The 72089-nt window shown below is 45.8% G+C and overlaps 1 protein-coding gene and 1 long non-coding RNA gene across 2 annotated transcripts; one reads left to right on the plus strand and one right to left on the minus strand.

The window, feature by feature from the left end:
* Positions 1–32546: 32546 nt before the first annotated feature.
* Positions 32547–36560, minus strand: LOC133386926 (uncharacterized). Its single transcript, XR_009763312.1, has 2 exons — positions 36167–36560; positions 32547–32849 (listed from the first exon to the last, which is right to left on the minus strand). It is a non-coding gene; the product is annotated as an uncharacterized LOC133386926 (long non-coding RNA).
* Positions 33820–47034, plus strand: LOC133386925 (nucleolin-like). Its single transcript, XM_061630743.1, has 2 exons — positions 33820–33927; positions 42368–47034. The coding sequence occupies exons 1-2, from the start codon at positions 33852–33854 to the stop codon at positions 43012–43014; spliced, it is 723 nt and encodes a 240-aa protein (XP_061486727.1). The 5' UTR covers positions 33820–33851; the 3' UTR covers positions 43015–47034.
* The last annotated feature ends 25055 nt before the right edge of the window (positions 47035–72089 follow it).

Genomic DNA, 72089 nt, shown 5'->3' on the forward strand with positions numbered 1-72089 from the left:
ACCCGAGTGCAAGAACACTCTCCCCTCCTGAGGCTTCCGGCAACTGGTTTTCAGAAGCATGCTGCCTCTGACTAGGGTGGCAGAGCACAGCCATCATGGCTAGTAGCCATTGATAGCCCTGTCCTCCATGAATTGGTCTAATCTTCTTTTAAAGCCGTCCAAGCTGGTGGCCATTACTGCATCTTGTGGGAGCAAATTCCATAGTTTAACTATGCGCTGAGTAAAGAAGTACTTCCTTTTGTCTGTCCTGAATCTTCCAACATTCAGCTTCTTTGAATGTCCACGAGTTCTAGTATTATGAGAGAGGGAGAAGAACTTTTCTCTATCCACTTTCTCAATGCCATGCATAATTTTATACACTTCTATCATGTCTCCTCTGACCCGCCTTTTCTCTAAACTAAAAAGCCCCAAATGCTGCAACCTTTCCTCGTAAGGGAGTCGCTCCATCCCCTTGATCATTCTGGTTGCCCTCTTCTGAACCTTTTCCAACTCTATAATATCCTTTTTGAGATGAGGCGACCAGAACTCAGACTGTGTGGGGATTTGAACCCTGGTCTCCCAGGTCGTAGTCCAACAGCTTAACCACTACACCACACTGGCTCACACACACCACACTGGGTAGGCAGGCCAGTCACCAGAAGGCCATTGTAGGAAGAAAGGAGCCTAGTGTTGTGGAGATGTTAGATGGAAGCACTCAGGAGTAAGGATGGATGCCCCCAAAGGCTGCAATTCTAAACACACTTACTAAGGGACCAAGCCCCACAGGACTTACTTCTTAGTAGATATTGTCAAAGATTGCCCTCCTGGGGTCCCTTGACCTCAGCACTCCGAGGGGGTTCTTTGCTTCTGAGAACAGTCCTAATTCCCTTAGGCCACTGCTTTCCAGGCAAACTCTCCCTCTTCCAGGATTAGTTTTACGATAGAACTGCCCCCACCCCTTTCTTAGCTTCCTGCTCTGAGGAAGGGGACCTCAGAGTACTAACTGAGATCCTAGAACAGACCGATTGTTACTCCTTCTGCTGTAGAGCATTAACCCACATTAACCAACAGTAGTCAGCAGCGTCCAGTGATCAAGGACTGAATTTAGAGTCATAAGTTCCAAGCAATACACACCATTAATAAAAGGGTACAGTAGTTTATTTAAAAGAAAAGAGAGCAGTGTGTGTTTCCTTTAAAGCTAATTGCCCTCAACCGGGCTAACAAGAGATACATTGGCATAACGATAGTGTGAGATTCAAACAGACAATAGCAAATAACAAACCTAAACCTATATATACTCACAGGGCCGGTTCCAAAGGGTGGCCAGGTGGGGCACTGGCCCGAGGGCCCCAGAGCTACAGGGGCCCCTGAGGGGCCCCTGAGGGGCCCTCCGCTCACCTTCCACAATCCGAGGCACCAGCTGCAGATCACAGGGCAGGAGCTTCCGCCTGCCCGCCATTCCCTTGCCCACCTACCTGTCTCCTGCCTTTTAGCATTGCCCTTAATGAAGATGGCGGCCACAGTTTCCCTAAGGTACTGAAGCTGCTGCCGCCATCTTAGTTGATGGCAGAGATGCACGCACATAGCACGCATGTGTGCCATCAACAAAGATGGTGGCAGAGGCTTCATACCCTTAGGGAAACCACAGCCGCCATCTTTATTAAGGGCAATGGTAAAAGACGGGAGACAGGTAGGTGGGGGTGTGGGGGAGGCCCCGGGAGCCGGCCCTATATACTCACTTCAGTAAACGTTTGGTTCCCAACAGTGTATCTGCAAAGTCAGGCAGGTCAAGGTAGTTGGAATAGGGAATGGGAATGGGAACAAGTAACTGAAGGATCAGCCTTCATTTGTATGGGGTTTAGCTGGCAACAGGGAGGGGGCCAATTAGCCATCCTAGGCGCCCATTCCGTGATCACCTCCTTTGAAGAAAAGGGGGGGGGGGCTAGACAGTCCTACCCAGCAGTCCTGCTCTGCAATACCCACTCTCCTTGACTTTGATCTCAGGAAGCAGATAAGAGATAACAGATAAGGTTCAGTTGCATCTTCTTGACATTAGCAAATTGCCTGCCTGGCACTAAAGCCTTGGACTTCTCCAGCAGAGTATCCCAGGGATCAACAAAGCTCTCATAATTCCCTCTGGTTGAACCTTGACCAACTTTAGCTCAAAGTTAGCTATTCTTGACAGATATGGATTGTGTTGTTGGTAAAGCTTGACTAGGGATATCTCTGCAAAGATATCCATATCCAAGCAAGGTTAGCAACCTCCTGCCTGGAATGCCCAGCCCCTACATTTTAACATGGCTGCTCCAAATTTCTTTACAGATTTGACCCTTCAGAAAGAGGTCTAATAAATGAGTAAGAGTAAGATGATTCTCTGCTCTTTTCTGTCTCCCCTGTGGGCTGCTATAAACTCACTGTGACACCAAACCCAATTCCAGTGAGTAATAATTGTGAGAAAAAACACACATGGTTTGGTCTACCTTCATAGGCAGCAGCTTGGGAACAACAACAATTGCAGCCACGCCGTCCAGTGTGTGAATTCTTTTTTACCACTATTGGGCAAGAAACAAACTGTCACGCAAACAGCAAGGGTGCATCATCAGTGGGTTTAAGGGGACTGAGCAGAGTGCATGGAACCACTGTTGTTGCTTCTATGGATGAAAGGGAGTGAAGATAAAGGTAAATGAAATGCAAACAGAAAAAGAAAGACAAAAGACAGTGTTGATTTCCTCAATGCAATATCATACCAACCACAACAAGATTCCTGTGAGTAAGGCAGAAAACTCAGCATTCCACAACTAGTGAGGTTCCTAACCAAAACTAAAAATATTCTGGCAGCCAGTCAACCACGGTCACAGAAATCCCCATGCAGCACAACCTGATCCTGGGGCTACAGTTAGTGCAGAATGCTGTAACACAATTGCTGACATGAGTGAGATCCTATTAGCACATAATACCTCTGCTTTGAATTCTGCACTGATTGCTGATTTGCTACCAGGCCAAGTTCAAGGTGTGCTTTCCATGTTACAGGTACCACATAGTACTTGTTCTGCTTTTGTAAGAAATCAGTCCTTTAGTGTGGCAGCACCTATGCTTTGGAACTCCCTGCCTATTGACATTAGCAAGTGCCTTCACGGTACTCATTCTGGCACCTGCTAAAACATTTTTGTTTAGGCAAGCCTACCCAGGCATATAGAAGCTATTATGTATCTATTTTTAACTCATTGTTGGTTTTATTATTTTGAATATTTTTAAATACCTGTCTTTAACTGTTTTTGCCAATAATTTTATTCTTTTAATTCTTTCTGTAAACTGCTTTGAGATTTTTTACAATAAAGTGGTATATAAATGTTGTAATTAAAATACATAAATAAATTTTAGAGTCACTGTGGCCCTTGGGTCTCTTTCCACTTTTAGGAACAAAGGAATCTGACTCAGGCCATTTCATGCCATCTAGCTGAGTACTGATGACATGGACTAACATTGGCTCTTCAGGATTCCAGGCAATAGTCTTTTCCAGAAATTGAATGTTGGAGCTTTGCATGCAAACATATGCCCCGCCATTGAGCTCCAACCCTTCCCCTGTTTTTTTTAAAAAAAATCTTTTAGAATTGTTCTTCTCAATTCACTAATGAATGCACATCATACCTAGTGCAGATCCACACCATTCATTTAAAGCACATTCAACACATATTTGAAGCACATGAATCCCACCGCAGAATCACGGGAACTGTAGGTTGGTGGGAACTATAACTGTGAGGGCGAAACTACACTTCCCAGGATTCTTTAGGGGAAGTCATGTGCTTTAAATGCAAGTTGGATGTGCTTTAAAAGTTATTGTGTGGATCTACTTAATAAACTTTGCCTGCATGTAAACAGTTTTAATCATTTTTTAAAAATAGAAATGAGCTATAAAGTTTACTGGGTGACCATCGGCTACTCACAATCTCTCAGCCTAACCTGTCCCTCAGGATGAAAACAACAGAGGGAACAACGACCACCCCAAGGAAGAAGGGCACACTGAAAATGTAAAGGAAATAATATAGTACAACCATAGTGTGAAATCAGATACTTATAAGGACATAGTAGGAAGAAATATTTATATAAGCGTGACTATCAAATGTGTTTATTATTTATACAACCTGTAAAGATATTTGTAGTGCAATCCTATGTTTGTTTACTCAGAAGCAAGTCCCAATGTATTCTTTGGAGCTTACTCAAACAGGGAAGTGTGCAGAGAACTGCAACCTCAAGTGATAAGGAACTTCATTCACCCAACATAAAATTCAGAATCATGCCACTTTAAGCTGTTTTGCAACTGTTTAGACTTGTTTTTGTGGTTATTGGATTTTAAAGAGATTTATTTCTTATTGTGAGCTGCCTTTGTTTCCAGTCTTCAACCCTACCTCACAGGGTTGGAAAGACTCCATATATACACACACTGGAGATGTAAAAATACACACACCCCCTTATAATAGTTTACTGTCAAAACTGGTTGGTCATTGCAGAACGTTTAAAAAAAATAAAATCAGTATTAGTTTCCTACATAATAAAAGCAGTGATACCTTGGTAAGCCCTGCCTAATTCCTTGAAAAATAGGATTGGAGGGGGAGAGAAAGATTTACAACACAAACACAATTCTTTGCTATGTTCACTCAAAAGTCCAGTCAATTTACAGAACAATCCTAACCATGTCTACTCAAAAGTAAGTCCTATTGAATTCAATGAGGTTTACTCTGGGTATGTGGGATTAGCATTGCAGTTTTACTCCCAGAAAAGCAAGTACTGGATTAAAGCTTCTTATTGGGAAGGTTTTCAAAACAGTCAACAGCCCAGGAAATTTAAACTTGTTTGACTCCTGCACACAAGAGAGAAAAAGACTGAAACCTATATACTTGCTCAATTGATGAGATTTTCAGAAAAGCAGGAAAAAACAAGTTTTCTGACTTGCAAAGGGCTCTAGTTAATGTCTTGTCAATCACAACCCTGACTTCACTTATTGGCTACAAACCTGAAAGGGCAGGATTAGAGCAGCCAGCTATGAGCTCATTTAACTGAAGGGCTGACGTTTTGGTGTATATCTCTGGAACCAGACCACTTAAAAACTTATTTTTTAAAAAAATGAAAGCTGAGAGTCTGGAGAGTAAGATGACTCACCCGGAGACCTGGAGAGCACCCCAAAAATCTGGAGTCTTCGGGCAAAAACTGGACATTTGGCAACCCTAGTGTGTCTCTACCCTAGAACTCCTGGACATCCAATGAAGCTGAATGTTGGAAGATTCAGGGCAGACAAAAGAAAGTCCTTCACACAGCACAGAGTTAAACTGTGGAATTTGCTCCCACAAGAGGCAGTGACGGCCACCAACTTGGATAGCTTTAAAAGAGGACTAGAGAAATTAATGGAGGATAAGGCTGTCAGTGGCTACTGGCCATAATGGCTGTGGTCTGCCTCCGCTGTCAGTCGTGGTATGCTTCTGAAGACCAGTTGGTGGACGCTGCAAGAGGGGTTCTGCTCGTGGCCTTCCCATTTGGGCATGTGGTTGGCTGCAGGGAGAACAGGATGATGGACTAGATGGACTCCATTTCCTTGATCATTTTGGTTGCCCTTTTCTAAACCTTTTCCAGTTCTACATTATACTCTTTGAGGTGCATCTACCAGAACTGTACACAGTATTCCAAATGCTGTCTCACCATGCCTTTCCTAATGATCCCTAGTATGGAATTTGCCTTTTTCACAGCTGTCCGTAGGCTAGGACTGGGGAGGGCAGCTGTGAGAAAACTAGAAAAGGTCCTCAAATGCAAAGATGTATCACTGAACACTAAAGTCAGGATCATTCAGACCATGGTATTCCTAGTCTCTATGTATGGATGTGAAAGTTGGACAGTGAAAAAAGTGGATAAGAGAAAAATAAACTCATTTGAAATGTGGTGTTGGAGGAGAGCTTTGCGCATACCGTGGACTATGAAAATAACAAATAATTGGGTGTCAGAACAAAATAAGCCAGAACTGTCACTAGAAGCTAAAATGATGAAACTGAGGTTATCATACTTTGGACTTGTAATGAGAAGACATGATTCACTAGAAAAAACCATAATGCTGGGAAAAAACAGAAGGAAGTAGAAAAAGAGGAAGGCCAAACAAGAGATGGATGGATTGCATAAAGGGAGCCACAGACTTGAACGTACAAGATTTGAACAGGGTGGTTCACGACAGATGCTCTTGGAGGCCACTGATTCATAGGGTTGCCATAAGTTGTGATCGACTTGAAGGCACATAATAACAGCTGCCTCACACTGGGCCGACATCTTTGTTGAGCTATCCACTACGACCCCCAGGTCTTGTTCCTGGTCAGTCACTGCCAGCGGGCAGGTGGGTGGAGGGGTGGGAGGTCGGGTGAGCGAGTGGGCAGGGGAGGGTGAGCAGGCGGGAGAGCGAGTGAGTGGGCAGGTGGGGGTGGACGGGCAAGCGAGAGAGTGGGCGAGCAAGCGGGTGGGAGAGGGTGAGCGGGTGGGCACGGGTGGGCAGCTCCCTCCCTGTGATCTGTCATGGAAGGGGAGCACTACTCTCCCACTCTAATGAGGGGCCCTTTAGGGGCCCTTGGCCAGGACCCCACCTGGCCACCCTTTGGCACCGGCCCTGAACCTGAGTACCCTGGATCACATAGGCAAGATAGGGTTTTTCCCATTTGGATAGTCCCTTTGGGTGGAAGAGACTGGACCTTGGTTCCTGTATTCAAATGCTGCAAATAATTGTGCCTATTCTAGTTTTCCAGAAAACACAGCATCCAGGGTTTGGGGTGGATATATTTGCATCAAGTGTCTATTTACAGCGACAATCCCTATTTTCTGATCCTTGTAAAACACTTCTCTTATTGTGCCTTTTGGGGAAAGTGTTTACAGTAGGGCCCCGCTTTCCGTCGTTCCGTTTTCTGGCATTCCGCTGATGCGACGGCTTTCAATCAGGGGAAATTCCCCATTTTAAAGCCGATTTTGCCGTTTTGCGGCATTTTGCAGCATTTTTGCGTGACGCAACCCATTATATGTTGTACTCTCAGTAGCAATGTGTTTCCACAAGAACAGTAAAAACAGGCAATTATGTGGTTAAGCCAGCAAAGTGTACGTGCCAAGGCCAAACTGCAGATGTTGCTGAGCAAGGGCACAGAAATGAGATAAAAGCGCTGGGCAAAACCGCAAGTGTTGTGGGGGTTGATTTTTGGAGCTTGTAATTCTTGTCTCTGTATGTCTTTTGTAATAAAGACTCTTAAACCTTTTAACGCGTCTGCTTCTCTACCGGACCTGAAATCCTTTAACAGGGATACTCACAGCAATCTCTTGTGCAAGCTGCCTACGCTGCATTACACAGAACAACAAGGGGTTATGGGCCCAGCCTATGCAGCATAACACAGAGGTTGCAGGTTCGAGGAGACGTGTGAAGTTTGTGGCCGAGTGTTGGAGAGGTGAGCAGAAGTGTACTGCTGAGTATGGCTGTGGTGATGTCAGCCGGGTTACCTCTGGAGCGGCTAACAGAGAAGAATTACAGTAGCTGGAAACTAAGGATGAAAGCATTCCTGACTAAAGAGGACCTCTGGGATGTAATTGATACGGCCCCACCGGCAGCTCCGCAGAATGAATGGCTACGCAAAGACGAAAAGGCAAGAGCGTTTATAATACTGTCATTGTCAGACTCTCAGTTGCTATATGTGCAGAATGAGCCCACTGCTAAAAGGATGTGGACAGTGTTAAATGGGATCCATGTGAGACAGACAGCGGGATCTAAGATATTTCTGGCTCGGAAATTATATCAGATGAGACTGGAAGAAGGCTGTTCCATGTCAGAGCATCTGCTGGAATTCAGACAGCTGTTCGCGGAACTAGAGGAGAGAAATGTGGGTTTACAGCGATTTCCGCTTTGCGGCGGGGGCCTGGTCCCTAACCCGCCGTATAAGCAGGGCCCTACTGTATTCATTTATTTAGACCATTTATATACCGCTTATTTAATGTTGGGAGCGCCTTTGTAAAATACTGTTAGCATGCAGAGGGGTGTCCTTGAACTCTGCCCCTGAGCTCTCTAGAAGTGAAATATCAGGCACTGGAGGTACCCTTGGCATGCCAATGCAGGTAGTAAAACTACCAACAGCTGCTCTTCTAAGCAAAGCAGGGTCATGAGGGTCTTTGCCAGATTCATGTAAATGATAAGCTATGTTGACTGCAACCAGCTCAAATATGCACATGCTATAAGTCTCGGAAAAGCAGGACCAGTAAGGGGCCATTTCCAGCTGAAAGAGGAAAACTGGGGGGAGGGAAGGAAAGAGGCACTTAGCCTTTTCCTTATCAGCAACTCTCCACCCACTTTCTTCATATGGAGTTCCACAAATGTATTTATTACTTTTTCATAACAGTGTTTTTACCCTGCACCTTGCATCCCTACTGGGCCCCCACAAATGGCTGGCAAAGGACCTGTTCGTGAGGGTGATAACTCATTGGCATGTGACATGTCATTCCAATCTGGGTGCTCTTGAGTCTCTCTTGAGTCAAGTTTACATGAATGTAAACACCTGCATGTGAACATGAACAAGTGTCACAAATGCGCAGGTGTCCACACTCTGTCATCTGCAAAATTTTGGAGAGTTGGGATTTGAGCAATGCAGGAGCTCCCTTGCGCAGGTCCCATCAGACTTCCTGAAATCACAAGTCACCTAGAAGCCCTGGGGAAATGAGCAACGCATGATGCCATTTCCTGGAATGGGAGCAAAAGGCAGCCTCACACCATCCCTCCTTTGTAGAGCTGCCTGGATGGCAGGGCAGGTTGTGTAGGGAGCCAGGCTTGAAACAAGCACTGCTGGGTGGGGTGGGAAGTAGGTGTGATTTACAGCACTTGAGTACCTGCAGCAATTACTCTAATGGGACTTTGGGATTAGTCATAGCACAGAAATGATGTCAAGGCCAGTTAACTGCTCTGTAGTTAGAATTAAATGCTGGTGATTCTGCAACATAGACAGCTGGAGTGCTGTGACATGACTGGGGGGGAGAAGGAATCTGATGGAGCACCTGTCCTAGTATCCTTTTCTAGGACAGGATATCCTTAAGAGTCAGTGGGCTGTATTCAGCCAAGTCCTACTCAGGGTAGACCCATTGAAATTAATCAACCTACGTCATGTCTCTTAACTTCAGTGGGTCTTCTCTGAGTAGGATTAGCATTGAATGCCACCCAGTGTTTCCCAAGGAGCCTTTCAAGTCAATGGCTTTTCCTCACACCAAAATGGTCTGCCTGACAGATCAAGCCATCCCATAAGCCCTTTGTAGGGAGAACTCATCCCTAGGAGACGTGGGTGCAAATGTTCCAGATCACCTCACCCTAGGTTGGGATAGAATTTAGCAATAAAGATAAACAAATGAAGCATCTATTGAATTTATGCCCTGTTTTATGCAAAAGCATCTAAGGCGATTTATAAATTTAAATACTAATTGAAACAAATGCAGAATATTTTCAGGCCTACTTCAGGAGCTAGTGGCACCAGGACACTGGTCTGGGCTTCTCCTGCCTTCCTTCAGGACACACAATTACAATACAATACACTAGAGCAGGAGTGGCAAACCTTTGGCACTCCAGATGTTGCTGAATTAAAATTCCCATCATCCCCAGCAAGCATGGCCCATGGGAAGGGATGATGGGAGTTGTGGGACGATGGGAGTTGTGGTTCAGCAACATCTGGAGTGCCAAAGGTTTGCCACCCCTGCACTAGAGCATGGCAACCGGCCAAGGGACCAAAGGGCCATAGGGCAAAAGGTACATGCCAGAGACATCTGGAGAGGGACACAATGTATAGTTGAGTATATGCCCAGGGATAGCCAACATGGTGCCCTCTTAGATGTTGCTGGACTACAACTCCACCATCCCTAACCATTGTTCTGCTGGCTAGGGCTAATGGGAGTCGGAGTCCCAAAACATCTGGAGCACACCTGTTATTTGCTAATGCTAGAAGCCTTTTTTAACGTCAAAAAGACTAAAGTAATGACAACAGAAGACATATACAACTTTAAAGTCAGTATTCGTAGTCTGGGAGCTTTTTTAGATCCTTCCCTGTCACTTGAGGCTCAAGTAGCCTCGGTGGCACGGAATGCGTTCTACCAACTTCGGTTGGTAGCCCAGCTACGTCCCTATCTGAGCAGGGAGGACCTCACATCAGTTGTACATGCTCTGGTAACCTTGAGATTGGACTACTGCAATGCGCTCTACGTAGGGCTACCTCTGAAGACAGTTTGGAAGCTACAGCTCGTGCAAAACGCGGTGGCCAGATTAATAACGAGGACCAAGCGATCTGAGCACATAACACCTGTTCTGGCCCGCTTGCACTGGCTACCAGTATGCTTCCGAGCTAGATTCAAAGTGTTGGTCTTAACCTATAAAGCCTTATATGGCGCGGGACCACAATACCTGCTGGAACGCGTCTCCCGATATGAACCTGCCCGTGCACTGCGCTCTACATGGAAGGCCCTCCTCCGAGTTCCGACTCACAGAGAAGCTCGGAGGGTGGTAACAAGAACTAGGGCCCTCTCAGTGGTGGCCCCCGAACTGTGGAACAGTGTTTCCGATGAGGTGCGCTTGGCCAAGTTCAGTTCAGTTTTATTACGGTCATAGACCCATATAGGTATTGGATAAAATACAAAGAGCAACATTGTACAAAGGTAAAATGAATAAAAATATAAAACAAGTAAAGATTGGTTAATTAATAAGCATGAAAGTAAAACATAGGGATGAGAGACTCTCATTATGTGTCAAACTTGTTTTGACGCTTATATTGAGCAACATAGAGAAATTTGGCCACCAACTCGGTTTGAGATCTGTTAGAACCACTCAGGAGGTAGATTATCAAACGTTCAGGGGGTAAATTGGGAAATTTCGTTATAAGTGGGGTGATATATTGGTATCGTTCCTGTTGATAAAAGGGACAGGCAAACAAGACATGGGCGAGGGTTTCCAGAGCATTCGTTTTACACGGGCAAAAACGTTGATCATGTGGAATACCGTAGTATCTACCATCCATAAGTGCCGAGTCCAGACAATTAAATCTGGCTTTTGAGAAGGCGTGTCGGAATTTGGGTGTTGTTAGGTATTCAAGATATAAAGGATATTTTGACGGATTTAAAGGCAGTTTGTGATGTAGGGGAGAGCAAGTTTTGAGGGCTGCAGTAGTAGAAATTTGTCGGTCTAAATCTTTGAGTCTGGTACAAATGGAGAGACTGGCTGACTTAGAATCTAATAGGGTTAACTGTTCTAAGGAGAAGCCTAATCGGGGAAGTTTTTCGTGATAGGATTTCATCCATGAGGAGAAATAAGGATCATCCCAAAGGGAAGTTAAGTACCCAGGGGGACAGTTATAGGAGAGTTTAATCCAATAGTTAAAGGCAATTGTCCAAGCTTGGCATTCAATCGATGGTACACATGCTTCCAATCTAAGGGCTGCATTCGGAACAGATCTTGGCAACCGAAAGATTTGCCTGAGAAAAATTGATAGAACAGCCTCTATGTGGGGTTTGTAAGCCAAGATCCATAAAGGGGCACCAAACAGTAATTGAGGGATAATCTTGGATTGAAAGACTTGTATTGCTGCAGGGATGTAGTACCCACCTTTGATGTAAAAATAACGTAAGATGTTCTTGGATGTGGTACGAGCAGTACACACCGCCCCATGAATATGTGGGGCCCAGGAGAGGGTAGAATGGAAGAGAATGCCTAAGTATTTATAGGAGGAGACTTGAGCAATTTCTTGCCCTTTAATTGTCCAATGAGAAAGTTTACGGCTCTTGGAAAAAGCTACAATTTTAGTTTTGTTATAATTGATAACTAAGTGATTTTCCAAACAGTAGGACATAAACACTTTCAGCAATCGTTTGAGGCCTACTTTGGAGTAGGATAGAAGGGCTGCGTCGTCCGCATAAAGCAGGACAGGGCATCTGTGCAGACCGATTCTGGGTGAGTGAAAATCTGGAGAAAGACAGTTGGATCTTAGATCATTCAGGAATAAGTTAAAGAGAAGGGGAGCCAGTACACAGCCTTGCCTAACCCCTTTCGTTGTGAAGATGGTATTGGTCAGTTCCCCGTTTCGGCCACAACGGACCCTAAGGGAAGTGTTCAGATGTAAGTTGTAAATAAGGAGCAATAGTCTTTTGTCTATTGTAGTATTTGCCATTTTTGACCATAGGAATTCCCTGGAGATGGAATCAAAGGCGGATTTTAGATCTACAAAGGCTGTGTATAATCCGCTTCCCACCTGATTCCTGTATTTTTCTGCTAGGTGATATAAAACAATGCAGTGATCTAAGACAGAGCGTCCGCGTCTAAATCCTGTTTGTTCCCATCCTAGAATGTTCTCATCCTCAATCCAGGATGAGAGTTTATTTTTTAAGTAGCTGGTGTATAATTTCCCTGTAACTGAAAGGAGACTAATTGGGCGGTAGTTATTAGGGTCGTCTCTGGGACCTTTTTTATGGATAGGAATGATTATGGCTTCCCTCCAAGCTTGGGGAATTAAGCCCGTGTTGTTGATAAGGGTAAATAGGTTGGCCAAAATAGGAGCCCACCAATCCTTGTGGTTCTTCAATAACTCAGGAGGTATATTGTCGATTCCTGGTGCTTTGGCAGATTTTAATTTAATAATTAAATCGGCTATTTCTTCCTGAGAAACAGGGGGCCATAATATTGTGTTTGAGAGGTCAAAGGTGAAAGGGTAATATGAAAAAGAATGCAAAGTATCATGTTGTATAATAGTATAATAATGTTCCCATATATGGGCAGGGATATTACATGGCGCAAAATAGGCAGGTCTCGTTATGCCTGAAATAATAGACCAGAAACCTTTAGAGTTTTTGGTTTTGGAGGCCAGCACTAGGGCTTTCCAGCCCTCCATTTGAGCTTGTCGTTTTTTGGTGGCTAGAATCGTCTTATATTTCTTTTTTGCTATGTAGTATTCCGGGGGGAGGTTGCTACTATTACGTTGTCGGTAGCATGTATATACCAGATTTAGTTCCTTTTTAGCGGTTCTGCACTCTTGATCAAACCAGATAGGCAAGCCAGCTCTGGGGTTTGCCCTGTTGTTATTCGAATTGGGAGCTAATATCAGATTTAGTGACTCTATCAAGGATTCATATGTGATTAGGGCTGTTGGGATATTTGAGGTATTTTTTAAGTGCTGCTGGATGAGTTTAGCAGGAGGTGAAGCGATAAATGCAGCTATCTTAGAAGCTATTAGTGGGGTCCAAGTTTGTCTTTTGTGTGTGAGTTGGGCTGTATTGGATCCCGGTTGATGTTTCATCGGTAATCTAGTTCTCTCATTTAGCTGGATTGAAAAAGTTAGCGGGAGGTGATCGCTGTCAAGTCTCGTTCCCACGGAAAAGTTAACAATAGCATATAATAGATGGTGAGGGATGATAACATAATCTATGACACTGCCACCTCTGCTGGATAAGAAGGTATATTCAGCACATGCATCCCATGGTTTTAGACCGTTAAGAATGTTAAGACTACGGTTTCCTAATAGACGAGTTAAGCATATGCCCGGGTAGTTTACCTTGTGGTCTTTAGAAGCCCTGTCAGGTAAATGAGCATATTGATCGTTATCCTCCCCACCCCACAATTTCGAGGCCATAAGGGTGTCATTATTAGGGCCCATTCTAGCATTGAAATCACCCATTATGATTAGGAAGGCTTTAGGATGACTTGCCTCCAACTTTGTTATATAAGCCTCTAATTCGTCCCATTTTTTATCAACTTCAGCCCTTGAGGTTAATGGAGGCATATAAACGTTAATTAATAACAATTCTAAAGTAGGCAAGGACAACAGAAGAGACACAGCAATGTTCGTACAAGGGGAGATATTGTACAGGTGTGCAGTCAAGGCGGTAGATATTAAGATTGCCAATCCGCCTTTGGCTCTGCCTTTACTGTCCCCATCAGGGGGATTAGCTGGAAGATCAACCGTATAGTAGCCATCGATGAGTAAAGAGTGTGTGTACCATGTCTCCTGTAAAAATATTATGTCATAATGGTGTAAATAAACAAGTAGTTCAGAATTGTTAAGCTTGTTGTTCCACCCTGCTATATTCCATGATATAATTTGCAGAGGCAGCTGGGTTAATGAAGGATTTCGATTACAACCAGGAGGGGATGGTGAAGGAGCAGTTGTGGGACCGCAAAGTAGCGATATTTTGTGGGTAGGGTGTCACTGTATTTCTTCTATGCGGTTTAGAGAGCCAGAAGGGTCTGCAAAAATTGCTCCGGATTTCTTGATGGGGATAGAATTCGATTTCTTCGTATTGAAAGGATTGGCTTTAGAATGTTCCTTAGCTGTGCAGGGAGAATTTGGCCGGAGTTCCGGAGGGCTCTCTGTGTCGTTCATAACTTTCAGTCGGAGGATTAGATTATGAAGATTATTGATTATCTGCGTACGTTCTGAGTTTGGAAGTTGAAAGTATAGATCCTTGAGTTGTTGCTCCTCCGGATCCAGTTCATTCGTTAACATCGCTGGGGTGTGTGGCCGGGAAGAGGGGGCTTGTGTATTAACTTCCGATTGAGGGCTGCACTGTATAGAAGACACCGAGTTGTCATATGATGGAGTTGTCTGGATTTGCAAGATGGGCTCCTTGGAAGGTTGATGGAAGGATGTAACTAAAGGTATGGGGGGGCAGAATTAACATAATATCTTTGAATTGTTAAGCCTAGGTCCATAAAATCCTCCCTTCTGTGATAGATCTGGTTGGCAAGTATTGACGAGTGCAAAGTGACTATCAGACGAGTATATTTAGTATCTATAGATATATTGATCAAGGACTTAATGTAGCTTGTGTTGTATAAAGGATGAAGCAGGCAGGCAAAACATTTGTCAAGAAAAGGGATACTTGGAAATGGAGGACATCTATCCAAATACCTTTGGTTATATGACAATACTAATTTGTCTGTTTGCAGAGCAAGGTTCCAGGGATGTCTCTGGGTATTGATAGTAAGAGTCTTTGTATTCTTATGTGGTGACATTCTCAGTTTGCTGAAATGTATATCGCAATTTGAAGGGTCTGGAATATCATTGTTTCCCCCAGGTTTTGAGTGGGCATCATTCTTTTGTAGACTGTTTGTATTGGTGAATTTAGAGTTGATCTGATATTGTTTCTTAAGAGTTGAGTTAGTAGTCTGAGAGTCGAGGAGCTTAAATAATGGCTTGAAATTAAGTTTATTGCTTGGGGAAATTTTGGTGGCTTTGAGATTTTTTGATTTCTTAGATTTGGTCTTTTGTTTTTGTTTCTTGGCCGTTAAAGGTTTTTTAGTTGATTTGTTGTTGTTATTCTTCACTTCAGATGTATCGCTTAAGTTTGAGTCCTTTTGCACCTTAGCATCTAACAGGGTTACCGGGGCTCTTTGCTCTGCCGACTCCTGGGAGAGGTGAGTGCAAAATGATTTCACCAGGGTGGTGAGTAGGCTGTTTGTTTCTGCAAGGAATCCTTTCACCAAAGTCAATTCCTCAAGCAGTTCTACTGGCCAACCGGAGTTGGAAATCATAGGTACCGAAGGGGGAGTAAAGGTTTGGATGTAAGGTGTTGGAGACAGTTCTGATAACGTAAATGATTGTCTTGGTGAATCATGAACTGAGTCAGTGGTTATCATTTCAGTGTATGTGCTCTCAAGGTCTGTGTTTGACATACAATTAAAACCAGCATCTCTTAGTTCATCTGCCAGGGATTTTGCAGCTACGGTTGCAGCATAAGCTTTGACTGAAAAAGGGTGTTCTAAAGTCCATTCATACGTCTGTAGGGAAGGAGGGTTAAGTGCCGGGTTGTTGGAAGAGCCTGTTGAAGTGTGCAGTGAATCCTGTGCATAAGGGAAGTAGTTCGTAATTTTTGTTTGCATTTTGCTCTTTGGACTAGCTCCCTCCATTGCCCCACTCACTGCTTATGCTAGTAATCACTTGTGGGCAGAAGCCGAAGAGCTTAGAGTGATTTATAGAGTCGTTTACAGTAACTAGTTCAAAGAACTGTTGAGGGATTGATGGGAGTTAAATGTCAGTGATCAAATTACACAGCATTCACAGCTTCGGCATTTTTTATGTAGAGACTGCTTCATTAGAGCCTTCGGCTGACGTTCGTGAGTAATGGCGATTTCTCCTTCTCCGCTTTAAAGCTTTCTTATCTTATCAAACGGAATGGAATAAAACTCACAAAGAGTGTACGACAGTTATAGATATTTCCTTTAAATCAACATGTATGATGGATCTCCAGAGTCAAGATAGTTTGGCAAAAAGCTAAGTGAGCAAGGAATAGTTCTTACCGGAAGAAGATCTCACCGGGAGCCCTCGCTTGGCCAAGTTAAAACCTTCCTCTTTTCTATGGCATTTTAATCTAATTTTAATTTAGTTTTAAAATTTGCTGTAACTGATTTTAGATTTCTTATTCTTTTATATATGTTTTTTGTATTATATTATGGGAACTTTTGTATATATCTGCATTTTTGTTGTACACCACCCAGAGAGCTATGCTAGTGGGGCGGTATAAAAATTTAACAAACAAACAAACAAAACAAAAACAAAACAAAATGGAGACCAGAAATCAGAAGAAGGCTAGGAGTAGGGAGGGCAGCTATGAGAGAACTAGAAAACGTCCTCAAATACAAAGATGTATCACTGAACACTAACGTCAGGATCATTCAGACAATGGTATTCCCGATCTCTCTGTATGGATGTGAAAGTTGGACAGTGAAAAAAGTGAATAAGAGAAAAATAAACTCATTTGAAATGTGGTGTTGGAGGAGAGCTTTGCGGATACTATGGATCGTGAAAAAGACCAATAATTGGTTGTTAGAACAAATTAAACCAGAACTGTCACTAGAAGCTAAAATGATGAAACTGAGGTTATCATACTTTGGACACATAATGAGGAGACATGATTCATTAGAAAAGATAATAATTCTGGGGAAAACAGAAGGAAGTAGAAAAAGAGGAAGGCCAAACAAGAGATGGATTGATTCCATAAAGGAAGCCACAGACCAGAATTTACAAGATTTGAACAGGGTGGTTCATGATAGATGCTCTTGGAGGTTGCTGATTCATAGGGTCGCCATAAGTCGTGATTGACTTGGAGGCACATAACAACAACAACAATTTTGGACAACCGAGTGAGGGGCAGTGATTTCCATCTGAAAGCAAGGACATCAATCCCAGGCTGTTGGGGTTGGGCTGCAAGCTTTTTGGGATGGAATATATTGTGCTTCTATTTTGTGGAGGTCTTGGGCCTCCCTCCAAGAGGCCAGGCTATCCTTCCTCAATGTGGCTCCCTCCAGATGGTCTGGGCTGCACCTCCCATCAGCCTCAGGCTGGGGCTGGTGGGAGTCGTAGTCCCAGACATTTGGAAGGCACTCGGTTGGGGAAGGCTGAGTTAGTTGCTGCTTGTACTTGCAGCAGATTGCATTCTTTATAGAAAGTGCAGAAATTTCATAGCAGCTTCATGGCTCTTCATTATGGCTTAAGGTGCACCCTCCAAGTGCATTTGGGACCTTTGGTGGCCTCTGCATTAAAGTTACTGGACTACTGCACTAACCCAAGTTGTGGACTGCCTGGCAAGTGCTTGTCCTGAGTACAGGTGCTTGAGCAACCACATTTGAGGAAGCTGCTGATGGGGAATGTCTAGAAGGAAGTTCTGGAATGCTGGGAGCAGCATGTGCCTGGTTGCTCACCTCTTTGTCATTCTGCTCTCCCTTGTAATATCCAGAAGCTGCACCATCTCTGAGCAGTTAGTCAACACGGTGGGGCCTGGCAATGTGTGCAATGAGAGAACCTGCTTTGGTGTGGCTGGCTGAGGTTGCTGATATTAATTAATCAGAGTCACTTGGGGCTGCATCTAGCCATCCTTGGAAGGAATAGCCCCAAGGTCATGTCTTCATCAGAACTCAAGACGCTGTGTTGGCTTGGGAAGAAAGGAAGGCACAAACTAACATTGGTTCCAGTGGTCTTAGTCATGCCTGCCACACATTCTGCACCTGTCAGAGTGCATGCTCCTTGGCTCACTCTTGCCTACTGTTTCAGGCACTGAAATAATTGTGAACAGGTAATGTGTACTCTTTAGATTTCTGACTGCATATGGAGCCATGCGGATGCCTACTGGAATCTCAGGTCCACCTCCTGCTGGTCTTTGCCAGTCCCACGTATTGGTCTTCAATATTGCACTGAATATGATGGTTTCAGGGAAAGTAGTGAAGTGGCAAACTGGAAGAGACATAGGAGGGGCTCAGGCCAGAACCTAAAGGTCTGGTGGTGTTGGTGGGAAGGGATGGCTACTAGCTACTGTCTGCTAAATGACAGTCCCAGTTATGAGGCAGAATGACCACTCAGTACCAATGATCTGAGGGCAAACAGTGAGGGCTGTCTGTTACTTTCAGCCTCTTCCTGACTGGCCTTCCTAGAGGGGTTTGGTTGGCCATGGTGGTTGGCCGGACTAAACGGGCCTCCATCCTGCTCTGATTCCAGCAGGGCTCTTCCTTTCTTCTGGTGTCCTCCGAATCACAAAGAGTTGTTTTCCAAACACCATCTGCTGAGTGCTCATTTCAGACCCCACCTTTGCAGGAGAACCTTGTGTAGCCATTAAGATGACCATTCTTGGAGCAAGTCCTAAATTTCACCTGAACGTACTTTAAGCAATACAATAGTGATAGATCTGCATGTTCACAGCAATCACACCACTACACACTCACTGAGAGGGTCTTGTGACCAAACCAGTTTCTTCCTGGAAAAGAGGAAAAATTGATGAGTTAAGAATAAATAAATATCAAAACACACAAGGTGATTTGTCATTCTGTCCTCATATTACAAAGGCAATCTTCCTCATCAGCAATTATGGTATTTTCCTCTAGATTCTAAACCATCTCCATCATGATTTCTACTCTGATTGTCAAAATATTAGCAAGACAAAAATACAAGGCTATGAGCAGCAGCAAAGGGAGTCCCCCTCCCAATGCCGCATTTCCCACAGTGGCCAGCCAGGCGCCTCCTGGGAAGCCCCATGAAGTGCAGGGCACAAGCACCATTGCCCTTTCCTCCAGCAGCTGGTACTCAGAGAAGGGCAGCCAGACAGAATGTTTACATCAAGATAACAACCCTTTGCAAAGTCACATACCCAGGAAGTTCTCAAAATTTATTTAATAAATAAATAAATAAAATAAAACACAGAGGGTGGTATTCAATGCTAGTCCTACTCAGAGTAGACCATTGAAGTTGATGGACATGACTAATTTAGGTTCATTAATTTCAATGGGTCTTCTCTAGTAGGATTTAGTTGAATACCACTGAGTTCCTAAAAACACTGCACAGTTCCAAAGGAAATGCCCTGTCCTAATAGCCCATGACATTCTCTTCCTCCTGTGACTGTGTAGAAAGCCACATCTGAAGCAGGGGTGCAGCGATGGGGGGGGAAATGAGGATATTCCCCCCTAAATGATAATTCTGACCCCCCCAATGACATTTTCCTTCAGTCCCAAATTGCAGTAATTTAAAACTTCAGTTGAGCTTTCAGAAATGCAGTTTAGGCATCCAAATAGAGGAGCAGGGCAAAGTTACCAAGGGAATGCGAATGCAGCAAATCTAAGTGTTAAAAGTGTGAATGAAGCGAACACAAGTCTTGATGGATGGGGGAGGGAGTTGGCAAACGTAAGGGTTTGCAATTGGAGGAAGGAAAGGTGGGAAGGACAGTATTGTGATGTACTGCAGAGAATCTCCCCCTTCCCTGTAATGCTCAGCCAGCTTCTGTAGGCGTTGGGTGGTATTTGTGCATCTGGTGGGTATGCCTGGGTGTTTGGGCCTCGATTGTGCAGCGGTCTAGCCTAGTCCAGGGCTGGACCTGAGAAGAAGCAGACAGGGGAGTAAATTGGCTCTCCAAGCCCCAGGAAGCTGAATGAGACCCCTTACTAACTTAGCCCAGGCAAGGGGGAGCTGGAATATTGTGTGTGGGGGGGGGGACATTTCTTTCTTAGTTTGTTTAAAAGGTTGAAAAATAATAATGTACCTTATATAACTTTTCTCATGTGAGCCTATGTCCTACAAAAGCAGGGTGTGCAACATTTGCTGGTAGAGCCATCAGAAGCAGTATTAGCTGGCTGGCCCAGGGCCTTTCTGTGGAACAGCGATTGTGTACTTGTACAGTTAATTTCTAGCACCTGTAGTTCAGAGAGATGTATAATTCCTATGTGACCTGCTGTCAAGCATTTCCTTATGACAAGTGATGTTTATAAGTATCAATTTAATTTTTGAAGTGACACTTTTCTTATTGCTCTCCTGGCATGGCAACAGAGGCCAGGGTAGTTAGTTCCAGGAAGCAGCTGCCTCAGGAGAATTGAACCCACTGTTCACAAGCTTACTAAATATTGTACCTGTACAAGGAAGCCTTTCCACACATATACACTTTGTATGCTGTAGGACTCACCTTTGGTACATCTACAGTTGTGTGTGAAAATTCATTCTCAGCTTTGACACCTGTGCTGACACCATACAGGTGTTCAGTTGTTCATCAGAGAAAAACAAACTTCATACAATCATAGAATAGTAGAGTTGAAAGGGGCCTATAAGGCCATTGAGTCCAACCCCCTGTTCAATGTAGGAATCCAAAGTAAAGCATACCTGATGTCCAGCTGCCTCTTGCATGCCTCCAGTGTTGGAGAGCCCACTGGTTTAATTGTTGTACCACTCAGTAAGGAAGGTTTTCCTCATGTTCCACTGAAATCTGGCTTCCTGCAGCGTGAGCCCATTATGCTGTGTCCTGCACTCTGGGATGATTAAGAAGCGATCCTGGCCCTTCCTGTGTGGCAACCTTTCAAGTATTTCTCTTCTCAAGGCTAAACATTTATTTTATTTATTTATTTGTTTCATTTTTAAACCGCCCATGGCGAGTAGCTCTCTGGGCGGTGTATAAAAGATTAAAAATACAAAAATACAAAATATCACAATATATAAACAGTAAACAAAGAGATTTAAAATTGTAACATTAAACACATTAAAATGCCTGGGAGCATAGCCAGGTCTTAACCTGGCGCCGAAAAGATAGAAGCATCGGCGTCAGGCGTACTTCTTCGGGGAGGCTATTCCACAGTTCGGGGGCCACTACAGAAAAGGCCCTAGATCGAGTAACTGTCCTCCAGGCTTCCTGATGGTTGGTACCCGGAGGAGGGCCTTAGATGCTGAGCGAAGTGACCGGGTCGGCTCATAGCGGGAGAGGCGTTCCACAAGATACTGCCCAGTTCTTTCAGTCTCTTCTCATAGGGCTTTGTTTTCAGTCTGCTAATCAGCCTTGTTGCCCTTCTCTGAACCTGTTCCATTTTGTCTGCATCCTTCTTAAAGTGCAGTGTCCAGAACTGGACACAATACTCAAGATAAGGCCTACCCAGTGCTGAATGGAGGGGAACTGGTACTTCATGTGATTTGGAAACTATACTTCTGTTAATGCAACCTAAAATAGCATTTGCCTTTTTTGCAGCCACATCGCACTGTTGGCTTATATTCAGCTTGTGATCAATAACAACCCCAAGATCCTTCTTGCATGTAGTATTGCTGAGCCAAGTATCTCCTGTCTTATAACTGTACATTTGGTTTCTTTTTCCTAGGTGTAGAACTTTGCACTTACTCCTGTTAAATTTCATTCTGTTGTTTTCAGCCCAGTGCTCCAGCCTATCAAGATCCCTTTAAATTTTGTTTTTGTCCTCCAGGGTATTAACTATCTCTCCCAATTTTGTATCATTTGCGAATTTGATCAGCATGCTCTGTACCTCCTCATCCAAGTCATTAATAAAAATGTTAAAGAGCACTGGGCCCAGGACCGAGCTCTGTAGTACTGCACTTGTTACTTCTGCCCAGTTTGAGAAGGAGCCATTGATAAGCACTCTTTGAGTACGATTCTGGAGCCAACTGTGGATCCACCTGATAGTTGTTCCATCCAGCCCACATTTAGCTAGATGGCTAATCAGAATATCATGGGGCACTTTATCAAAAGCTTTGCTGAAGTCGAGATATATTATGTCCACAGCATTCCCACCGTCTACAAGGGAGGTTACCCAATCAAAAAATTAGATAAAATTAGTTTGGCAGGATATGTTCTTCATAAATCCATGTTGGCTTCTAGTAATCACTGTTTTTTTTCCAAGGTGCTTACAGATTTACCTCTTTTTAATCTGCTCCAGACTTTTCCCAGGGATTGATGTTAGGCTGACTGGTCTGCAGTTCCCCAGTTCCTCCTTTTTGCCCTTTTTGAAGATAGGGACAACATTAGCCCTCTTCCAGTTATCCAGCACTTCTCCACGATTTTGCAAAGATAATCGATAATGGTTCTGAGAGTTCTTCAGCCAGTTCCTTCAATACTCTAGGATGCAGTTCATTGGACCATGCAAATCTGAACTCGGTCAAAGTGATTAGGTATTCCTTGACTGTTTGTCTATCAATCTCAAGCTGCAATCCTGCCCCTTCACATTTGCCAAGAGGGCCATAGACCCTCTTTTGGGAAAAGACTGAGCCAAAGTAGGAGTTTAGCAGTTCTGCCTTTTCTTTGTCATCTGTTATCATTTTTGTAACTGTACTGCTAATTGTGTAACTGTACTGCTGTCTATTTTCTCCGTCTTTTCCTATGGATGTATCTGAAGAAAGCTTTTTTTGTTGCTTTTGACATCTGTCGCTAACCTCAGCTCATTCTCAGCTTCAGTCTTCCTGATGCCATCCCTGCAATTTCGTGCTACCTGTCTACACTCTTCCTTTGTGGCTGGCCTTCCTTCCACTTCCTGTACATGTTCTTTTTGTTTCCAAGCTTTTTCTGAAGCCACATTGGCTTCTTCTGCTGCCTTCAGGCAGCAAACTATGGGCTCATCTACACAGTGGTTTAGTGTGTGTTTGGTGCTACTCACATCACCTTTTAATTTTAATTTGCATGGTTCAAATGACATTACTAGCAAACAGAAGCTATCACGCAGTTTCCCCCCTGTAAATCTGTACTGACCCAATCCTTTGATAATATGAAAAGGGAAGGAAAAAAGTCTTCACTCCCTTTCTCTAGTGCTTGCAGATGCTTTGCTCCAATGGTTTTAGGTGGGTGTGTCAATTCTTCACCTCTCCAAGCCCACTCCCTCCTCTTCCCATCTTTTATTTAGTTTCCTATAGGCTGACAAGCAACTTCTGGCTGCTCTCCTCTGTTCTGCTGGCATTTTTATGTGGCTGCAAACAGTGCCTTATTTTTCTTTCCCCCCTAACTTGTGTGTGAAAGCATAATACTGCTCAAACAAAGCTGTATTGTACCAGTGAAAATACAAATAATTGCATTTCCAGCCTGTTGTGTTTTAAAATGAAACTAATTGGTAGAACAAACTGAGTATGCTTGGTTGCCAACTAACCAGAGGGAGTGGAAATGTTAAATTAGAGGGTGGGATCATTAGGAACCTGTGTGATTGATCTTTCCCCTCAGTGTGAATAGAAAACTGCATGTCTGGCATTGAGCCCTTACTGCGGATGGTGCAAACAGAAGACGGAGGTAAAAACAGTGTCTTTAGTACGAAGTAATTCTCCCATGTGGATAAGCCCTTAGTAATCTTGGCTTTTGAAAGTAACATATTTGAAGGAATGTCAAGTGAACAGTTCCTCTGCAAATTTGCAGAGAAATCACAGTGCATTAGACTTTATTAACAGTTCAGATCATTATGGTAGGATGACTTGTACAATATACATTTACTTCCTAGTCACTGTTATTTAGTTTACATAACTATTTTGCATGTGGAAAATATTGTATTTTAATTTGATTTGCTTTTTTGTAAACTTCACAAATCATAGTTCCTAGTTAAGATGCTTAATTTGGGGTTTATTTTTGTCATTACCTAAGAAAACTTTCCCCCCTCAGAAACCTCTTTTGTAGTCCCAGCCCTTCTGCCCCCCCCCAATTTTTGTCTCTGCCCACCCAATGAAAATGGTCTTACTACACTCCTGATCTGGATTCCTTCCTGCTGCCAAGCAGAGTATCCTTGGCATTGTGCATCCATGGAGATTAAAGGAAATTCTAGTCCCTCTGTTGCTCGTTGGCAAGTTGTGGGGACGATTCTGTGGCCTGCCACAAAGTCCAGGGAGACAATCTGCTAGATCAGCAGGGCTGATTCCCTCAAACAAGGAGCCAGTAAGTTCACATCTCTGTCCTTCATCCCAATCACTCCTACGGGGCAAGATGTCAAACTGAGGCAGATATTGGTGGTGCCAGATGCCCCCCCCCCATGATAAACATATTTCTCTTGTGCTGAGAGATCTACATGGACATCTAGTCTGTTTCCAGGCACAAACTGCTGGTTTTGACCGATAAAATCCTAAACTAGCGGTGGCTAACTTGTGACCCTGTTGCTGAACTACAACTCCCATCCTCCTTAACCATTAGGTGTGCTAGCTGAGGCTAATGGGAGTTGTAGTTCAGCAGCATCTGGAGGGCCACAGATTAGCCAGCCCATCCTAAATGTTCAGGGACTCAGTGGAGTATCTCAGTGTGACTGACTGGAGTATCTGAATACTCTCCTCTCCTTGGAGGAACCTGCCCTTTCACTGATCTCTAGTCCTGCTCGAGGTGTCCCCACCTTCAGGCTAGGTTAGGTGGATACTGGCATCTGGCGGCAGGGTCTTCTCTGTGGTGGAGCCCTGTCTCTGAAGCGCCATCCCCAGGAGGGCCTGCACACGGTGCCTGCACTTTTCTTGTTTAGGCAACAGGTGAAGACCATTTTATCTCTCCAAGCTTTTGCCCACATGATTTTATGCGACCTTTTAATGATTTGCTGCCGCCACCGCCCGCTTTCAGCCAGTTACCTCCTTCTCTCTCTCCTTTGGATTTCGAATGTTATTGTGTGCTAAGATTTTTTGTTAAAAAAATTGAACAGTATTTCATTTATGTTCTGTTTTGGAAGCTGCCTTGAGCATGAACTGCGGAAAGAAGGGATAAGATACTTCAAATATATAAAAGAATCCCCCCACCTCCACCCCCACCTCCTTTGCTATATAACTCACAAGCTTCTGAACTGCCCACGCAGGAGGGGCCTGACCCCACCCTCGGTTCGGAAAGGCCTTACTGGGTGAAGAGGGTCTACAAAGGATTCTCCCACAGGGAAGGAGCATAGCTCAGTGGCAGAGTGTCTGCCTTGCATGCAGAAGGTCCCAGATTCACTCCCTGGCATCACCAGCCGGGGCAGAGAGAAACCTGTGTCTGAAACCCCAGAGAGCTGCTGCCAGTCAGAGTAGACATTGAGCTAGGTGGACCAATATGGCCTAAGTCAGTATAAGGCAGCTTCCTCTGATGACCCTGGGGTGCAACTAGGCCTTTTGGCTCTTGCCTTCCTCCTCCTTCTTGCTTTTCCTCCCCTGGTGTCTCTTTCACAGCTGCGCTTGGGATGAAGGAGTCTAGACGAAGTTGTTCTGAGTTCCCCGTGGCTGCAGGCGTCAGCTGCTCTCACTGCAAGGCACTCCCGAGGTGGGCTGCACTTTCTCTTGCTTCAATTCCTGCCAGTTCTTTTCACATTTCTGGCTAGTGTTACACACTCCCCCAAGTGACAAAAAGTTCCATGGGCAACTACTGGATTTCCCTCCTCCCCATTGCATGAGAAAGCCATTGGGGGCTTTGAGTGTCTTTCTAATACTTGCTTTATTTACAACTGTACAAGCAGACCTTCAGTGGTGGCAGCCGCTCTTGCAAGGTGGCTGTTCCACTGCCCTGCATGGGGTCCCCAGAGAGAGAGAGAGAGAGAGAGAGAGACTCCACCCCAAGGGTCAGTTGACCCTCTGCTCTTTCTCTCCTGTTCTCTCTCTTGCTGAAGAACTGCTGTGGATGACTCAGTGTGAAACACAAGAGTGAAATTGTCCACAGCACGTGTTGCCAGCAGGTGGAACTCATGGGCACAGGAAGCAGCTTAAGTCCAGGAATGTGCCTGGATCAAAACAATGGACAGGACTCTGTCAGGGGTGACATGAACTTCCTCTGCTGCTAAGAGCATGTCTCATTTGGAGGAAGGGGCTGGGCATTCCTGGCAAAGGGGACTTGCCTGGGGCCAGATTACTCCATGCAGGCCCAATGTACGGCTCCCACCTGGTGCTGCCCGAGATGGAGGCTGGGCTGTCAAGGGGAAAGCACATACAAATCCTCTTTTTGGCCCCTCCAGACATAGACACAGAAGGAGCACGGTCTCCAGAGGCACCAAGGCAAAACAGGGCTCCCTTCCTCTGGAATACAACTGGACCAGCTGCTGGCACCCAGGAGGCGCTGTCCCCCGGGGGTGTCCAATTCCTACACCCCTGGGCAGTCTTCCCTTTGGCACTTGATGAATCCTTGCCTTATTCTCCAGTGCTGCTGTGAAGCCAATCTTCCCTCACCCTTAAGAAAACCCATCATGCAAAAATGAAAAAACCCACAGATATTGTCAAGTTAGAGTCACAAAATATTAGATGTGGAAGGGACCTTGGAGGACATCTATTTATTTTTATTTTATTTATTTTTAAAACTTATATACCGCCCGACTAGCAATAGCTCTCTGGGCGGTGAACATAAATACAATAAAATACAGGAAAATACAAAAGCATCACAATCTAAAATCAAATTTCACAATCTAAAAACTGCATAACTAAGATCAAATTACAAACATTACCATCATTAACAAAAAATTAAAATGCCTCGGAGAAGAGAAAGGTTTTAACTTGGCGCCGAAAGGATGATAGGGTCGGCGCCAAGCGCACCTCCTCGGGGAGACTATTCCATAGTTCGGGACCACCACTAAGAAGGCCCTTGATCTTGTCACCACCCTCCGGGCCTCCCTATGGGTCGGGACCCGGAGGAGGGCCTTCGTAGCAGACCGTAGTGTACGAGCCGGTTCATAACGGGAGAGGCGTTCCGACAGATATCGTGGTCCCACGCCATATAAGGCTTTGTAGGTTAATACAAACCCTTTGAATCTGGCCCGGAAGCGTATTGGAAGCCAGTGCAAGCGGGCCAGAACAGGTGTTATATGGTCCGATCGCTTCGTTCTTGTTAGCGGTCTGGCCGCCGCATTTTGCACCAGCTGTAGCTTCCGAACCGTCTTCAGAGGTAGCCCTACGTAGAGCGCATTACAGTAATCCAAACGTGAGGTTACCAGAGCATGTACTACTGATGTAAGATCCTCCTTAGTCAGGTAGGGACATAGCTGGGCTACCAACCGAAGTTGGTAGAACGCATTCCGTGCCACCGAGGCTACATGAGCCTCAAGTGACAGGGAAGAGTCCAGCACTCTGCTCAGTGCAGGAATTCTGCAAGGACAGCATCCCCCGACAGAAGACTGAACCAGCCACATGTGGGAATGTGTTAATGAGCAAAATAACCTTCAGCACAGACAGTATCTGTGTGCATTTCCCCTCTTTGGGATATTTTTCATTCTAACAAACTACAATATCCCTCTGTTGCTCCCTGAAAAGGAGCATTGTTCTTGTATTTCCTGCCTGGATGTGTCTTGATTTACAAATGAATGTGGCATCCCACAATTCTTTCTTCCAGTTCCTCAGTTTCTGATTCCATTGGACCTCTCCTGCTTTTTGCTGCAATCACTTTCACCTGCCAACAATTTCCCCAGCAGCACCTCGCTTTCCTTTTGCACAGAGTTGCTCTGATCATTTAATAATATCACCAAGAGCCACAACCTATGAGAACATCTCCCACAATCTCTTGAATTATTTTTCATGACATCCTACCAAGAGCTTTCTATTTCTGACATTGCTTCTTTCTGCTCCCAAACTTTTCCCTACAGCCACCAATATTCATCATCGTACAGGAGTAGGTTCATTAAGAGACTGAAACATTTTGCAAGGACCTTTTATAGGTGTTGATGTTAACAAAATACATTTGAATGAAGTCAAACTGCAAGTGATGTTGTATTTGCTCTGAAGGGCCGGTGCTATCATTAGGCCAACTAGGCAGCTGCCTAGGGTGCAGACCTCAGAGGGGCGCAGCACTGACCTTTGAGGGGCACAGTTTTATACAGATTAGTTTTTTAACCCTTGTAAAAAATGCAACTGACAATTTATATTTTTTATTTTAAGATAAATACCACAACAATGCTATGGAATATAATTAATTATAAAGCCCTATGAAAAATTTCTATATTCTGTTTTTTATTTATCCTTTTTATATGTATTTTTATTTTTATTTTTGAAATTTAGTGATATTTTTGGCTAAGAAAAAGATCTCTTATTTTTCTTAGTTGGCAACATGTGTTGTTTACAGCTGGATACGTTACATCATGTGACTCATGACAAGCACAAGCAAGCTACTACAAAATAAGGAAGCTGATTTAAATTCAGCTACAAGCCTATTGCAAGTGACCAAGAATTACCTTGTGGGCTGCAGGTGTGATGAGGGTTTTCAACAAGTTTTGATAGATGCTACTGAGATTGCAAAGGAGCTAGAAATACTACCAAACTTTGGGACAGAACAGGTTAGAAAAAGGAGAAAGAAACGGCAGCTTGAGTATGAGGCCCAAGAAGAGGCACTGCAAGATCCAAAGCAGAAATTCAAAGAAGGTTTCTACTATGCTGTCTTAGACATGGCCATACAATCTGTTGAAGAGAGATTCCAGCAGCTACAACAATGTAATTCCCTATTTGGCTTCCTGTATGATATATCCAGTATCAACAAAAAATCTGCTGAAGATGTACTTAAGGCCTGCAAGAATTTGGAAAAATCATTGATGCACAACGGAAACAAAGATATTGATGCTGAAGTTCTGTGCTGTGAACTTATAGCAATAGCTCGAAGACTTGCAAAGTCTATGCCGCCAGAAGGAGTACTTCTCTTCATACTACAACAAAACTCCTGGATAATGTGCCTAATGTTCCTGTTGCTCTAAGGATCCTTCTCACACTTCCAGTGTCAGTGGCAAGTGGTGAACGCAGTTTCTCAAAGCTCACACTTATAAAACATACGCTCAACAATGTTGCAAAAGAGACTAGTTGGCTTGGCAACTATATCAATTGAACATGCCCAAGCATCAGCACTTGACCTGAAGAAGTTGACGACAAAATTTGCAAAGGAAAAGGCACGCAAAGTGAGATTTTGATGTGCCTGAAATTAAAACTTTTAAGAGACTTAAATTTTAACATCACAATTCACAAGATTATTCAAAATGATTTGGGTGCTAAAACATTGCGCAGGGGGTTGGACTTGATGACCTTATAGACCCCTTCCAACTCTACTATTCTATGATTCTATGATTTTCTTTTGTATTTGAGAAAGATAATCAAAGATTGTTGTATTACTTATTCTTGCAATTTAAAATAAATTTAGCAGTTTCAAGTTTTGTGCTTTTCATTTTTTCTAGAAGACATCTGTTTTTGAAAATTGAAGTTAGCAATTTTTTGGGGGGGGGTGCAAATAGTTAGCCTTGCCTAGGGTGCAAAATAGTCCGGCACCAGCACTGTTGCTCTGCACAGTCCAGACTACTCTTAAGTCTGGAAATAGTGAAACCACGAAGGTAGATGATTTGGGCATTTTACTTTTGATTTCATTGTATACCATGAATCTGTCACCCACATACAAATATTAGAACCTAGTTTATAATTTTCTTATAAATAAATACATAATAAATAAATAAGTCTGCTCTCATCTAGTTATCAAAGTCACTACTGCGAATGAGAGGTAAGAGTTGGGTGCCATCTGGATATTGGTGATATCCCAGCTCCAATCTCCAGATGACCTCACCTAGCGGTTTCATGCAGATGTTGAAAAGTACGGGAGGGGCAGAGGATGGATCCTTGTGGAACCCTGGAGGCAAAAGGCCAAGGGATACAGCAGCATCCCCCAGCACCCCTTTCTGGGGCCTGCTGTCCGTGGAGGGCTAGAGCTACCAGGTTCCCCAGTACTGCACTAGGGGAATGAGGGCACTTTGGGCTTTATGCAGGCTCAGGAACTGTATTGTAATGGATCCAGGCAATCAGTTTCCTCCCATAAAACCTGGAGTTAGCTAGCCATCATATGCTCAAGGACCTTGCCTAAAAAGGTAAATTTAGAACAAACTGATAGTTGTTTAAATCAGAGGGAGCTGAGTGTATGCTTCTTAAGAAGGCACATCATTACTGCCCCCTTAAGAGGATCCATGACCTCATCTTATCTCAGTGAGGCATTTATAACCTCCTTGACCCGAACTCTTAGCCATACTTGGGTCAACTTATAAAGCCAAGATGGACATGAATCTTACAGATGTGCAGTAGGGACCACCTTTCTAAGGACCTTATCTACATGGCCAGGTTGTGCAAACTGACATGTATCCATAAAAACTGCCCTTTAGAAAAGCTTCACAGGAGAGCACTGAGTGGACACAATGATGGCGGAGAAGGAAAATTTTCTTCATCACTATTTCCACAAACCCTAAGGTGGGCTCTACTGTGCTCAGTCAGATTCGACCTGATTCCTTTGCCATTTGTGCTCTAAAAGGCAGAAAGGAGTTCTAGGAGTGATCAAGTTAAACAGAGGGGACATCTCTGAATTCTAGAGCCAAACCAGGATGTCAGCCAGACTGCTGGTCATATCAACTAGAAAATGTCAGGAAACCATTGGGATCCATCATGTTCTTGGACAGACCATCCTAACAGGTCTTCTATCCCGGCAGAGGCTAAAGGCCGCATACAGTCTAAATCCAACCAGGTAGAGATCTACATATGTCAAGGGAACCATTTCTGTCTCCTCAATCCTGAGACGATCTTCCTCCTGCCCAGAACAGAAAACCAGACCCAAAGTGTGATTTCCAACACATGATTGGCCGGATACAACCTGAGACAGGCCTATCGTCGTCACAGTGGCCATGACTTCCCAATCTACACCAAACAAGGTGGTTTCCACAAGGACATTGAAGCCCTCCCCCTGAACTATAAGTGTGAGGGTCTCCAACACCACACCAGAGTCCACCTCCAGTCTCAGGTAGGGAGGCCCTTGAGCAGCAGAATGGGCAGAATCTGTGACCTGCATTGAAGACCAAACTTTAGACATAAACACCCAGTATTTGCAGACTGTGGGGCAAGGTATCTGAAGAGGGAGATCGGATCTTGATAGATCAGAGGGACTCCACGCTCCCTCATTAAGCCCCCACTATTAGCAAAAGTGGTCAGAACTGCCACATAGTAAAAATGGGAGCTATTTGGAAGTGCCACCCCTTTCCCTCTTTGTGGGAAAGGCGCTGGCTTTGATTTGTGGAGCTTTGTGTCCTGTTCCGGTCCTGACAAGGAGCCCACGAGGCATGATGGAGCAAGGGTGGTGGTTTCAGCACCACGGACAGCTCTGAGCACCCCATTAGGCTGCAGGTGGGTTGTCCATCCCTCCCAAATTCTGCCCCTTTGCTCAAAGAATGGAGACTCTTAAAGGGCTAAAGGTCTGACCTGAATACGGGTGCTTCTTCGCTGTGTGGCTCCTCTGTGCTGCTGGGCAGTTGTGGTAGTTTTGGAGGCTCACGCATATAAAGACAAAAAAGGCCTGTGAAGAGTTCTAAAAGAGTCTTTCCAAATTGGGTGAATAGACAGTCAAATGACAAATGTGGTTTAATGTAAGCAAGTGTAAAGTGAGGCACATGGGGGCAACCCCTCTTCCCCCAACTTCACCTAGACATTGATGGGATCTGAACTGGCGGTGGCTGACCAGGAACGAGGCCTTGCGGTCATAGTAGATATCTCTATGAAGGTGTCAAACCAGTGTGCAGCAGCTGTGAAAAAGGCAAATTCCATGCTAGGGATCATTAGGAAAGTGACTGAAGATAAGACTGCCGATGTCATAATGCCGTTGTAGAAATCTATGTTGTGAACAGAATTGAAATAACTGTGTCCTGTTCTGGTTGCCTCACCTCAAAAAGGGTATCATGAAGCTGGGAAAGGTTAAGGAAAGGGCAAACAAAATGATCATTCTGGGGATGGAGCGACTCCCCTATCAGGAAAGGTGGTAATGAGGGCCTTTTTCATTTATAAGAAAGGCAAGTGAAGGGAAAGTTGGTAGAAGTGCATTTAAAAAAGTGCTGCAGAGAACGTGAATAGAGGAAAAATTTTCTCCCACTTTCACAGTACCAGAATTCTGGGCCACCCAGTGAAGGTGAATGTTGGAAGATTTGGGACAAACAAAAGAAAAGACTTCTTCATGCAGCGCAGAGTTAAACTATGGAATTTGCTCCCCTGGGAAGCAGCAATGGCCACCAACTTGGATGGCTTTGAAAGAGGATTAGACAACTTGATGGAGGAAAAGGGTATCAATGTCAAGTGGTCATGATGACTGTGCAGTCAGAGGCTAAAGGCTTCCAATTGCCAGTGGCTGTGGGAACCGCAGGAGGGGAGAGTTGCTCGTGCGCTCAGGTCCTGCTTGTGGGCTTCCCTTTGGGGCATCTGGTTGGCCCCTGTGAGAACAGGATGCTGGACTAGATGGGCCCCTGGCCTGATCCAGCTCAGTGGATACGTATTTATTTTATTTTATTTATTACTAAATTTATATCCCATCCTTCCTCTCAATGGAGCCCAGGGATAAACACTAAAAACATATTGAAAAAGAAAACATTTAAAAGCAAAACATCTTTAAAAAACATGTTAAATACAATGACACCACAATACAGGTGCAGACTGAGATAAGGGGGTCCTTGTGGGGTCCTGGCTATGATTCAGAGGCTTTGATCCAGGGGCTCTTGTTCAGGGACTCAGTCTCCATGTCAGGAGCTGCCTTGGACGCAACCAGTTTGCCCTCCACCTCTGTTTCCCAGCTTGAGGCAGGGCTGCGACACTTCACGTTTCCACTGGTAACAGCAGATTGGATCAGACTGCGTCATTTCATTTCACCATTTGTTAGGCCACCTGACAGGAAGACTTTTCAGAAAGAATAAAATGAAGATCAGGCATAAGACAAAAAAATGAAGACAGAAATAGCAGCAGCAATAAAATTATTTTGGCATCCTTAAAGACAATTACCAAATGTATTTGATACACTTTTGGATTTCCTTCTGGCTTTACATACTCACCTTATGTTCTTCTTTAGTTTTCAGATCTATACTCATATCAAACAGCTCCAGTTTTCTTTGGTTAATTTTATTATCTTGCAACATCACCAAATTACCTCAACCTTTCCGATTATGATTTCTGTTTTTTCGGAAAAATTGAACACTTTCAGTGTAAAAGAGGAAGCTATGTTTGTATTTTTAACACCATGGTAGCTCAGATCACAGTAGCTAATATTCAGTAGACATATTTAATAGGGTACCACAGTGGTGATAGAGAACATTTGTGTATTGCTCCTCTTGTTAGAAGTGGCATCTTGATAGCTGCCCATTTACTACAGATTTTATACATAGCCTGGTTAAAATAAATGATATGAGACATGAAGTCTTTTGAAGCTTCCTTCATAAGTGGCTGCTCTATCATGTCAAGTAACTTCTTACCATCAACAAAAGACAGGGGCAAGGTCTCAGTTCTATAATTCTGTGCCTAATTAGTTGTATTGATTGCTTTTCAACTATTCAGCCTGAGCAGGCAATCTTTTAGAAACTTGGTTTGGTCTTTACAAATATATTTATCCGCAAACAATTTCAACCTCTCTGCTAATATAAATGTTACAACCTTGCAGTCAGCATTCAGTCAAAACATTGATTGATGAATTAATTGTACTATAGGTACAGCAGAGGTGCCCCATAGTTGACATTGATAATAGTCCAAAGTGGCGTATTAGGGAATGGAATTAGGGTGACCAATGAGAGGTTCTTGCAAGTCACCATGCAAGCTATTTCCTCCACTCCCAAACTGGCTCCACCCAGTGAGGATTTATATCCCAGTATGGCTCAGCCTTGGGCCAAAGGAGCTGTCTCTCACCACCGCATGAAGCCAGGTAGCCTCTTGCTCCTCCTAGGCTCATTTGTCCTCTGGACTACTCTGCTGGCTGCACCTCCTGAAGGTGAGTAGAGGCAGCTGTGGGACTGGGGTGGCTGGGGTTGCAAAGGTGGGGGCTAGCCAGGTCAGGGAGGGATGTGCTTTTTTCCTGGTCGGGAAAATCATGGAATTGTTTTTTGAAGGGAAGGATTCGACGCATAATTCTGGTACTTGCAGGTTTCAAATTTGGATGTGGGCGATGGGTGGGGTGGCATGGGAAGAGAAAGAAGAGTCATCAGACTGAACTGCAGAGCTCAAGACAAGCTACTCATGAAGACTAAGTCACGGCATGTCACTATTCGCTTCTCCTGAACCAAGTTATGAACCCATATGTAACTATCTCTCGAACTTCACGCATCTCTGAATTTTGCAGTTCTCCAACTAAAAATGTGTAGTGAACATAATGTACAAAATGCATTAAATCAGGAGAAATTGCTTGCAAAAACGTGTATAGTAGGCTTAGGCAAAGTTGCACAGAAAATGCATATATTGACAGAAATGCATATTAAAAATGAGTACAAATTCCTGTGCAGTCTTTTAAACACAAAATTTGCAAACTGATGCAGCAATGGGGGTGGGAGGCCCCACAGTTAAGACTGGAAAAAGAAGAAGGCAGCATTGACAGGTTCACCCTTCCTGCCCTGGGACCCTGTGGAGAGAAGCACTTCACGGACAGTGCACTTATTTAACTGACGTTTTGCTGAGCGCAGGAGCCAGCCACCATGAGGGAGAAGTCTGCTTTGGCATGTTGCTCTGATAAACTTTGCCAAGAGATCAAAAGTGAGCCTGTGGCCAAGGTAGGCCAGAAATGGTGCATTCTCCGTGGGCCATGATCAAATGAACTTGGGCTGAATGGGCACTCAGGCTGGTAGCCAGAGATTTTGTGCTGAGGTGGCCTTGATTATAATGACGTGAGTGGAACGTTCCAATATAAATCAATACAAAGTAGGTGAAAATGTGAGATGTGATTGCAAGAAAATAATAGTCCCTCCTCTATGCCGCCCCCTCTAACATCCTTGGCCCAAAGGTTTTTTTTGGGTAAAAGTCTGAGCTTTCCAGTCTAAAAATCATGAGGTGTAAGGCAGAGGAAGGGCAACTGCATTTCCTTATCAGTGCAAGACAGCCAGAGTTTAGAGTCTGGAAACATGAGGGTGCTCATGCACCTTGCAGCCTCGACTTGGTCTACATCACAGGGTGGCTGTGACGGTGAAGGAGAGGTGGTTATGTGCCTCCTGTGGGGGAGGGGGAGGGAAGGGAATGCAAATGCAAGAAGTCAGTAGCCCCTCCCATGTGACCCCTTGCCTCCATCCTCTTGTTGCCAAGCATGAAAAACACTTCGAGGTGGCTGGTGTGCAGGGATTCCAAGCCAGAAAAAGAGGAAAAGAGAAAAAAGGGAACAAAAGGATTTTTTTGGGGGGTGGGGAGTGCTTAAAGTCTGTTCTGGCTCTGCCCTGGCATTTGCATTCAGTGTTGGAACTCAGTCTCTGGGACATCTGAGGGAAGAACAGATGAAACCAGGTCCTGAAATGCATCTCTCTTGCCGCTGCACAGAGAGAGTTCCCGCATGCCAGGGCTTCCCACCCAGAGGCAGCAGAGTTTGTTCCTTGGCGGATTTGGGCCCTGGTGTGTCTTTCCTAGAAGCCACCCACACTTTGGGATGTGCATATGCTGAGGATATGAGTTTATTTCTGCAGGCGACCAAAGGTTGTGCAGCGGTTAGGGTTTTGGACTGGGAGGTGCAGCCTCCCTCCCCCCCCCCCGGCTGGAATCTCTCCTTGGCCACAAAGCTCAAGAGTGGCCTTTTTAGCATGTCATCTCCTCTTAGCTGCATCTACCTCACAGGGCTGTTGGGAGAGAACGCCATGACCTCAAGTCTGTGGGTCTTGAGTTCCAGGGAGGAGAGAGGTGGGGTGCACAAGCAATAAACAGAGAGCTCCTCTTCCCACGTCCCAGGCTCCTTCCAGACCAAAGTCATGGGGCAGGGGAATAGTGGTGGGAAAGCAAGACCTTTGAGGCAGATTGGAGCCCCCCCCCCGGAATGCATGTAGAAGACTACGCGAAAGGCAACACCCCCCTTCCCAACACAGTGCTTGGCTCCAACCCAGGAAAACTGCCCCCCTTTGCCCCCAAACATATACCCCAAAGCACAGCTCAGGAAAACTTTGCTAAGGAGATGCTGGGACGCCACTGCCCAGTTCCACTTGCCCAGTTGGTTTCTGTGGGTGAGCAGAGCCAGCCAGAGGAGGCCAGACCCAAAGACTTACCCAGCTGGGGACGATGGGCTCGTTCTTGTGTCCACACTGGCTAGTCAGGTGAAGCAATGCTGTGGCTGTGGCTTCCTGAAACTAGACAGAAAGGAAATGGCTTGGGAGCAAATTGCCGCCACACCTCCCTCCTCCTAGGGTTGCTTTGTGCCCAGCCATGCCTGGGGGCTGCATGCAGATCAGGAAGAGGCACTCTCACTGCCCACCTGCCGACGCCTCGATCTCTGTAGCGTGCTGGTTGGAGAAAGTGTCATGAGCTTCTCGGGACAGAAGGGCAGTCAAGGGGCCCCCACGAAACCCTCCTATGGCTACTGTGCATTACTGAGCATGGGCCTCATCCAGCAATGAACATCAGAGTGCTCTGTCAGCTGCAGGTCATTAAGGGTTCACTCTTCTGTTGCCTCACACCCTTTCCCAACTGGTTGTTGGAGGCAGGAACTGCACCTGAGCCAGAAGTGAAAAAGACAGAGAGAAGGATCCCTTCTTGTGTCCCACACCCTGTCTGAGGGGCTGCACCTGCAGAGGCTCCTGGGTGACCTAGTGGGCTCCAAGCCCCAGAGATGGCCCTGCAAGCTGCAAGCTGGAGCTGGCCAGCAGAGAGGCCTCTCAGAAGCAGGCGAGAGCGCTTGAGAGGGAGCTCAGGGATGGGAACCGAGAAGGATGCGCTCTGAGCACTGAAGGCAGCAGCAGCACAGAGGCGGCCCAGGACCACGAGCACAGGAGCCGCTACGGACACGGGCTGGTGGGGGATCAGATGCGAGGTGCTACGCCTGGCCAGGGTGCAAGGCGGGAGGTACTGGCATGTTGCAGAGGAGCAGAAGGCCCAGCGCACCGATCCTCAGGGGAAGGGCCCGGAATGACCCAGGAGCCTTTGTCCCCTGGGCAGGCAAGTAACAACCCACATGCTCTGGCTGGTGCAGACCTGCAAGCCTGGTGGCTGTTCTGCCTGGTGGGCAGGGCTGCCCCACTCCCGAGGAGGTGCTCTACAGCATCCGACCACAGGATCCTTTGACCGGTGGCAGCTCCAGGGCATCCTGGGGGTGGAGGTGCAGGCAGCCTCAGGAGACACTGGGCAGTCCCTGGGCAGTCTGGCCAGCCCAGTGGAAGGCCAGAGTGACCCACATGCAGGTGCATGGCCCACCATCACCCTGCCTCTCCCCCGCCCCTCTGGGTGGTGTGTGGCAGGCGCCCCAGCCAGTGTTCTTCGGGCTCTCTTATTCCGTCCTCCCCTGCTGAGCACACGTTTCACCTCAGGGACAAGGTGCTTTGCTCACATACCATGACCAAGGCTGCCCGCTTTGAGGCACAGTGGGAAGGCCTCCTGCCGGCCTGCGTTCAGCGCCTGCCTCTTTCTCCTGTTCTTGAGTGTGATTTATTTATTTACTACATTTATACCCCGCCTTTCTTTTTCATGAAACCCAAGGCGGCTCACACGTGGTTCCCTGGCTGTCTCCCATCCAGGCACTGACCAGATCTGACCCTGCTTAGCTTAGGCAGGGAGCTGGCCTCAGGTGCCTTCAGACCACAGCCTGGGACTATGTGATGTCACTCTGATGGGTATTAGGCAGAGCCACTAGTTACTCAATTAATTAGCATAATTGCTCGATTAAAGTCACAAGTCTATATTTGTGATGATGTTCTAGGCAGCCCATCAGAGTGCCAGTGGGAAATGCCAATAGACTGATTGATCAGGCATCTCTGGAACTGGGAGTGAGGAGAGCTGCCCCCTTTCCTAGGGTAGGTGAGGTACTGAGCGGTAAGGATTTTGGGGAGCAAGAAGCACCTTGTTCCACTGTTGCTAATCCCTGCAGTGCCCGCTTGCACCCGCTCCATCTCACATGGCTTAGGAAGAACAGGGCTGTCCTCAGTTCCACCTCTGGAATTTGGCACTCCATGGAGTTGCCTAGATTGCCTCCATGGCTGGGCTGGTGAGGCTGGAATCTGGGCTGGCCTTGACAAGAATGGGTGTCTTATTAGCCGCTAGTAATAACTCCATTTACTTCTCCTGGGAATTGCAAATCACTCTCTCTAGTTTTTCTTCCAGATTCATTAAGTAAACGGTTTGCTTCTTCCCTTCTTCCCTGGACTCGCACTCAGTGGACTTAGGGACCCAGACAGGAACAGCGGCTAGCTAGAGACAGGAGTCTGGGTGGCAGCTGCTAAAGGGAAACTTGCGTCCATTTCCAGAAGGTGGTTCCTGGAGGGCTGAGGCAGATCTCTCAGGCTCTGCAGCAGGAGTGGGCCACCTTTGGCCTCTGGGCCAATCTTGGCATGCCAGGGGTTCCAATTTGACCCACGAGGCCATTCCCCCCCACCCATGCCCATCTGTCAGCCAATGATCAAGGGGAGGGCAGGGCTTGATTCTGTACAGGCTGAGGGTGCTTGGAGGAACAGGTGCCTGCAGCCAATATAGCAGGATTTAACCCCTGCTTATCGACTTTGAATGGGGGTTGAATTCTGCTCAGGGAACAGGTGAATGCAGACAAAGAATGCCTGTAAAAGGGAGCCTTTTCTCCCTGTTGCTTTTTGCAGTGGCAGCGGTGTCTGTGGGGAAATGAAGTTCCTTTTTCTCCTTTGTCCCCCACCCCCCGCCCCCCAGTACGAGAAGAGCGAGAAAGAAGCATTTTAAAATGCAGGCCTTCGTCTCAGGCTTCCAGCTGTAGAGTTCTTTGTGCAGTGCATCACCAAGAGCCCAACGGTCAGCTGGTTGTTGGGTGCTTGTGAACCTCATGCAAGGGATTTTGAGATCCCATCTGTCAAATCTGACCTGCAAGGCCAGTCCTGATAAGGAGCAAAAGAGGTTTCCCATCCCTGCTCTGCAGAGATTCCCAAGGAGGAACACCTTCTGGGGAACCAGCAAGGCCGCCGTGCCTCCATCGGATCTGCTCACACCTTGGGTAAGGCAGAAGAGCTGATTTGGCACCGCTTCACCATTGGCCACATGTGACACCCATTTAAGAGCCGCTGGAGAGGAACCTGCCTCTTCTCTGCTGAACTGTCTCCAAGGAACCTCCAGGGGGAATGGGCTGTTAGTCACACGCCAGAAACGGCTCATTACCTGCTCAGCCTTTGCATATCTTGACATCACAGTTATTGCAGTCTCCAGTGAGGCATCCAGAGCAATATCTAGTGTGACTCCACGGAATCAGTTTCAATTGATGCTGCCTGATGATGTGGACAAGGTGCTTCCAATGATGCCCAAACCATATGGCTTATTAAAGCATGCTGATGGGGTATCATCAGGTGGATGCAGGATGCGGTCACTGCATCCTTGCAGAAGGGAGTGGTCCCAACTCTCTTGAAATAGGTGGCGATTTGACCACTCCTGAAAAAGGCCACTCTGGACCCACTGGTGGGGCCAGCGACAGGTGTGACTGGACCCTTGGGCGCTAGCCTGCCCTGGGCCCCCTGCTCCCACCCCCTCCCCACAGACCATGCGGGACTACTCCACCTACCTCTTCTCTCTTTCTGTGAATGCCCTGTGTGCTGGATGCACAGGTCGCCGCCATCAGCCAAGATGGTGGTGGAGGCTTCTCTAAGGGGCTGATACCCCTGCTGCTATGTTCGTTGATGGCAGTAGGGGCATCAGCCCCTTAGGGAAGCCTCTACTGCCATCTTGGTTGATAGCAGCTGATTGCACAGTGCGCAGGGCATTCATAGAAAGGGAGGAGAGGTAGGTGGAGCGGGCAGGTGCTGCGGGCCCACACGGTCTGGGGGGACTGGGAGCTCTATCTCTGTGATCTGTGGCAAGGTCGGGAGGCGACCCTGCCAAGGATCATGGAAGGGGAATACTACCCCCATACCCTAAGGAGAGGCCCTTCAAGGACCCCTCTGGGTCACAGGGGCCCTCAACCAGGGCCCGACCTGGCTGCCCTTTGGCACTGGCCCTGCTTACTGGTTTATGAAGTACTGCTTAGTTGCAAATACCACCTTTTGGGACATGGTGAGTGAGAGGGCTGTGGCACAACAGTTGCAAGTACTCTTGGATGAAAATGTTTATCTTGACCCATTCCAATCTGGGTTCAAACTGAGTTATTGGATGGCCCTGGTTGTCTTGACTGATGACCTTTAGCAGGAGAAGGACAGGCTGAAATGCTACCCTGTTACTCTTACTTGATCTCTCAGTGGCTTTTGATACCATTGACCATGGTATCCTCCTGAGCCAACTTTGTGGGGTGGGTAGTAGGGCCACTGTTTCACAGTGGTTCTGATCCTACCTCCAGAGTTGGTTTCAGAGAATATCATTCAATCATTATCTCTTGACCCCTGGCAGATGTGTTGTGGGGTGCTGAAGGGTACCATCCTGTCCCCAATCTATTTAACATCCACATAAAGCCCTTGGGAGCGGTCATCAGGAGATTTTGGGGGAGGTGTTAGCAGTACGCTGATGATACCCAGCTCTGTTTCTCTGTAACATTTGAATCGGGAGAGGCTTTGCAAGTCTTGGACTAATGCCCAAACTCAGTGGTGGACTGGATGAGGGTCAGCAATCTGACTCCTAATATGAAGGTGCTGCGGGTATGCAATTTCCAAATCTGGATAACTGGTCCATTGTCTGCTTCGAATGGAGTTGTACTCCCCTAAAAGAAACAGGCTCATTGTCTCTTGCTAGACACCCAGTGACCTCAGTTGCTAGGAGTACCTTTTACCAGTTTCAGCTGCAAAGACAGCTGTGGCAATTTCTGGATAGCTTGACAATTGTCATCCACGTGTTGGTAATCTCTACGTTGGATTACTGCAATGTGCTTTATGTGGGGCTGCCCTTGAGGTTGGTTTAGAAGCAGGGCCGGCGCCAGCCTGCCCTGTGCCCCCTGTGCCCAGCCTCCCCTACAGACTGTGCGGGACCGCTCCACCTACCTCTTCTCTCTTTCTGTGAATGCCAGTGCGCAGGCTGCTGCCATCAGCCAAGATGGCGGCAGAGGCTTCTCTAAGGGGCTAATGCCCCTGCCACCATCTTTGTTGATGGCACACATGTGTGCTACGCTGTGTGCGCACAAATCCCTGCCATCAATCAAGATTGCAGTAGTGGCATCAGTCCCTTAGAGAAGCCTCTGCTGCCATCTTGGTTGATGGCAGCTGTGCGCACAGCACGCAGGACATTCACAGAAAGGGAGGAGAGGTAGGTGGAGTGGGCAGGCACTGCGGGCCCACATGGTCTGTAGGGAGGGCTGGGAGCTCTGTGTCTGCGATCTGTGGCAGGGTTGGGAGTCGACCCTGCTGAAGACTGCAGAAGGGGAGCACTACCTCCACACCCTAAGGAGGGGCCCTTCAGGAGCCCTCGGCCAGGGCCCAGCTTGGCTGCCTTTTGGTGTTGGCCCAGTTCACCAGCTAATGCAAAATGCAGCAACTCAAATATTAATATCATGTTATGCTGCTGCTGAAAGAATTGCATTGGCTGCCAATTAGCCACTGGGCTAAACTTAAAGTGGGGGCTGGTTTACAAAGCCCTGTACAGATTGGGACCAGGATACCATTTCATATATATGTGTGTGTATTTATATATGCATTTTTGTTGTTTTTATTGTGTTCTTATTGTTTTAAGCCACTTTGATTTTTTTAATGAAATTGCAGTCTACAAATATTTTTATAAAACAAACACAAATAAATATACCCAAGTGATGACTGCAGGAGAGGGCAACCTGCAGATACCATCTAATCAGGAGGTCCTTTCTGCATGATGTTGGAACTGAACCTTTAGTGTGGTGGCACCCACCCTTCTGAATTCCCTCCCATTGCATATCAGGCAGGGAAGGATAAGATGGTGCCACTTTGGCCCATGGGAGCAATTCGGACAAGATTCATGTCCCTTTGAGAGGAAGGGTAGGATATAAATTTAATAAATAAATAAATAAATATAAATTCAATAAACAAACAATACCACATAGTTCTATAAAACTTGCCACACCCAACCTTGGTCTAAGACAACAATTAGTTATGAAGAGTACTAAGCTGATTGTCTATCTCCATTTGGCTCTCATCTGTGAGAGGTAGGTTTGCACCTGGGCAATGGCTGATTCCCTTCCATGAAGGATAGGAACCTGTATTTCTCATGCCCAACCTTCACACATACACATGCACACACTTCTTGAGGCAAGGCTCAGAGTTGAGAACTGGAGGAGAGACACATAAGGAGACTGGGAATAGCTGCAGTGGAAACTGAGAGGACGTTAACTGCATATGCCTACTATTTTCTATGTTCAGAGACCTCTGGAATGACATCTCTTTCCCATGGCGGTGACACTAGGAGGCACCAACAGAGCCAAGCCACAGCTAAGAGTAAAGTCTCTGGGAGGAAACCTCCAGGTGTGTTGATAAAGGATACTGAGGGAGAACAGAGTAATTCTGTGCCCGAGAAGCAGCAGTTCGTTACCACTGAAAAAATTACATCTGATAAAAATTCAGTATGTAATGAAGTCATTGGACAACCCTCTTCCAATACTGGACATGCAGCTGATGGCAAAGCGAGCCCCTCTGGGGACACTCCAGCACCTGGTAGGAAGTCAGAGAATGGTGAAAAGCCAGATTTTAATATTGAACTTGAAAGATCTGCAAGTGAGGTAAGGCCACCACCCCATGAAAAACCAGCCCCTGAAAAACCAGAACATGATGATGATGATGACGACGACGACGATGACGACGACGACGATGACGACGACGATGATGATGATGACGATGATGATGATGACGATGATGAGGACGATGACGATGATGACGACGACGATGATGACGACGACGACGATGACGACGACGATGATGATGACGACGATGATGATGACGACGACAATGGTGATGACGACGATGATGATGACGACGATGATGATGACGACGACAATGGTGATGGTAACTGATAACGGGAGCACTAGTGGAGATGATCCTAGTCAAAGATTAAGACCCCAAGATTAAGATGATGACGACGACAATAATGATGATGAGGACGATGAGGATGAGGATAATGATGATGACAATGACGACAATGGTGATGGTAATTTATAATGGAGAGCTTCAGCTATGGGGCGGTATATAAATGTAATAAATAAACAAATAAATAAATGGGTGCAGCAATGGAGATGATAAGACCTAGTGAAAGATTAAGACCAGAAGATTATGATGATGACAACGACAATAATGATGATGAGGACGATGATAACGATGATTTCGATGACGACAGTGGTGATGGTAATTAATAATGGGTGCAGCAGTGGAGATTATAAGACCTAGGGAAAAACCAGAAAATTATGATGATCAAGACGATAATGATGATGACAATGGTGGTGGTAACTGATAATGGGAGCAGCACTGGAGATGGTAAGACCTGTGACACAGAACTTAATTAAAGTGATCTTCCTTTGACTGATGTATGGAGTGATGGAGACTCTGAAGATTCAGGCGCTAGTTTTGAGGGGGAAGAGGGTGGACCCCTGAGTATGGCAGTAGCTGCAATGATGGGGAGCCTGTGTTTGGTCTATTGCGGGAGGACCTAGGCCTGAGACACAGCCCAGGAGGCTTTTTGCTGAAGCAAAGAACTTCAGCTTTTTGTCCCATTTTAAAAAGGCTTTTGCTGCCATTACACTTGATCTTTTCATGGGTTGCCTGAGGGATGAACCAAACAGTTAGTCTACGGGTTACTGTGTTTTGCACTTTGGGTTGAGAACTCAGGAGGGCTCTATGGTTTATCTTATGCCTGTCTTTGGTTCCTAAGGTTTGGAGTTCAGGGCTTCTGCTATTTGGGTTTGGGATTGGGTTTGGGAGAGGCCATCCTGATGGATTAGCCACCCTCTGCTTTGCTGTCACCTACATCAGGTGGGCCTGTGTTTTGAGGAGGGGTCCCTTCCTGTGGGGATCTCTAGTGGCCGATGCCCAAGACTGCAGTAAGTACTCAAGGGCTGCTTCTGGAGGAAGGATGGGATATCAAAGGAATGAACGAATGAATAAATACACACATACATACATAAAGATAGGGAGGCGTGTTCCAAGAGGGGATCTGTTACAAACTCAAATATCCTTTGCTCTGTCTGGCTTGAAATGAGTCATAAGAACATAAGAAGAGCCTTCCTGATGGATCAGATGAAAGGCCTACCTAGTCCAGTACCCTGTTTTGCGGAGTGTGCAACCAGATGCCACTATGGGAAGCCTCACAAGCTGGACTTGAAGGCAGTGGTCTTCTCCCCTGTTCCTCCCTCAGCATGCTGCCTCTGATCCTGGCCTGAAGGCAGCAAAGACTCATTCTCTGCAGGAGACTTTCAATTTATCTGCTCAGAGAAAAAGACTCAGAGGGCATAACCCCCTGGAAAGTGAATTACAGCGGGGATTGTGCCAGAGGGGTTACCCTTGAAACGGTCCGGAAATTGCAGCTGGTACAGAATGCAGCGGCACGTTTGATCACACATGGTCGCCGCCAGGATCATATTACCCCGGTGCTAAGAGATCTGCACTGGTTACCAGTTGTTTACCGGGCCCAATTCAAGGTGTTGGTCTTGACCTTTAAAACCCTATACGGTTTCGGCCCAGTTTGTCTGAAGGAACGCCTCCAGAATCACCAATTATGCCGCCTGACAAGATCAGCCACACAGGACCTTCTCTCGGTCCCACCAGTCAGAACAGCTAGGCTGGTGCGGACCAGAGAGTGGGCATTCTCAGTTGTGGCCCCCACTCTCTGGAATTCTCTCCCTTTCGATGTCCGACATGCCTCCTCCCTGATGGGTTTTCGCCGAGCCTTAAAGACCTGGCTATTCAGGCAGGCCTATAGAACCCTCGGGGTGGATGAGTTTTTATAATGTATTAATTGATGTTTAGATTACCTTTGTGCTTTTTTGATTGTATACTGTATTTTATTCTAGTTGCTGTAAGTCGCCTAGAGTGTCTGTTAATTCGGACAGATAGGCGACTAACAAATAAAATTTTATTATTATTATTATAGAGAACTTCCATGGGGAAATGGGTGCCCAACTTTTGCCTAGAACCTCCCTTTGTGTTTGAGGTCCCATCGGAGTGCCTCCTTGCCTGATGCCTTTTGAAATCCACGAGAACACCCTGCTTGGGACCCCTCTCCCCTACCCCATGCAAAACCCAGGTGTTCCCTGCATTGATTTTATTACTGAGCAGCCTAGCCTCACATTGTGCACCACATAACCACCAGGGGGAAGCATTGTCAAGCCACTGTAACAGCATCCTTTTGCAAAACAGTCTGCAGTGGCCTTTTCAAAAAAACAAAGCCTACCTGCGTTCACATAATCTCATCAGTGGCTGTTATGCGTAGTAAGTATATGTCTCGGTTTGTCTGGCAAATAGCAGCTCTCTTGCTTGGCTGTTGCAGCATCTAATCAATCTGTCTGGATATCCTGATTGGCTTCGTGTTCAGTTCATGATGCATTGGGTGAAGCAGACGTTTGCCTTCCAAAGCTCCTGCAGTTTGAAATTTAAGATTCAGCAAAATTAGATTTATTTTAACATTACCACCACCTATGTGGCATTGTTGGGACTGATGTTCCAGCAGCCACTGTAAAGGGACCCATGCAAAAAGCCGCTGAGGCCACTCCTAAGGCTGTAGGTCATAGGTGAGCTGGCAGATTCCACAGTACAATAGGTGAATGCTGGTCATGGACCAGGATCTCTGCACCCAGGGACCACCGTCTTTCTGGAGATACCTTAAGAGGATCTGCTGCGACTTTGGCTCCAGGACTTTTCTTCTCTTTCATCTTTTCCCTTTTTAGAATCTTCTCCAGAAATGGGTTTCTTAGCATTGTGATTTTTATTCTGTCCTATTAAGTAAATAACACACCTTGAGTGACAACAGTTATCAGGGTACAATATTAATGCCACCCCTCCCCCTCCTCTGCCCTCCCCTTCCTCCCTTTGTCACTCCTGTCCATCCTATTGCCCTTTTCTCCTCTCCCTCCACAGTCGCTGGGCTGAGATTCTCCCTCCCACCCTGTTCATGGCAGAGCCTCTCAAGCTCTTTGCCTTTTGCAAAGCTAAAGGATCTCCTGGGACCCCACCTTAAAATGGTCGCAAAGTGTCGTTTATTACTAACTGTTATATGAATCTTAATATCTTGATTAAGAAATAGAGCTGTTGCTGTTATTTGTTAGTTCGTGGTGGCTGTTACTGATGATTACAGCAGCCTTTTAAGTTCTGCATTTACCTAAACTCACACACATGTTTTTTCCTCCATTACTGACACCATCCACCTGCCCATTAGTTCCAGAAAATGTTCTTCACCAATGGTTGTATTCCTGAGTGTTTATTACAGTCCTTTTGCTTTGTAGTGTTGGGTTAAGAAAATGAAGGTTGATATAAACATGATATTGGTTTATTTCCCCCTGACCTGACCCCACACTCCAGGTGGCTGGGTAAATAAAAGCCTGAATAAACTGGAGATGACTCCCTTTTTTCCTTATGCATTCAATATCAATACCCTATAGATTGTATCATATTGCTGACCCTGAGCACAAAGAAAGCTAATGTTTCTTTTAACATGTCTATAGATTTCTACACGTATCTGTTTGTAAATGCAGAAATGTAACCTGAATGTATCCCCCACTGAAGGGCCTCTCTTGTTTCAATACTCCCCTTTTCCTATCTGTCCTTTGTTCTTTTGGCTCCTAGCGCTTATCTCAAGGTCGTTCAAACTATGCAAGTCTATGTCTGAAGAAAAGCAAGATGTTTCTGGTTTTGTTATCCTAAGCACCCCTTTTCTCCATATCTTAAAAGTTACTATGTCTAGCGATGTTTTCTATTCTTTATGACGTCTGCTCCCCAGTTTTGTAACCACTGGGGAATCTATATAATCTGTTGTATTTCAATAAATGGGGTTCCCACTTCTGAAAGGCATCTTGCTGGCAGGTCTTGGAACCCCTTTGCAAAGGTAATATTGTGTGTTATTTCCTGACCTCTGGCAATAGATTCTTGCTCTCAACTCCGCACCTTCCCGGGTGGATGTGAGCTGAGTAGACAGTGATGGCTTGCGTGTTGGGTTTGGACCTAACAGTAGATATCTGTAAAACTTCCATTGCAATAACAGTACAACCTGTCAGGCATTAACAAGAAGGGAGGGAGGGCTGCAGGCACACTCATTGCTTCAAAAGCAGCCAGACCATTTTGCTGTGTTTGGAAATGACACTGCACACTTCTGGGCACATCTCCCTTCCTTACTGCTGATTAGGAACGCCCACAGCAAAGCGTTGGGCCAATCACTGTATCTGCCTGAGCCTGCAGCAAAGTGTTTTCATTGGACACATCTGGAGTGGGGTTGATGGCCAATCGGTTTTGAAGTCTTTGTGAAGCTCACTTCAAGGTAAAACATGCTTGATCTGTAACTTCAGAGTGTACCCCCCCCCGTCCAGAGTGGCTTATTGGGATAATAGAGGTGTCAATTCTCATTAGATTTATCTTTGATGCAGTGAGAGGTGTTTTGCTTTCTGAACTTTGCTCTGCTTCTCTTTATTTTCAACATGATTGTGATGATGTCAGTTGAAAAATTCAGACAAGGTTCACTTAAAATATCTATATATAAAACCTATTACGTAATTATTCTACCCTCTGTCTACAAATAGGCAACATTATTTATTTATTTATTAAATTTATATCCCGCCCCTCCTCCCAGAAGGTGCCCTGGGCGGCAAACAAAAACACTAAAAAATCATAAAAACAGACTTTAAAATATATTTAAACAAAACATCTTTTAAAACTTTTTAAAACTTTAAAAACAATTCCAATGCAGATGCAGACTGGGATAAGGTCTCAACCTAAAAGGATTGTTGAAAGAGGAAGGTCTTCAGTAGGCGCCAAAAAGATAACAGAGATGGTGCCTGTCTAATATTTAAGGGGAGGAAATTCCACAGGGTAAGTGCTGCCACACTAAAGGTCTGTTTCCTATGTTGTGTGGAACAGACCTCCTGATAAGATGGCATCTGCAGGAGGCCCTCACCTGCAGATTGCAGTGATCGACTGGGTATATAAGGGATAATACGATCTTTCATGTATCCTGGTCTCCTCAAGCTGTATAGGGCTTTGTACACAAAACTAGAACCTTGAACTTGTCCCGGTTCAAATGGGCAGCCAGTTCAATTCTTTCAGCAGCGGGGTGACATGTTGGCGATACCCTACCCCAGTGAGCAGTCTTATCGCAGCATTTTGCACCAGCTGCAGCTTCTGGACCAACCTCAAGGGCAGCCCCACATAGAGCATATTACAGTAACCCAACCTGGAGGTTACCAGTGCATGGACAATAGTGGTCAGGCTATCCCACTCCAGAAATGGCTGCAGCTGTCTTACCAGCCAAAGCTGGTAAAAGGCACTCATAGCCACGGAGGTCACCTGGGTCTCTAGTGACAAAGATGGATGCAGGAGCATCCCCAGACTACGAACCTGCTCTTTCAGAGGGAGTACAATCCCATCCAAAGCAGGTAACTGACCAATCATCTGAACTTGGGAACCACCAAGCCACAGCACCTCCGTCTTGCTCGAATTCAGACTCAGTTTACTCCTCATCCAGCCCACCACCGAGTCCAGGCACCGGTCCAGGGCTTGCACAGGCTCTCCAAATTCATGAGTGTATGTATCATGTAATACTATAGTGAAGAGATCTATAACTCTGATATTGTATTTCATCAATAAATATTGTGTAGGTGGCAATTCTTAAAGCCTTTATTAGGGAGATGTTGTAAGCCCCTGTCAATCAAGCTTAGTCACGCCAGCATCTGAAATGTAGCCAGCATCGCACAGAGTCATCATAACTTTGTATCCCAACCTTCAATACGGGGATGACAGTGGACTACATTGCAAGGTTGCCAGAAGTTACTCATTCTCAACCTTCCCTGCAATATGAAGATAACACTGGACTACATTGCAAAGTTGTTGTCAACCACTCTCAGCTTCAGCATCATTCCGCCCTACTCTACAGCATAGCAAATTACCCTATGTGTGGAGGCAGGGGACATGCACAGCTAAATCACTGTAACAATGGAACCCTGGATTCCTCCATAGCATAATAATACTCATACTGCTACTACTACTACTAATAATTTATGAATTTACTCCTATAAAAATCTTACTGATTAATTAATACAGACATAAAGAATAAAACTAATTCAAAATTTCATATATAAAAACAATGAAAGCATATATAAAACCATGTCAAAACCAATACAGTATCAAGTCTGTTGGTTCTGGGGGATGTCAACATCTATGCCGAGGCCACCTTATCCGGGGCGGCTCAGGATTTCATGGTCTCCATGACAACCATGGGACTGTCCCAATATGCCATTGGCCCAACACATGTAGCACGGCATACTCTAGATTTGGTTTTTGCATCTGGACATGGAGTTGGTGAGCTGAATGTGGGGGGCCTTACATCAGTCCCTCTGTCATGGACAGATCACTGCTTGCTGAAGTTTAGACTTACAGCGGCTTTTCCCTTCTGTAAGGGTGGGGGACCTATTAAGTTGGTCCACCCCCAGAGACTAATGGATCCGGATGGTTTCCAAAGGGCTCCTGTTGAAACTTTGGTTGAACTGTGGAACACAGAAATGACCCGGGAGGTTGACATGATTGCTCCTGAGCGCCCTCTCCTGCGTAGAGCTCATACGGCTCCATGGTATACCCCAGAGCTAAGAGCGATGAAACCGTATAGGAGACAGCTTGAGTGCAGATGGAGATGAACTCCTGGTGGATGCAATTATACACTGATAAGTGCCTATGGTAAGCTGGATTTAGGGGCAGTAAGGGCAGCAAAAAAACAATATTTTGCTGCCACTATCAAATCATCAATCTGCCACCCAGCGGAGCTCTTCAGAATTGTCCGGGGCCTATTACATTCTGGCCCCAGGGACATGGTAGAACCATCTGAGGCCCACTGTAATGAATTTGCTAGGCACTTCCAGGATAAAATCTTTAGCATCTGCCAGGACTTAGACTCCAGTGTTATAGCAGGTGAATCAAGCGAGATATCCAGAGCACAGCCTTGTCCTGATTTTTTGGATGAGTTTCAGTTGGTGCAGCTTGAGGACGTTGACAAGGTGCTTGGACAGGTTCTTGCAACCACTTCTGTGCTGGATCCTTGCCCTTCTTGGCTAATAAAAGCTAGCAGGGATGGAACAGCCGGCTGGGCCAGGGAAGTGATTAATGCCTCTCTGCGAGAGGGGGTGGTCCCTGGCTGCCTGAAAGAGGCAGTAGTGAGACCACTCCTGAAGAGACCCTCCCTGGATCCAGAAAATCTTAATAACTATAGGCCAGTAGCAAATGTTCCATTCCTGGGCAAGATCCTTGAATGAGTGGTTGCAGGCCAGCTCCAGACACTCTTGGATGAGACCGATTATCTGGATCCATTTCAATCGGGTTCCAGACCTGGTTTTGGCACGGAAACAGCCTTGGTCGCTCTGCATGATGACCTTTGTCGGGAGAGAGACAGGGGGAGTGTGACTCTGTTGATTCTCCTTGATCTCTCAGCAGCTTTCGATACCATCGACCATGGTATCCTTCTGGGGAGACTGGCTGAGTTGGGAGTGGGAGGTACTGCATTGCAGTGGTTCCGCTCCTACTTGGCAGGTCGCCTCCAGAAGGTGGTGCTTGGGGAACATTGCTTGGCACCCTGGACTCTCCTGTATGGGGTTCCGCAGGGGTCAGTTCTGAACCCCATGCTGTTCAACATCTACTTGAAACCGTTGGGTTCCGTCATCCGGAGCTTTGGAGTGCGTTGCCATCAGTATGCTGATGACACGCAGCTCTATTTCTCCTTTTCATCTTCTTCAGGTGAGGCTGTCAATGTGTTGAACCAGTGCCTGGCTGCGACAATGGACTGGATGAGGGCTAATAAACTGAGGCTCAATCCAGACAAGACTGAGATGCTGCTAGTGGGTGGTTCTTCTGACCGGATGGTGGATGTCCAACCTGTCCTGGATGGGGTTGCACTCCACCTGAAGGATCAGTTTCGTAGCTTGGGGGTTCTCATAGAACCATCTCTGTCACTTGAGGCTCAGGTAGCCTCGGTGGCACAGAGTGCCTTCTACCAACTTCGGTTGGTGGCCCAGCTACGCCCCTATCTGGACAGGGATAACCTGGCTTCAGTTGTCCATGCTCTGGTAACCTCCAAGCTAGATTACTGCAATGTGCTCTACATGGAGCTGCCTTTGAAGACGGTTCGGAAACTGCAGCTTGTACAAAATGCAGCGGCCAGATTGTAACAGGGGCCAGATGGTTCAAATATATAAAACTGATTCTGGCCAGCTTGCACTGGCTGCCTGTATGTTTCCGAGCTCGATTCAAGGTGCTGGTTTTAACCTATAAAGCCTTAAAGGGTTGCTTTAATAGTGAGAAGTGGTGTAGCAAAAACAATTTAGAGCTATAACACAAGTTCTGAGCGAATTATATCAATGAGATTTAAAGGGAAACCAATTAACATAACCATCATCCAAGTCTATGCTCCAACGGCAAATGCAGAAGAAGAGGAATTGGAGAAATTTTACGACTGGGAAGGGCAGCTATGAGAGAACTAGAAAAGGTCCTCAAATGCAAAATCTATCACTGAAGACTAAAGTAAGGATCATTCAGACTATGGTATTCCCGATCTCTATGTATGGATGTGAAAGTTGGACAGTGAAAAAAGCGGATAAGAGAAAAATCAACTCATTTGAAATGTGGTGTTGGAGGAGAGCTTTGCAGATACTATGCACCGTGAAAAAGACAAATAATTGGATGTTAGAACAAATTAAACCAGAAGTATTGCTAGAAGCTAAAATGATGAAACTGAGGTTATCATACTTTGGACACATCATGAGAAGACATAATTCACTAGAAAAGACAATTATGCTGGGAAAAACAGAAGGGAGTAGAAAAAGAGGAAGGCCAAACAAGAGATAGATTGATTCCAAGGAAGCCACAGACCTGAACCTATAAGATCTGAACAGGTTGGTTTGTAACAGATGCTATTGGAGGTCGCTGATTCATAGGGTCGCCATAAGTAGTAATCAACCTGAAGGCACATAACAAAAACCCTTACCCTCCTTGAATATAGCCCAGTAGCTAATTGGCAGCCAATGCAATTCTTTCAGCAGTGGCGCAGCATGATGACCCGGTGGGTAGTCAGGCTGCTGCATTTTGCACTAACAACCAGAGTGGCATAGTGGTTAGAGTGTTGGACTACGACCTGGGAGACCAGGGTTCGGATCCCACACAGCCATGAAGCTCTCTGGGTCATCTTGGGCCAGTCACTGCCTCTCAGCCTCAGAGGAAGGCAATGGTAAACCCTCTCTGAATACCGCTTACCATGAACACCTTATTCATAGGGTCACCAGAAGGTGGAATCGACTTGAAGGCAGTCCATTTCATTTTTTCATCCATCCCATCGCCAAAAACAGGGACTTGCATCGCTTCTGCTGATTCAAATGCTACAGAGAAATACAGCTGCGTATCATTAGTGTATTGTTGACGCCTCACCCCATTTGGACAGCTCCTTGTGGTTTTCATAGAGATGTTAAAAGCACTGGAGAAAAGATGATATCTTGCGGCATCCAACAGCGCAAGTGTCTGAGGTGCCAATGAATAATCACCCAGTGTGCTGTTCTCTGAATCTGACCCTGGATATAGGAAAACAATGACTCTAACCAAGCTGTTTCAGGAGGATAGCATTGTATCCAGAGACGCAGAGAGATCAAGTGAGAATAATAGGGTTGCACTCCCTCTGTCCTTCTCCTAGAAGTCATCCATCAGGGCATCCAAGACCAATTCAGTGCTATAATCAAGCCTGAACATAGATTCAAATGGGTGAAGATAATCAGTTTCATCCGAGGGTGTTTGTGACTGTTGACCTGCGACACTCTTAAGAACGTAAGAAAAGCACTGTTGGATCAGGCCAGTGGCCCATCTAGTCCAGCGTCCTGTTCTTACAGTGGCAAAACAGTTGCCCCAAAGGGAAGCCCGCAAGCACAACAGCACTCTCCTCTGCTGTGATTCGCAGCCACTGATACTCAGAGGCTGGTTCTTGAACACCTTCCCACAAAAGGGGGCAGTTGCGACCAGGTGGAAGTTGTCACAAACCAATGGGTCCATGATGGGCTTTTCCAGGTGTGGTCAAATTACTGCCTTTTTCAAGATGGGCAAGACCACTCCGTCTCCACAAGGATGCACTGGCCACACCCAGGATTCACCCAGATATGCCCCACATCTTAATAAGCCAACAGGGGCAAGAGGCAAGTGAATTCATGGTTGGGGGCACTGTGGCAAGCTCCTTGGCCACATCATCAGATTGCATCAGCTGAAACTGAACTCATGAAGTTAGAGGAAGTTCCATTGGAGGCCTCACTGGATGTGGCTTTGCGATTGGCTATGGAAGCAAGCAACTCTACCCTCAAAGTGCCTTGTGAATAAGTTCCAGTGGGCGCTCCTGAAGGGTCTACAGCAGGGGTGCTCTGCGAGCTTCACAAATGGCTGCTCTGCCATCCTAAGGCTTGGCACTGTGTGGAGTTTCCCAGGCAGCCTCTGAGTCCACATTCCCCATTGGCTAGCGCTGGCAACGCCTTTGACCCAGCCCTCCAACCCTGGCTGCAGCAGCTGCAGAAGGCGGGACGTCTGCCTCGTCCACCTCCTCCTCACTACAGATGCCTCCACGCCTGGCCCTCCCTGCCCACCCTTTCTGGTGGGGTTTGTGCCAACAGGCCAAGGGCCTGGCACTCAAAGAGTCAAGCCAAACGAGTGAGGGATTCCTGCATTGAGCAGGAGGTTGGACTTCATGGCCTTATAGGTCCCTTCCAACTCTACTATTCTATGACTCTATGATTCAAACAGCTCTCCTGATTTCTCACGATTGCTGTTGTTCCCTTCTTACATCCTCCACACAAGTCCTTTCCCTCCCCCCATTTTCTACCCCCCCCCGGAAATGGAGGTCCTCAATATGAGTGGTATCTGCTGCACTGAGGCACCCCAGGTAAGGAGGAGTGAAGCCAAGAGACTTCAAGACTGCGAACCATGATGCTTGCTTGTAAGTGCCATGCAACACAGTTAGGCTTCCTTTTGAGTAAAGGTGCATGGGATTTTCAGGCTGTAGTCCTATGCACATTTATTAGAGATCTCTGTGGGGCTTACCTCCAAGTAAATGCACATGGGGTTGGCTGCATGATGAAGTTTGGGAAGAAAAAGAGACAAACAAGATTGTTTGTGGGCAGGGAAAGGATGAAGGAGGAGAAGGGGAAATACTGATAAGTTTTAAGGGATTTTTATAGATCTGAGATCACGCCTGTGGACTGCCTCGGAGTACAAACCTTTTCATCCCTTTCCCTTGCACAGATCACTTGCCTTTTGCAACCAATCCCAGCTAAACACACAAATCCCTCAGCAAAAACTCCTTTCTGTTCCATTTGCATCTATTGCATCCATATTGATTCATAACTGTATTTTTCTTGCTTCTCTTATTTCTCGTATATTGCATTACAGTTTGAATTCCTTAGAATTCAAATCGTAATGCAATAAAATGTAGTATAAATAAAAATGCAATTACAAAGTCACACAGCCTCTTGGCTCAGTGCATGACAATTGCCACGACAGGCAGAAAAATCACTGTGTGGTCTGCCAAGACCCCCAGCAACGTACAAGGGGTCCACAGAGAAAAAAGGTTTGGGAACCACTGGCTTAGAGATAGAGAAAAAGTGCTTCATGCAGCACAGAGTTAAACTACGGAACTCACTCCCACAGGAGGCAGTGATGGCCACCAACTTAGGTGGGTTTAAAAGAGGATGACACACATTCATAGAGGGGGCTATCCATGGCTGCTTGGTGCCCTGGGATCCTACTGGGAGAAAGGGTGGGATATAAATGTAGCAAACAACACTCGCCCCAATGGCTATGCTCTGCCTCCACTCTCAGAGGCAATATGCTTCTGAATACCTGTTTCTGGAAACTGCAGGCGGGGAGAGTGCTCTTGAACTCATGTCCTGCTTGTGGGCTTCCCATATAGGGTTCTGGTTGGCCCCTGTGAGAAGAGGACACTGGACTGGATGGGCCCCCACTGGCCTGATCCAGCTCTTCTTAAAGAACATAAGAACATAAGAAGAGCCTGCTGGATCAGGCCAGTGGCCCATCTAGTCCAGCATCCTGTTCTCACAGTGGCCAACCAGGTGCCTGGGGGAAGCCCGCAAGCAGGACCCGAGTGCAAGAACACTCTCCCCTCCTGAGGCTTCCGGCAACTGGTTTTCAGAAGCATGCTGCCTCTGACTAGGGTGGCACAGCACAGCCATCACGGCTAGTAGCCATTGATAGCCCTGTCCTCCATGAATTTGTCTAATCTTCTTTTAAAGCCATCCAAGCTGGTGGCCATTACTGCATCTTGTGGGAGCAAATTCCATAGTTTAACTATGCGCCGAGTAAAGAAGTACTTCCTTTTGTCTGTCCTGAATCTTCCAACATTCAGCTTCTTTGAATGTCCACGAGTTCTAGTATTATGAGAGAGGGAGAAGAACTTTTCTCTATCCACTTTCTCAATCCCATGCATAATTTTATACACTTCTATCATGTCTCCTCTGATCCGCCTTTTCTCTAAACTAAAAAGCCCCAAATGCTGCAACCTTTCCTCGTAACGGAGTCGCTCCATCCCCTTGATCATTCTGGTTGCCCTCTTCTGAACCTTTTCCAATTCTATAATATCCTTTTTGAGATGAGGCGACCAGAACTGTACACAGTATTCCAAATGCGGCCGCACCATAGATTTATACAACGGCATTATGATATCGGCTGTTTTATTTTCAATACCTTTCCTAATTATCGCTAGCATGGAATTTGCCTTTTTCACAGCTGCCGCACACTGGGTCGACATTTTCATCGTGCTGTCCACCACAACCCCGAGGTCTCTCTCCTGGTCGGTCACCGCCAGTTCAGACCCCATGAGCGTATATGTGAAATTCAGATTTTTTGCTCCAATATGCATAACTTTACACTTGTTTATATTGAATTGCATTTGCCATTTTTCCGCCCATTCACTCAGTTTGGAGAGGTCTTTTTGGAGCTCTTCGCAATCCCTTTTTGTTTTAACAACCCTGAACAATTTAGTGTCGTCAGCAAACTTGGCTACTTCACTGCTCACTCCTAATTCTAGGTCATTAATGAACAAGTTAAAAAGTACAGGTCCCAATACCGATCCTTGAGGGACTCCACTTTCTACAGCCCTCCATTGGGAGAACTGTCCGTTTATTCCTACTCTCTGCTTTCTGCTTCTTAACCAATTCCTTATCCACAAGAGGACCTCTCCTCTTATTCCATGACTGCTAAGCTTCCTCAGAAGTCTTTGGTGAGGTACCTTGTCAAACGCTTTTTGAAAGTCTAAGTACACTATGTCCACTGGATCACCTCTATCTATATGCTTGTTGACACTCTCAAAGAATTCTAATAGGTTACTGAGACAGGACTTTCCCTTGCAGAAGCCATGCTGGCTCTGCTTCAGCAAGGCTTGTTCTTCTATGTGCTTAGTTAATCTAGCTTTAATAATACTTTCTACCAGTTTTCCAGGGACAGAAGTTAAGCTAACTGGCCTGTAATTTCCGGGATCCCCTCTGGATCCCTTTTTGAAGATTGGCGTTACATTTGCCACTTTCCAGTCCTCAGGCACGGAGGAGGACCCGAGGGACAAATTACATATTTTAGTTAGCAGATCAGCATTTTCACCTTTGAGTTCTTTGAGAACTCTTGGGTGGATGCCATCCGGGCCTGGTGATTTGTCAGTTTTCATATTGTCCATTAAGCCTAGAACTTCCTCTCTCGTTACCACTATTTGTCTCAGTTCCTCAGAATCCCTTCCTGCAAATGTTAGTTCAGGTTCAGGGATCTGCCCTATATCTTCCACTGTGAAGACAGATGCAAAGAATTCATTTAGCTTCTCTGCAATCTCCTTATCGTTCTTTAGTACACCTTTGACTCCCTTATCATCCAAGGGTCCAATTGCCTCCCTAGATGGTCTCCTGCTTTGAATGTATTGATAGACTTTTTTGTTGTTGGTTTTTATGTTCTTAGCAATGTGCTCCTCAAATTCTTTTTTAGCATCCCTTATTGTCTTCTTGCATTTCTTTTGCCAGAGTTTGTGTTCTTTTTTATTTTCTTCATTTGGACAAGACTTCCATTTTCTGAAGGAAGACTTTTTGCCTCTAAGAGCTTCCTTGACTTTGTTCGTTAACCATGCTGGCATCTTCTTGGCCCTGGCGGTACCTTTTCTGATCTGCGGTATGCACTCCAGTCGAGCTTCTAATATAGTTTTTAAACAACTTCCAAGCATTTTCGAGTGATGTGACCCTCTGGACTTTGTTTTTCAGCTTTCTTTTTACCAATCCCCTCATTTTTGTGAAGTTTCCTCTTTTGAAGTCAAATGTGACCGTGTTGGATTTTCTTGGCAATTGGCCATTTACATGTATGTTTAATTTAATAGCACTGTGGTCACTGCTCCCAATCGGTTCAACAACACTTACATCTCGCACCAGGTCCCGGTCCCCACTGAGGATTAAGTCCAGGGTTGCCGTCCCTCTGGTCGGTTCCATGACCAACTGGTCTAGGAAATAGTCATTTAGGATATCTAGAAACTTTGCTTCTTTGTCATGACTGGAACACATATGCAGCCAGTCTATGTCCGGGTAGTTGAAGTCACCCATTACTACCACATTTCCTAGTTTGGATGCTTCCTCAATTTCATATCTCATCTCAAGGTCTCCCTGAGCATTTTGATCAGGGGGACGATAGATCGTTCCCAGTATTAAGTCCCTCCTGGGGCATGGTATCACCACCCACAACGATTCTGTGGAGGAGTCTGCCTCTTTTGGGGTTTTGAGCTTGCTGGATTCAATGCCTTTTTTCACGTATATAGCGACTCCGCCACCAATACGTCCTTCCCTGTCCTTCCGATATAGTTTATATCCAGGGATAACCGTATCCCACTGGTTTTCTCCATTCCACCAGGTCTCGGTTATGCTCACTATATCAATGCTCTCCTCTAAGACCAAGCACTCCAGTTCTCCCATCTTGGTTCGGAGGCTCCTAGTATTAGCGTACAGGCACTTGTAAGCAGTGTCTCTCTTCAAGTGTCTTTGGCACTTGTGGTTAGGCCTGTGGTAATTTTGCTCTTCTGAATTTATATCCTGTGCCCCTGCTCTCACAATGCCTACTTCTAGGCCTACCCCTTTTAAAATTTCATCATTTCTTTGGTTTTTATCCCAGGGGGGAGGTTTATTCCGAACCGGACCTTTCTCAGCTCCTGTTGGGTTTCCCCCCTCAGTCAGTTTAAAAGCTGCTCTGCTACCTTTTTAATTTTAAGTGCCAGCAGTCTGGTTCCATTCTGGTTCAAGTGGAGCCCGTCCCTTTTGTACAGGCCCGGCTTGTCCCAAAATGTTCCCCAGTGCCTAACAAATCCAAACCCTTCCACCCGACACCATCGTCTCATCCACGCATTGAGACTGCGAAGCTGGGCCTGTCTGGCTGGTCCTGCACGTGGAACCGGTAGCATTTCAGAGAAAGCCACCTTGGAGGTCCTGGCTTTCAGCATCCTACCTAGCAACCTAAATTTTGCTTCCAGGACCTCACGGCTGCATTTCCGCATGTCATTGGTGCCAACGTGCACCACGACCACTGACTCCTCCCCAGCACTGTCTACCAAACTATCTAAATGACGGGCGATATCCGCAACCTTCGCACCAGGCAGGCAAAACACCTTGCGGTCTACACACCCATCACACACCCCACTGTCTATGTTCCTAATGATCGAATCACCCACTAGAAGGATCCTTCCACCCTCTGGAGATATATCCTCGGCACAAGAGGATAGCTGCTCATCCCCCAAGGAATGGGTCCCTTCTAAGGGATCGTTTCCCTCTTCCTCAGCTGGATGCTCTCCTTCCCCGAGACCATCGTTCTCCATGATAGCAGGAGAGCTATCATCGTTGGAGTGGGACACAGCTATAACGTCCCTGAAGGCCTCCTCCACACACCTCTCTGCCTCTCTCAGCTTTTCCAGGTCCGCCACCTTGGCCTCAAGGAAATGAAGTCATTCCCGGAGAGCCAGGAGCTCACTGCACCGAGAGCACACCCACGACTTCTGTCCAACAGGCAGATAGTCGTACATGCTGCAGGCGGTGCAAAACACTGGAAAGCCCCCACACCCCTGCTGGCTTCTTACTTGCATAGTTTTGTTTAAGGTTTATTACGTCAATGGGTTGGAGACTGCGGTTTAGTTGAGGTCAGGGAACAGACGGGCAGAGTGGGGGGCCCTGGCCTCCTCGCCCTGCTGCCGAACTCGCCCTGCTGCCGAACTCGCTCTGCTGCTTAACTCGCCTTGACGCTTTGTCACTCGCCTTTATGCTTTGTCAGCTGGGGCCTCGCTCTGCTGCTTAACTCGCCTTGATGCTTTGTCAGCTGGGGCCTCGCTCTGCTGCTTAACTCGCCTTGACGCTTTGTCACTCGCCTTGACGCTTTGTCAGCTGGGGCGTTGACGCTTCGTCAGCTGGGGCTTCCTCTAGCTCGTGGAGCAGGCTCCCTCGCTAGGGTGCTCTGACTTTATATGTGTGTCTGGTTCCTCCCAGCTACTGCTGCCAGCCAATTATGTGTTACTTGAGGCTGATGGCTCAACTATCAGCTTATGTTCTTATAACTTGTTAAAAAAGAAGAGATGCAACAGAAGTGGGGAGGGGAGTACCACTGCATAAAACTGGATGGCCAGCCAGATGGGCGACTAAGAAATCCAATAAATAAATGAAATAGTGTGTAGTCCTGCACGAGAGCCAGTGTGGTGTAGTGGTTAGAGTGTTGGTCTACAACTTGGGAGAATCCCCACCCAGCCATGAAGCTCACTGGGTGACTTTGGGCCAGTCACTGCCTCTCAGCCTTAGAGGGAGGCAATGGTAAACCCCTCTGAATAGTGCTTACCACGAAAACCCTACTCATAGGGGCGCCATAAGTTGGGATCGACTTGAAGGCAGTACCTTTTCATTTCATTTTCAAGCTTGTTAATATGTTTTTTTAAAATAATAAAGGGAAATAAATGATTAGAGAAGAAAGTGGAAATTAAAGCAAAAGAAGCCAGCTCTGCATACAAGATCAAGCCAACTAAATCTAAAACTGACCAGCTCTGGCTACAGTTCTCTCACTTTGTTAAGTGGTCAGCTTGGCTTCTGATGCAAGATCAAACAAAGCTCTTTGTAATTACAGTCTATCAAAGAGATCTAACCCTTCAAATTAGTACCATAAACGGAGCTCAGCTAAAGAAACTCTTTCAATGGCAAAATCGCTTCCACTGTTCCCAACACAAAAAGAATATTTACACACAGAGGAGCTTGTGTCACCACTTTGCCTGAACTTCACTGAACAAATAGTAAGCCAATGAATACTAGCTGCTGAAGGACAACAGCAGGAGAAGGTTTAATACGACCTGGGAGACCAGGGTTCAAATCCCCACCCAGCCATGAAGCTCACTGGGTGACCTTGGGCCAGTCACTGCCTCTCAGCCTCAGAGGGAGGCAATGGCAAACCCCCTCTGAATGCAGCTTGCCATGAAAACCCTGTTCATAGGGTCTCCATAAGTCGCAATCGACTTGAGGACAGTCCATTTCCATTTCCAAACAATGGCACCCATGTGTAATGAGGGACAGAACTGGCCATATGGAAGGAAAAGTCGCTTTGTTTTTTTTTTTAAAAAAAATCTGGTGAAGTTATAGGGACATCTGGTGGCCACAGAGTATCAAAACACAAGAAATATATCACATTAAGAAACTGTGGATAGAGGCAGAGATACATGGGTGGATGGAAACAAGGACGCAAATTATTTCATGAACTGGAGAAAATGATTCAGGAGGGGCCACAGCTCAGTGACAGAGCATCTGCTTTGCATGCAGAAGGTCCCAGATTCAATCCCCAATGGCATCTCAGTGTAGGGCTGGGAGAGACTCCTGCCTGAAACCCTGGAGAGCTGCTGCCGGTCAGTGCAGACAATACTGAGCTAGATGGACCAGCAGTATGATTTTGGTATAAGGCAGCTTCCTATGTTCCAGGGAGTTCAAGGTTAAAGTTATACTAAAATTGTTGGGAGTAAAGCACAAACACATGTTACAAGTGACCTGAACGGGTGAGGTAAACATGAAAGCAATCTAGTCTTTTCTCTACTGATTCCTCCTCTAAAGTGTTTGTTGCTTTTGCAAGCTTTGCTTGTCCCCTTCCTCCCTTCTCTTCCTGACTTTGTTCTCAGTTAGTAACGGCTCCCGGAGGGGAAGCCTCATGGCTGCTTTAGTATGTATGACTTTACCTCTTTGTAGTAATAAACCTTACATTTCTTTATTCTTTCAAGTATCAGTCTTAACAGACCAGTCATTTCTGCACTCGGCTGCAGTATGTATATACCAAAAGCTCTAACAAAAATAGGATTCAATAGTCATTATGACAGACTCATATTATCCCTAGTATATGCCATCTATTTTTAGAGGTATAAAAAGTGTAGGATCATAGATTTGGAGCCGGCCTTGGAAGCCATCTAATCGTACCATCTCTTTGATGCAAGAAATCTGGAGCTAGGGTATCTCCAACAGGTGGGGGGTTGTAGACCTATTACTTTTTGGTGGGCAGGGTCCCAGCCAGGTCCCTATGTATAAGTCAATCTGCATGAAAGCCTGAAGTGTGTTAGCCACTGAAAAGAGTCCTTGTCCTTTTGTGCTGATTGGAGCCAATCAGAGTGAAAGGAAGTGAGTCAGCCTCTGAGAAGACTCTTCTCAGTAGCTAACACAGGCTCCCCTTTCATGCTGATTGGCTCTTAGGGACATGTGTTGTAGTAGAGTGTGGACTCGTGAGAATACGGGAGAGAAAGGGAGACAAGGAAAAGTGGAAAAGGCAGCTTGGCTATGCGGTAGTGTGGCGTGACTATCATAAAGGGACCCTGCACTTCTGAATTTGTCACTACGCTACTGCCAGCCTCTGAAGACCTTCAGTGAGGGAAGAGCCCATTGCCCTTCTATGCCACTGATTCCACTATCAAACTCCTCTTACAAGGAAGCCAGATTTCAGCTGAACATCAGGAAAAACCTCCTAACTGTTAGAGTGGTACAACAGTGGAACCAATGGCCTAGGGAGGTGGTGGGCTCTCCGACACTGGAGGCATTCAAGAGGTAGCTGGACAGCCACCTATCGGGGATGCTTTAACTTGGATTCCTGCACTGAGCAGGGGGTTGGACTAAATGGCCTTACAAGCCCCTTCCAACTCTACTATTCTATGATTCCATATTCTAAGAAATAAAAAATGCAGACTCAGAACTGTTTATAAATTTTATTAGATAAAATGCAGCATACATGATAAAGTCACAACGAACAACAAAACTTCAATAAGACCCACACACACATAAACCCCACACTATGGTCCCTCCATCATCGCTGCCCACAAAATCTGGGTCTGAAAAGAGGAACTCGTCTCTGGGAACTCGTCTCTGGGTATGGACACGATCGTATTCTGGAGTTCCTCTGGATGGGAGAGAAAGGGAAACGAGTGAAATCTTCATTACAACTGCTTCGTTTGATCTTTTCAAATGTTTATTAATTTTTTAAACAGCAAATGTAACATAACAAAGGAGGAAAAAAGTGAAGGAGAGAAGATCAAAACAAAAGCCTGCATCACCTCACATGAAGGATACAATGACCATCACGACATCCCTCTTACACGGAACGTGTAAGTCAATGTAGGTAAATAAGCTTATATAGCATTGTGTGGTTAATCCAGGCCTCTACCCGGCACCCGTCATACTTAGGTAGCTGATCCTGTGGCTCCAGGATGGAAATCTTACCTTCCCTCTTTTGGGGGCAAAGTGGGGACTCCTCCGGAGGGAGGGCGTCTTCGATGGAATCCAGCTGTAGAGGAAAGAAAATGCTGCATCAGAACTAAGCGAGATCCAGCTGCCCAGCCCCTCCCTTGCCTCAGAGGACCTCTGTGGGCTCTGCTGCCTAGCAGGCGGAGGCCAAAGGACAACCCCAAGGAAGAGGGCAGGAAATGGTGCCTGAATTATGTTCCTGACAGAAGACAAGAATGTCCTTGTTTCTGGTGAGAATGTTTTGTAAGCTGCTCTGACAGCATCTCAGATAAAAGTTCTTAATAAATTAGTAACATTGAGATACTTATGGTCAGGTTGGGGAGCCTCATGGCACATGCCAGCAGCCATTTGATGCTGCTGACAGCCAGATCATCTTGCTCCTCTTGCTCCAAAATTATATAAAAACTCAGGTCCTGTGAGGGGAAAGAGCACCCCAGAATCAAAGAGCCGGTCTGGGCTACAGACACAAATTGGCAGCTCCTGCCACCGAGTCTCTTCTGCTCAGAGAGGGAGATCCCTCGCTTGTTCTCCCTGCCGGCCCCTGCCTAAATGAGACATTCCCTCATGGCTGGCTGCATACTCAAAGCTTGGAAAGGTTACTTTTTTAAACTACAACTCCCATCAGCCCCAGCCAGCTTGGCCACTGGATTGGGCTGATGGGAGTTGTAGTTCAAAAAAGTAACTTTTCCACCCTCTGCACATACTTACTTCCAACATGGAAGACAAGATCTTGAGGGTTGGGGCCTCTGCTAGCAGGCCCCTCAACATTGATTTAAAGGCATCCTCCCGTCCCTGAAGGCAAAGACCATTTTTATTCAGCTGCAGCCGTAGGTTTGGGGCAGGATAGGATTTGGAAATAAGAAAAACAAGGTAACATGTTTTAGCAATGGATGTGAGGAAGTGATACCGAAGCAATTTGGCAGCAGAGAGAGGGGGAGACCTTCAACCAAGACTGAGGATCACTTACAGAAAAGGAAACACTTTACTGAGTTTATTCTCGTACTGAAAGATCAGCAAGAAATGTAAAGATATATTACCAGATATATTGAATGAATGCAAGTCAAAGCCCAAGAATAATGATCAAAGAAGTAATCTCCAAAGAATCCACCTCGTTATCCTCAGCCAGTTGGGTCAGCTTATAGACAGGGGAAATGGGCATATTTATCAGGGCGGCCCTCTGGTGCTCCTCAAATGGGGGGTTCATGAAGCTGAGAGGATGGAGGGGAAAGTATGAGAGGGGGTTTCCCAAAGTCCTGTAGACAGTTGCAAGGGATGGTGGGAGCCCCAACCTCCTTTCAGGCCCCTCTTAGCCCCCCATCCCCATGCAGAGTCTCAGAGATGAGGAGGAGCCAGTGGGACCCTCAGACCACTAGCACTGGAGGCAGAGCTAGCAGACACCAGCCCAGTCCCCAGAATCAGGACCACGCCTGACCCACAGCCTGAAGCCAACATATCAGTGGCTCTTGAAGCAAAGATCTCTCAAGTTGGGACTTCCAGAGTCTGAACCCTGAAAGCCTCCATGTCCCCCTGAGGATCCAGCCACCCCCCATGCCAGCCATCCAGCCAGGGGCCCATTAAGCTGTAGCTTCCACGCCAGAGTCCTGCCCGTTTAAGGGCTCCCCCTCCTCAAGGAAGGGGCGGAGACTGGGAGGAGTCAGCTGGCGCTGGGAGCATTAAAACCTCTGGCCCCTGGGAGCCTTGGCCAGAGCAAGTTGCTGACTTGGACCTTCCCTGGCCCCCAAAAGCTCCCCCCTCTCCACAATAGCAGAAAACCCCAATTACTGTTCCATAACAACCCCCTCCCCCCAGCAATATACCTGAATTCATAAACCGCCTCTAGGTGGATGTCCTGAGAAGAGGGCAGGAGGAACAAAGTCATTTCTCCAGGGATGTCAGGGCGGCTGCTCCAGCCCCAAATGCAGGGCTTGACTTCCCTGGCCATTGGTCTTTCCAGATACCTGCAAAGTCCTCCTCCCTTCCAGACCCACAGACCTGCCCCCAAACCCCATCCCCAGGGCTCCCTCCTCCCCCCCACCTCCCCACGGGGCTTCTCCTCCTGCAACTCACTCACCCCAATCACATGGGCCGCAGCATCCTTGGAAAAGGGGAGGGTGTCCTGGTCCCTCCCCCAGGCTTCCTCGCAGGGAGAAGAGGAAGAATTCATCCCTCGCGAGTTGCTGAAAAGGGAAACAGTAAAACTTTTAATCAGTGGACAACGTTTTAGTTGTCAAAAATACAGAGCTATGAAAATAATGGGAAGAAAGGGGTGGTCCCAAGAGTGTCTGCAGAAAGATTTCAGGGGGTGTAAAGTCTGTGAATTACACGACAGGTCGGTTGGTAGCCCAGCTACGTCCCTACCTGACTAAGGAGGATCTTACATCAGTAGTACATGCTCTGGTAACCTCACGTTTGGACTGCTGTAATGCGCTCTACGTAGGGCTACCTCTGAAGACGGTTCGGAAGCTACAGCTGGTGCAAAATGCGGCGGCCAGACCGCTAACAAGAACGAAGCGATCGGACCATATAACACCTGTTCTGGCCCGCTTGCACTGGCTTCCAATACGCTTCCGGGCCAGATTCAAAGGGTTGGTATTAACCTACAAAGCCTTATACGGCGCGGGACCACGATATCTGTCGGAACGCCTCTCCCGCTATGAACCGGCTCGTACACTACGGTCTGCTACGAAGGCCCTCCTCCGGGTCCCGACCCATAGGGAGGCCCGGAGGGCAGTGACAAGATCAAGGGCCTTCTCAGTGGTGGCCCCGAACTATGGAATAGTCTCCCCGAGGAGGTGCGCTTGGTGCCGACCCTATCATCCTTTCAGCGCCAAGTTAAAACCTTTCTCTTCTCCGAGGCATTTTAATTTTTTGTTTAATGATGGTAATGTTTGTAATTTGATCTTAGTTATGCAGTTTTTAGATTGTGAAATTTGATTTTAGATTGTGATGCTTTTGTATTTCCCTGTATTTTATTGTATTTATGTTCACCGCCCAGAGAGCTATTGCTAGTCGGGCGGTATATAAGTTTTAAAAATAAATAAATAAATAAATTGGCAAACCACCCACCATTACATTCAGACTTCTGGGGGGGTACACACTTCCCTGCCCCCACCTTCTTGACCCCCTTGGGTGCTCTCAGACCCCAAAGAAATAGGGGTGCCCGCCCAAGTTTCAACCTCCTTCAGGGCAGGTATCGCCTTTCTCATTTCAGGTCCATCAAGATCACTCCGTGTGTGTGCATATGTCTGTGTGCTAAACCTTCCACTCCCCAACGATCCCAGCGAAGCCAAGATTCCTCTCGGTGAGGATGAGGAGGCCTTGAGGAGCGCCCTGCAAGCCTCCAGGTGTGCAAGAAGAGCCAGAGGCAGAACTCTGGGAGCAGAGGGAGTGCGATAGAGAGTGATTGACAGGGAGGTGGAGAGGGTGTCTGCTGAGATGGAAGATGGAGGAAGGAGAAGGAAGGAGAGGGGGAAGGAGGGGGAAGAGTTTGGGGAGGAAGGGGGCTCCTGAGGAGGGGTGATTTGGCCAGGGTGTCAAAATGTTTGTTTTAGCATTCCATGCAAGAGGACAACTAGTTCCAAATATTATTTTCTTTAAATAAACACACGTTTTCTATTTTAATCTAGCTGCGCCCTTCTCTGGGTGTTCCAGTGTCTCGTGGAGGGAGAATTGTGCTGATCTCAGGAGGGGGTGGAGGCAGGTGCCATGATGGGTTGCGGGGGGAAGTCCCTGGGCTCAGCAGCAGGGAACTGGGGCAACTTGCCTAAATGCCCTCCAGGGACCAAGGCCACGTAGGGGAACCCCCAGGATATCAACACAAAAATAGAAATAGTGTGAAGAAATCTTACTTACATTTTGAATGTGTTGAGGAGTCTTTGTAAAGCACCTACTTAAACCTACTCTAAAAGACCTCCCTAAACTAACCCGAGCCGTAATTCTACCCTGAGCCCCTCCCCCAGCCCCTAACCCGGCTCCAACCCCTATATACAAAAGCAATATACACAAATATATTCAAATGGCAAAGAAAAAATAAACAAAAAGGTAAACAAAATAGAAGCAGCAAAATAAAAATCAACAAAACTATAAAGAAAATAAAAATCAGAAAAATATAAACAAAAATAAGATAAAATAAAAATATAAACAAAAATAAGATAAAATAAAAATATAAACAAAAATGAAATGTAAACAAAATAAGATTAGAGAAATGAAAGGGAAATTTAAACCACGAGTAGGGATGTCAACAGGGGAACACACTGACTGACCGAGATGAAATAAAAGGAAGATGGAAGCAATACACTTAAGAACTCTATAAAAGAGATGAGGAACCGTATGATGAAGAACCAGAAATCTTAGAATGTGAAGTGAAAGCTGCTCCTAAAATTGGAGGGAGAAACATCAATAATTTAAGATATGCAGACGATACCATACTCTTAGCAGAAACCAGTAATGAATTTCGTAATTTCGTAATTTATTTAAGAGTATCGTCTTCTGCTTTAGAAAAAGAAACGCAGTTCTTTGATGCCTTTGTCACTTTACAGGTTATTGCAAGATGAATGAATTACCTGAGTGCTCTACAAGGACAAGAGGGCATGAGAAGTCTCCTGTTGACATTTTGCTATATAAGCAATGATGAAATTGGAGTGCTCTGTACTGATGATATATATTTTTAAACCAGACTGCTACTGATAAAGACTTGTAGTATACTGTGGTAGCCTAGAAACAGAGAGCCTGCTCTCATCTTTGGAAATTGTAATCTTCAGGAGCTATGAAAGTTCTCATCAGCCCATTGTACAGGAAGCTTTTGAGTTGGTTTCCTCATTGTGGACATCTTGGAATGAATCCTGCCAAAGGCTTCATCCTAAATTCCTGTCGCAGACTGCTAAAGCAGTATTCCTCTTATAAAGCAGGTCTGGTTACAGCTGCTGATTTAGTCAGCTACTGGCAAGATGTGTTTGAGGTGAACGAGATCCCCGAAGCACAGGCATCTTCTGAATATATTGTATCCCATGTCCTGGGAGCAAAAACATTTCAGAGCTTAAGTGCCAGCAGCATCTCTACTCCCCTTTCTACGAAGCAACAGGAACAGATCCAGCAAAATGACTACAAAGGATGCCAGTGCAGTATGTTCTTGGTGAGTGGGATTTCCAGGATCTGACACTCAAGATGAAACCCCCGGTCTTCATTCCTCGACCAGAGACAGAGGCAAGTCATCGGAAGGGACAACCTTCAACTTTTCTGTAGAATGCTTTGTTGTTACATGCATACATCTTCTATTTTGAAGGAAACGCAATGTTAGACATCCATAAGAAAACAACTTTGAGAACCCGTATAGACCCACAGTTCTAACAAAGACCAACTTCAAAGCATCTATTAATAATTTGGGTGCTGAATCTTTCTGTGCCAAATGGAGCTTACAAGATAATTAAGGGCCCAATACAAAACTATCTGGTGGAATTGCCATTTTTCATGCTGTGCTCTCACTATTCTCATGCAATATCAACCCCACCCCAGTCTTAAAGTAAAGCCGTGCTGTGTGTGATGCAAGTATTGATAGTAAGCACAAGGGAGTATTACTGATTCAGCCCATAAGCTTGCATAATTGATGTTTGCCTCTGCCAGCCTAGTTCCTTCCTTCCTTCCTTCTTTCTTTCCTTCTTTCCTTCCTTCCTTCCTTCTTTCCTTCCTTTCTTCTGGTGGGACCTCTTTTTCAAGCCCAAATGCAGTTGAACTTTTCCCCTGATTCTTCTCTTTGCTTGCTCACATAAACACTGGTTGGACTGTTCTGAACTTGTGGAGTTTGTCAGCGTTTATTAATTGGCTGCACTGTTTGTAAGAGGTTATGTTTGATCAGCTTGCTGGTAACTTACATTCAGTCCGTATTAGAACCGAATTCTGCAGGGAGGCTGCAGGTCTTCCTTCCGTCCTAGCAGTGTGGGATTAATGCCAGACTACCTTCCAGGAATATTTCACGGATTAATGAGAACACTTGCAATTTGATAGAACTTGCCAAATTTAGAGAGATTTGGGGAGAGGATGTAACCTGCTAACAAAACAAAAAACAAAAAACAGCAGCTATGAAACTGATCATGGCAGAGAAGAGAAGAAATAAATAGGGAATTAATTTCTTCAAAATAACTGCATACTGTACAGTTATTGTTTTATCTGCATGGTATTTAAACTGAGTTTGCAGTATTTTAAATGTTGTTAAATGGTTTTAATATTTTAATAGTTTAATTATATGTTAATGCAGATGTATGTATGTTCTTAATTATGTGTACTTTTTATCTGGAAGCCGCCTTGAGTTCCAGTTTGGAAAAAGGGCAGGGTATAAATAAAGATGATGATGATGATGATGATGATGATGATGATAATGATTTGAAACGAATGCTGATGAAAGTTCAAGAGGAAAGCACAAGAGCAGGACTACAGCTGAACGTCAAAAAGACTAAAGTAATGACAACAGAAGATAAATAGAAGCTAAAATGATGAAATTGAGGTTATCATACTTTGGACACATCATGAGATGACGTGATTCACTAGAAAAGACAATAATGCTGGGAAAACAGAAGGGAGTAGAAAAAGAGGAAGGCCAAACCAGAGATGGATTGATTCCTTAAAGGAAGCCACAGACCTGAACTTACAAGATCTGAACAGGGTGGTTCATGACAGATGCTGTTGGACGTCACTGATTCATAGGGCGCCATAAGTCGTAGTCGACTTGAAGGCACATAACAACAACAACAAACAAACAAAAATAAACTAAAAGATAAATAAACCAAAACCTCCTCTCCTCTCTCTCCAACCACTCCTTCTCTCCCGCTCCTCCTGACTAACCCACAAGGGACGAGAGATGTCACAAAGGAGGGCGGGTACCTGCTGCCTTGGCAACCCTCCGCCCTGGACCCCGGGCAATGGCCCCTTCTGAGTCTTCCGGAGGCGTCTTCAGAACTTGGGCCAGCCAGCTTGCCTCAGCATCCCTCTTCGTCTAAATGTGTCTGTTTCTCTAATGAATCGGGTTGTTCTCCATTAAACAGCTTTTCTGAAGGGAGACAGTCCCCCTAGCCTCCTTTTATACCCAGTGGGAAACTCATTGCCCCACAGTTTGGAGGCTCAGGGGGGCAGAGCATCTGCTGTGTCTGCAAAAGGTCCTGGCTCAATCCCCAGCTTCTCTAGGCAGGGCTGGGAAGGAAAGACCCTGTTTGATGTCCTGGCGGGCTGCTGCCAGTCAGTGTTGGCAATACTGAGCTAGATGGACTTGGAATAAGGCAACTTCTTAGGTATCTTCTATGTTGACACTGATCCTAAGAGCAAGCAACCTCCTCTGCGAGACACGCAGATTCACTCCTTCCCACAACATCCAATATAGAAAAGTTCTTTCAAATAATAACATAGGCACAGAAATTCTGACTACAAAAGGGAGGAAACTGGCAGCCTCTGCAGTGAAGCCATTCGTGCTGCAAGGTGATCTGTCCCGATACTGACCGAAACCGACCCTCCAAAATGTCAAAGGTGAACAAGGGCTTTCCTGAACCCAGCAGCACTGTGCCTGGGGAAAAAGAGGGAGCCTGTGTAGCTCTGTAAGGTTGCCATCCTGTACATCCTTTCCTGGCAGGAAGCCCCATTGAGCCCAGAGGGGCCTCCTTCTGTGTCAACCTGCAGAGGATTGTGCTGTAAGTCCTGGCCTTGAGCCCCAACGTGCCTGTCCCTGCTCATGGCATCAGAGATCTGTTGGCAGCGTTGCCATGTGGCGTATGCCCTTTGTGCGTGAGAGTGAGAGAGTGCGTATCAAGGAAGAGACACTTGAAGCGATTAATCTTTTACTGGCTTAACCCTATACAGAAGCAATAGAGACAACACATCTCCTATGTTAGCTACGTTCGCCCCCCACACTTACACATTCTTTTACAACAGGTTTTATAGCTTGCTAGCTGCTTATCTCTGAGCTAATGACATACAGCTGTGGGTACTTTCTGTTTAGCTCCTCTTTGGTTTAACCCGTTCTTAGTCACATCTTCTACAGAAAAAACAATATGCTACCATTTGGTCCAACAACCCCCTCCTTTTTTCTTTTGAAGACAGTTCCTTTCTCTTTATGTACACAGTTACATTTACTTCAAACACGTTGTCTTATATCTTACACATACCAAGCATGTTAACAAGTTTGTTGTATGCTTCTTCGCATAGTGGTTTCGTCAATACATCTGCAATCATGTCTTTTGTATTCAGGTAGATCAGTGTTATGAAGCCCTGCTGAATGCATTCCCTAATGTGATGATACCTTACACTGATATGTTTGGTGTGTTTATGATTTGCTTCTGATACCGCTAATTTAATGCATGTTTGGTTGTCTTCATACACTTTAATGGGTTTATTGATCTCTACATGCACTTCTTTCATTGGTTGCTCGAACCATCGCAGCTCATTGCACACTATCGACAGGCTTATGTATTCTGCCTCTGAGCTGGATACGGCCACGACTGGTTGCTTTCTGCTACACCAGTCTATTACCGATCAGCTTGGAAAAGTTACTTTTTTGAACTACAACTCCCATCAGCCCTAGGCAACATGGCCACTGGATTAGGCTGATGGGAGCTGTAGTTCAAAAAAGTAACTTTTCCAAGCTCTGAATACCAGAGGTTGACCGACGACTGACCTGGTCACCTGCATGGTCTGCATCAACAAAACATTCCAGGTTGCCCTCCCTGTTCACAGATAGGGCTAGTCCCTTATCAGCTGTGCCCTTAAGGTAGCGCAGTACCCTTTTGATACCTTGCCAGTCATGTTCTGTGGGTTTTTCCACTTAATATGCTTACAGCGTTCGAGATGTCAGGACGTGTTGCTTTTACTAAATATTGCAGTTTGCCGAGAATGTGTCTATACATGTCTGGGTTATCACATGACGTTTCCTCTGTAGTTTGCTGAAAGGATACGGTCATGGGCGTTTTCACTGGCTTACAGTCGTTCATCCCACAGATGTCTAACAACTGCGTTATTTTTCCCTTCTGATGCAATAAGAAGCTGCCATCACTACCACATATGAGATCTGTTCCTAGATAATGTTGCACAGGACCTAAACATTTGGTATCCACATACCGTTGTAAATTAGCTTGAAAAGAGACCTTCTC

Source organism: Rhineura floridana, chromosome 6, assembly GCF_030035675.1.
Source record: "Rhineura floridana isolate rRhiFlo1 chromosome 6, rRhiFlo1.hap2, whole genome shotgun sequence".
Classification (NCBI taxonomy): Eukaryota; Metazoa; Chordata; class Lepidosauria; order Squamata; family Rhineuridae; genus Rhineura; species Rhineura floridana.

Excerpts from the sequence above, each read along its gene's own strand:
- LOC133386925 (XM_061630743.1), top strand. The coding sequence starts at position 33,852 with ATGAAGCCAGGTAGCCTCTTGCTCCTCCTAGGCTCATTTGTCCTCTGG. Across the intron at positions 33,928-42,367 it reads GCTGGCTGCACCTCCTGAAG|AGACCTCTGGAATGACATCT; the intron begins GTGAGTAGAGGC and ends TTCTATGTTCAG.